Genomic DNA, 72089 nt, shown 5'->3' with positions numbered 1-72089 from the left:
GGACCTCCTCTAGAGCCAATTTTCTTCTTTCCAAAATTATTCCATTCTGTATGGAAAGTACAGCTGGACACACCAGAGGAATGTTTTCATGAGATGCCTGATTGATTCTTCTTTCTATATTTTCTGGCTGTCGAATAGAGTCCAGCCAGGCTAAATGTTTCCAAACAGCAAATCCTTCCAAAAAGGGGAAGATCAGCTAAATATACTTTGAAAGTATATTAGGCTGGCTTTCTTGTATTTCCACTTTTTCAGATTTAAATGTGATTCACTTGGACATCTGAATGAACTCATTCGAGAACTTTGACATTTTCCTACTTCAGGAAAACAAAATGAAACGGTTCTCAGAGGATCCTCGTAAAAACCTTTTGCCATGTGCTTAATCGTAGGCAGCAGGAGGTGCAGAATTCCAGCAAGGTGCCTGGGGAGCTGCACGTGTCGCGTTTCCTCTGCCCTTTGTATATGGACTCACAGGCACGCACACTTGCACATCACTTCCTGAGCGCTGCACTGCACTGCTACTTTATTATACTCAAATTGCCTCGGCGGCAGCTGGGGAGGGTGAAATGGCAATTAGAGAAAGAAAGGCAGAGAGTTGTTCTTAATGGTATCAGCTGATAGACTTAATTGTATGTTTACTTTAGAACTGAATTTTCAAAAGGGACTTTTAATTTTGAATGCTCAGTTTGAGAGGCTTAGAGCTTTTTTCTTTTATTCAGAGGTCATCCAGTGTTTGCTGTTTCTGTGAAATACAGCTGGAAGTTTGGGGGCTCAGCCAAGTCCCTCTAAGTCCCTTTTTAAACAGCACGTCATTGGCGTTTAACAGCAGCTGTCCAATGTCTGCAGATACTGTGTCATGTCTCTGATCCATTAGACTTTTTAGTGTCTCATTTGTATTGAAGTATACCCCAAATTAAAAGCAACATGAGGTCATTTAGAAATAAATCATCATCTTTTACTAAGTTACTTACATTGCAAATCGTACTTACAGTGATTTCCCCACCCCCTTTTTTTGTGTTGTGATTTTGTTAAACATGACAGATAATTACATCTGAGTTGATCCCATGGCTATTGTACTTAAAAATGGCTGGTTTTGCTTAATTCACTTTTAATTCACCAGTTGCCTGCAGCCTACAATAAAAATGAATGCAAACTATGTTTAAAAGCTTTAGAAGGCAGATCTGACAAATGCAACATAGGATTTAGAGACAAAAGGCAATTGGCCACTCCTACCAAATCATATCCCAACTAATGAGAGGGTTTAGGATCAACAGAACTCTTCAGTAATTTGGAGCCTCCTGACAGGCAGTTAAATCTACTGCTGTCAGAAATTGGGCACCATGTTGAAGTCAAAGCAGAGGAACATTCTGGGAAATGTGGGAACAGAGGACTAGAACGGATTGCCTGGGTCATCAAGTCCAGTTTTCTACTGCTGTAGACATCCATGTTTCATAATCCCTTTCATTAAGTTACCAAGATCTATCTTAAACTAGTTAGGTCATTTGCCCCCACCGCTCCCCTTGGCTTGCTGTCACAGAACCTCTTTCTTCTGCTGGTTAGAAGCCTTCTAATTTCCAACCTAAATATATTCATGGCCAGCTGACGCCCATTTGTTCTTTTGCCAACACTGTCCTGAAGCTGAAAAAAACCTCTTCTCTCTCCTTCACTTCAATCCCTTGATGCAGGAGATGATAGCATATTCCATTTATTCATTCTGCTGCACTATTCAAGCTAGGTCCTTTGGGTTTTTCTTTTGTAAGGGCATCTCCATTCTCCAGGGATGCTGCTTTCTAAGCAAGCTGATCACGGTTTGAATTCAGCCTTTTTGACTATGAATAGCAAGGTTGGACCACAGTATGATAGTGTGAGATCTAACCAGTGCCTTAGAGGGGCAGCCTAACCTTGACTCTGCAGTGAACACCTTGGTCCAGAACAGTGGTTCCAAATTAAACTGGTAGCTCAGATGTGAAAGAGCATGTCTGCAGCTGTCACAATATGAACACTGCAGTTCATAAGCAAAAGACAGTGCAAGCTAAGAAATAGGTTTTATCCAGTATCCAGGCTTACTTCATGAATTTAAAAATGTGCCTCTCAGATTTTTCAATAGAATCATAATAATGTCTCTCTAATTAAAGCTGCCCATGAATTAATTTCTCCTATATGATGCTGTTGACAATGTGAACAGTTGACAATGCTGCAGACAATGTGAACAGTCTTCCTTATTAGACAGGGCATATATGAGATTGCTGGCAATGAACGAATACATTTGTGTAGGGTGAATAATAAACAGAAACAGATTTAAAATAAACCAGCTCTGTTGTAGATTTAAAGTACTTGGGATTTGGAAAGCCTTGCTTTACCAGTAGATGGCACAAATCAGCTTGATTTGGTTTCAGAACATGTATAAAGAGTATGTTGAATAAATAATGAATTGAAATTGTAATAAAGCTCTTCTATTTATGGTAACAAGATGACAGCAAAAATTATAAACAGGAGAGTAACATTCATATTTTGCATTATATTGCCCCAGTGGGCTTTTTGGTTAAAATAATTTATCTGCTAATGCACTAAACTCTGCATCTTAAGGGATTTTGACCCGATTTTGGCCTATTCGGACCTAAGTAGAAATGCCAAGGCAGTCAGTGGGTTTGGATCTGCTACTGATTTCATGAGTGCAAATCCTCTTGTATTCTCTAGCTGCTTTACCTTGTACAAAATGCAGATTTGAGTTTATTTCATTGGTAGGGTAGTTTGTTTTTTCTTCCGAGAGAGAATACACTCTCACACTAAATCTTCAATTCCAGCTGTTTAAATACCAGTTGGTGAAGAGTTTCATCCATTAAATTGCCAACTCTTTTTAATTGGGCTGATTTTAGCTCCAGGCATTTGGTACTTTGGAGGACAGCTCTGTATCTTGGAAGGCACATCCCACAATGAGATGTGGAGGAGTGATTCTGACAAAACTCTTGCCTCATCTTCCACCCCTCCCTTGTCAACCATGTGGCCATGTTTTTCATGGAGAATCCCAGCCCTGGTGACTGGACAGATTGGCTCCTTACTTTACAAAACAGGGCCGTATTACGGAGCAACGAGGCAGTCCCAGATCAGCCAGCTACCTCCCTGTCCTCTCAGCTGTTGCCTCCACCCTGCTGGCAACCAGGGAATCATGGCCCATTTTCTCTCTGTCTCTCTCTGTCCCTCTCTTTTCTTCTACCAGGTCTTTTCACTGTAGGTTCCTTGCAGATACCATCACAGCACATTTGCTTCAGAGTTTGTAAAGATGGTAGATTTTTCCTTACAAGACCACAGCTTTTTATGACTTGGTTGAAGACGTTGCTTGCAACAGGAGAGAATGCAAGAAAGAAAAAAATTGGATATGTTAATTGGCCTTGTTTGAAAGTTGATTTTGTCAGCCTAATAGGATTAACTTGATTCTGTTATCCAGCACAAAAGGAATTCCAGTTCAACCTAGTTATTCTGTAAAAGGTCATTAGTAATTGGATGAAAAAAAATCTGTTTTGGTAGGAGGACTTGGAACAACAACACAGGATCCTGAAACAATTTTATATTTTATTAACTGAAAGCTATCAATAGCTAATTATTGTTGGGGTAAAAAAAAACATCTTAGCCACTTTCTTCCCTCATAAATAAAATTGCAAAAAATCTCCTTTGAACTGTAGTGAGTCAATATAAATTGGACAGACATTTACCTGGTTATGAGCTGTTAAATGAGGTTTCCTTACCAGGGAAAATGGCACATCATGTTGTATAATAGAAAAAAAAAATGCAAAATAATTGCCTTTCTCCCATTTCCTTTAACTTCTCTGTATGTAATGAATATATTACACCTCAGCCAAGGAAGTCAGTGGGGAAAGCAGGATTTAGCCAACAGCATGTGAAAGTCAGGTTTGAGTTATATTCTGCCTTGAAAGCTCTTTTATTCTTAAGTACTAGAGGGAGGTGTGTTAGGAACTCTGCCAGTTGTGTGTCACTGCGAAACACTGTCCTGGAGGAGCTTGGATGCCAAAGAAGAGGTGCTCAGGGGCTGTGTGCATCCCCGAGTGACTCAAAAGTCCCCAAAAGAGACAACACAGAGGTGAGGATGCTGCTAATGACAACAGCCTGCAGCTGACGAGTTGATGCTTCACAGCTCTTGGAAGGCGACTCCAACTTGGCTCAGGTGTGGAGGATTGGACCTTGAACTAAAACTGAGATTTGAAACAGAAGATGAAAGCAGGCTGTGTCTTAGGAGCTGCAAAAGCAAGGAGGCAAAAAAAGCTTGTCTTTGGTGATGTGAGTGTCTCGGGTGGCTGCTAGATGGCACTAGCACACGCTCATGTGGCAGAGGTGATGTTCATCTGTGCAGACAGATTTCTTCTGGGACTCCTGCCTGGCTCTTTCTGAGAGCACGATGAGACGGTGGCTGCTTATATCCCGAGACAGACCTCCACCCTCATCGCTACTTTAGCAACTGGATTTTAAGGACGGGAAAATGACTTTCCCTTCATGCAGACTGGAGCCTCTGATTCAGTGCTTTTAACCTTTAAAAGGGACTTTGTGGTTCTTCAGGGGTGAAGGATTTTGTGCAAATTTAATTACTTTTGTGACACTGCACAGAGTCTTCAAAGCATAAAATCCTGCATGGGCGAGACTGGGCTTAAACATGCCCTTCTGTGTTCAGCTTTGGATATTTTTATTGATGAGACTATTTTTTAAATGCTCATAGCAAGCAGGGAAAATTAAATTCAGTCTCATGAGACTTGCTGTGTAAATGGGGAGAGAGAACACATAAAACCAGTCCTGGATGATCATCAAAGCTTGATAATTATTTTTATTAGTTGTGTAGCACCATTTCTGATTGCATTGGCAAGCTCAGTAAAAGGCGGTGCACGTTTTAGAAGGGATTAGGATGAAAAGAGGGTGTCTGCCTTTCCCTGTCCATGAGCTAGAAGGAATTTCATGTACGAGGAGCAGGCGGGAAGTGGAGGCAGAGGGAGTTCCCAAGGAAGCAGTGGTGCCAGAGGCACTGGCATAATAATGGAAATGAAGAATAGGAGGAATTAAGAGCGGGGGTGTAGGCAGGGATGGACTTGTGCAGGGTCTAGAAGATTCCTTCTTGTCTCTAGTGTTTTCCAGGCAAATGCATACTCATCTAATCTTTGCTGTGGAGTATGAATATCACTCTTAAAATTTCTGACTGTATCTAAAAGTACCGCCTTCATTCTCCTTCCTCATGACTGAAAATTCAGACTGGGCTATCCAGACTAGATACTAACTTCCCTTTAAATCTGCTGCTGAGCACTGACATAATTTTTACATGCTACTCATGCGTACACACGCCTTAGACATGAAAGGGGAACCCATGATACGCATGGCACCCTTGGCTCTAATGGTATGCTCACAGCACCCTTTGGCCAGTGTTATGTTCATGGGGTTAATCCAGATATTAGCAGTATAGTTGTTACAAGGGTATATATGTAAAAGAGTGTAGGGGTTACAGTGATGATGAACGTAACCCTGGTCATTCCCAGATACTGATATGGCAACCAGTTTTGGAGGGTGGTATGAGATTGGTACTAAGATACCCTTTGAGGAGGTTCTACCTTTGACACTTCGGTCAAAAGAAAGGATTAAGAATGGAACCTCCTGAGAGTCCAAATACCATGTAGAAAACTCTTAGGAGTAACCAAAGGGTTTGCATCTCAAGGTAATGCTCTCTCAACTGTACTTTAATGCCTCTGAATACTTGCTGTCCAGGCTTCTGCCACAGGGCAAATCTGGAGAAGCAGGATACCTTATAGCACTGTTAGACTTGTAGCTCAAGGCTGTCTGCATGTTTTTGGGCCAGGTTTACGGTAGTTGTAAAGGACAGCCTTGGTACAGATACTTTAGGGATCAAGGTGCTGGTTATCTGATCATGATAGGATGGATTTGTGCCCTGTTACAGACCAGGTGCTTTTAACAGACAGCTGGTCTGGGATTTTTCAGTGAAGTTATTTTGTTACTGCTATTGTTTGAATATACATCAAAGAGTAAATACTGATTTCTTCATCCAAGATGGAATATCTGATCTGAAATTCTCCATACCTGAGTAGCCAGCCAGCTAACACCAACCAGAGAAACTCCACCAGAGCTCTTCCTGGGCACAGACAGAGAAAGATGCAACTTGCTAAATGACTTTCCAGTAGCTCCTGACAGCAGCCACTCTATGCCTGTGTGTTCATGGTCATTTGTTTTAAACCTGGGCTGTACCAGGGCCTGTTACACTCAAGTACTGTTTTCTACACATTTTTTCTCTTTCATCTGCCATCAAGATGAGAAGTTTATATGGAACCGGTGCTTAGCAAGGAGTTATCTCCGTTCATCTTGTAAGAAGAGACAGGGAACACAGGACACAGAGTTTTGAGACACTGGCAGGAGGTATTTATTTATAAATGTGATCAAAACATTGGAGGGGAAAAACAAATGCGAATTTAGAAGATGTTTCTCTTTTAAAATGGTAGATAATGGACAGTTTGTAAGTTTGTTTCACAAAGTATGTTTCCAAATACTTTGAGTTTTCTGCATTTTGAGATTGTTTCCTTCATATTTTCCTTTTTGTCACTCAGTATAATAAGGCGAGTATTGTCAAAAATATGTAAGATTATTTTCCATCCTTTCCCTTTTTCCCTTCTCTTTTTTTTTCTTTGTTCCTCTCTTTGTTTTAGTTTTCTTCTCCTGGAACTTTCTAAAATGCTTAAGAATTCTTTAAAAGCTTTTCTGATTTAAGAAAGGCTACGGGGTAGTAAAAGGAAGTAGTAATTTTATAACACTCATTTTGCAACTTTTTGCAGTTCTTATACCTTTTTAACTTAGTTTCTATTTTCCCTAAGGGTTTTTTGGAGGATTTTTTAGAGCTTCTAAATGGAGAAAATATTCAAAATCTATTGGCCTCAAAAGAGAAAAAGGAAAGATGAATACCCCAAACTCATTTGCTGCATTCATTAAGCAAAAAGAAAAAAAAGGAGACAGAGAAAAAATGAAAAGTCAACAGCCTTTCTGAAAGAAATCTGAAGACTTTTGTGAAAGTGAATTTGTTTCACAGATGCCGTATTTTCTTGAAATTTTGTTTTAAGCATTCAGTTTGTTTATTTGTATGATCTCTACCACTCTAAGGTTTAATCTGTATATAATATTTTTAGCGCTATGCTAGTTATAGGTATAATTTAAAATAAATAAGTAATGGTAAAATTTGTGCTGGTAGATTCCAAGTCAGAATTTGCTTACAGCAGCACAAAAATGTACTTCATCTGTACAGCCTCTTACACAATTGTGCCCAATCTAGGTGCATTGAAAGGCTCTACTGGTACGTTTAAAACTACACAAGTTTATGTTGTGAAACAAATCTTGTGTTAGACATGCTCTGAATGTTCCCATGGTGTGAGCCCACAAAATGCTTCTGCATAGCTTAGCTGTTAGGTACATACCTGGTCTGTTATTGATGTCTAATCTCCATAAACAATTTTGCCTAATTATGATCTATCTAATATTAAATTATATTTGATTTTTTAACCCATTTTTCTATTTATTATTTTTAAAATCTGTTTTTTATATCATAGTCTTTCTTTGGAAGACTTGTGGATTAATTAGGGTAGAATATTTCCATGCATATTGTAGTGACTCTAGCTATAAATGCTATGAGTTTATGCTTAAATGTCACTATACTTAACCAACTGAGATTAATAATATTGTTCTTTCTATGTGCAATACTTTTTAATTAATACAGGTACTACATATTTCATACATAACAGAAGTAGTATATAATGCTTTTCCAGGTAGTTTGCTAGTCCAAAAATATGTGCAAGACTAAGCAATTGATATACTCTGCCTGGTACTAACAGCAGCACAACTCACATGCTGTCTTACTGCTTGTTTGTCTTCTCCACCTGCCATCTCCCATGTTTTTGTTTCTAAGCCTTTTGGTATGGGCTACTGTTTTTTCATTGCCTGTATTTGGCATAAGAACTCTCCTAGGTGCTATTGCAGTGATAGTACAATAATAAGTAGAATGTACAATTATTTGGAAGTAATATCTGTATTACCTCCCAACATTCATTAGAAATCAGTCAGTCAAATGCTTCTAATTCTAGTTCTCATTTGTGGAAGTGGACATCTGTAATGCATAATTCAGTGTTCTGGAGAGGACATTGGAAAAGACATAGCTGTTCTTATACTGGACTCTATCTGTCTGTGTCTTTGAGAAAAATTTCAGCTGTGTTTGTTAAAGCGATTAGATTGCATCATCATTGTTACCTATTTGTTTGTTTGGTAAAGCCAATGAAGAACTTCAAACATAGGAAAAGGGGAAGAAGTTGTTCATGTGAAAAAGTCTGTTAGGAGTATGGTTTTGTTTCTGGTTGTTTTTACTAATGGTTGTGATGGAGGGTCATAGTAACAGTGTGTTAACTTTTTATTGCCTAGCATCAAGAAAATTTGATTAATTGAAATCAGGTCACTTGTTGCATACGAAATTCTTGTGTCTGATGGGTGACATGGTTTTTGAAGAACATCAGCATGTTCGACAGCATACTAGTTCTACAAATGTCTTTAAGAGGGATTTAAATAGGCACAAAGATAATGGAAAAAATATGGATCATATAGGAGGGAGTGCATGGAACAGAGAGGGAGAGAAAGAGCAGGTCAAGGGAGGTTGTCTTTCCCCTCTGCTCAGCACTGGTGAGGCCACACCTGGGAAATGGTGTCCAGTTCTGGGCTCCCCAGTACAAGAGAGATGTGGACATACTAGAGAGTGTCCAGCAAAGGGCCACAGAGATGATTAAGGGACTGGAGCATCTCTCATATAAGGAAAGGCTGAGAGAGCTGGGACTGTTTAGCCTGGAGAAGAGAAGGCTCAGGGGGGGATCTTATCAATGTATATAAATACCTGAAGGGTGGCTGTAAAGAACATACTGGAGATATTTTGGAGATATTCAAAAGCCATCTGGACATAGTCCTGGGCAACCTACTCTAGGTGACTCTGCTTGAGCAGGGGGGTTGGACAAGATGACTTCCAGAGATCCCTTCCAACCTCAAGCATTCTGTGATTCTGACTGAGAACAGTTCATGAGGATGGAAGGAGGGCTTGTTGAGGAAGCCTGAGATATGATGAACATCAGGCAGGGAACTGAAGCAGGCAGTCGTGGAGAGAGGGAACCTGCAAAGTCAGACATGCAGAGAGTGCCCTTTGGATTTTCTGATCACCTCAGTCCCTTGGTACGAGCAACAAGCTTGCCTGTGATTGTGCCTATCAGACTGAGAGTTTCTGTATCTCAGGAGCTGGCTCCTCCCTGGCATTGTCCTTCTCCCAACACGCATATCCAGGGAGCAATACGTTGGTTCCTAGTGCCCCTAAAGTGGTGAAGTAAGGTCAAACAGTGCTTGACTTTCTGGTTAGAAGGGTTGTGCAGCAGGACACTGAGGAGCCAGCAGTGGCATGTGTGTAAGTCATCTGCAGATAAGCAATGCCAGAGTTTAGGAATAGCAGTGATAAAGCCTTGTAGATAACCAGAGATGGGACTACGCCTAAAGGAGGAGAGAAAACAGGAGGTACTGGTGCCAACAGTGTTGCTCCACCCAAAGGTTCTAGTTGAACAGGATATCTGCAAGTCCTTTCTTTTCTGTGCTGTATGCAACAAAAGGGTTTTCAGAAGGGAATAAGAAGGGGAATGTCACAGAAATACTCAGCAGAACTCATAGGAAGTGCTGTAGAAGTATGTGTGTCTATATATAAATGTGTGTGTGTATACATGTACACACACATACATGCATACTGTATGGCAGATAACAAGAGATCTTAAGGAAAACTGAACAACAGTGGGCAGCATGGGCGTGCCTGCGTACCAGCGTTTGTTGCAAGATGCAGGAGAGCAGAACATCCAGAACATGATTTTTACTGTGAGCACCATAAAGCAAAGCGTTGCAGTGGTAAGAGCTGAATAGGTGTTTTACAGTGCCCTGTGTATCCCTTCTCTCATGAACTTCAAAAACAGTAGATATGCAGCTATCTGACAATGGTACCACATGTTTCTCCTTCCCAGTAGGCTGTTAGGAGCAAACTGAGAGACCTGTTGGTGACAAGCAAGATTCCTCATGTACAGCCCAGCTCTGATCAGTTCATTCATACTGTGATGGTGTGGTTATCCAAATGGCAATCAAATTACACGTGTGTGATAAGCATCTTCATTATTGTCTCTGCATTTGTGTTGTGGTCTAAATTCTCATGCCAGATCAGATACAGGTTTCACAAAAAACTATGTATCACACATGGAATGAGTGGAGGAGCCTACTTCTTGTCCTTCAGCATCTCTTTAAAAGTCTGCTTTTTGGTGGAATTGCTTGCTGAGCTTCTGTTTGTTAAGGCTAGCTTATTCACTAGGCTACTGCCATACCTTCTTCATCACCTATAGTTTGATGTTCATGCATCAAATGATTATAGGAAACCTCTTTCACTAATGAAGACTGAGGTAGCTCTGTTCTTATCATAGCAGTCTCTAGCTGCCAATGCTGGAGCTGAGTATTACCCTTTCACCTGACAGTGGATGGATGTAGTTGCATCTCCTTTCATCCTCTGGGAAGCAAAAGGGTCCTTCAGAACATGGTAAGATGTTGGGAAAGTGGTGAGATACCTTCTCCTACTGAAGGAAACACCTGAAAGCAAGGAAAAAGGCAAATGTTTCCATTGAAGCTGCCTTACAGATCATCTTTCTTCCTGCTGTCTCCCAGCACAGCGCGCTCACACAACAGTCCATAGAAAATGACTGCCACCAAGATATGATGAATTTCTACTATCCCTACAGCTAGAGAAGTGGTGAAGCAGTATGATAAATAGAGCGAACCAGCATAGAGAGAGGCAAATACATTACAATCTGCAAATAGATTAATCTTCAATTGTTTTCATGCACAAATGAACATCTGGTACATAGTGTTTATATTCAGTTGATTCATTTTCTTCTGTAGACAGGGTGTATTCAATGGATTTTTTTTTTCAGTAGGTGCATGCACAATATGTAACTTAATTTTGTGCATGGTGGTTAGCTCAGAAAGTCCGGTTGCTTAAGCAGTTTTGGTGTGCCCAGGATAAACACCAGTTGGTAATGGCAGTGATTTGCTGTTTTGATAACTGTATGATGCTTCACTAGTGACGGGCATAGCTCTTATCACCAGACTTGACTTGTTTCATGGCTTTTGATGATAATATCAGCAGTGGGGATGCTGAGAATTGCAAGCTTTTCCAAGTGGTATTTCCTGATGCATTTCATACAAGATTTTAACCTACATGAAAATGTACTCCTTTTCTCTAAAAGTGGTTATTGTCTTTTTTTTTCGCATATCATGACATATTCTGCAGCCAATTGGTAAAGCACTAGACAGAATGGGTTAAATTTTTGGGAGCCAGTGACAGCAAGGCTTTGACTTTTTAAATCTCTGAATGTTTCTCTATTTGAAAGACCAGAAAGATCAAATTACAGAACTACAGGTCATATGTAGGGATCCTGAAAAATTGTACCCCTGGGGATATTTCTTCATATTAGGAGAAGCCTGGAGATGGCACACACTGCTTGCTTGCAGCTTCTACCTTCCTGTTCTCTGGGAGAGGAGAAAAACAAATATCAGGAAAAAGGAAAGGCAGGTGAACTGTGAGACAATTGGTTGACAGCTTTTCTGAGGCTGTGGTAACAGCATCAGGAATCCTAATCATCCTAGAGGATCATTCTAGCTGCAAGAGATACTCAGAAGCTGCTATTAATGGCTTTGGGTCATCTTTTCCTTAACTCCAACAGTTTAAGGCATAGCATAGAATTTAGCCCACTGCTCATAGCTGTAATGATACCTCCTGGGATTCAACAGGTTTACATGTGTATGCCTATGATGGATGAGTTACAAAATAGGGCATGTCAGCCACCTGTGCACACAAGTACCTTCACCAGGCAAACATGCAGCTCCTGTGCCTGCCACATCAAAGTTTTTGAGCAAAATTGGTGTAACTGGGAGGTTTGCACATAGCTGACAGTGCATGGGCGGCCCTGAGTTGGTTTGTCTGTGACGCTGAAAAAAAATCTCTGGAGAGGAAACCTTTTATTGCAGTAGTGTAGTACTTCCTTCCTTGGCATCTGTGCAATCACGCATATACCAAACATAAAGGTAGCGTATAAAGTGATGGCAGCATGACCGAAGACAGTGTTATTCCTTAATGCAGGCTGTATCATTTGGATTGGTGAGAAATCAGGGACTGAATCACTCTCGTTCTCTCTGAACTTTTGCAGTATCCCTTATTTGTAGATGTTATGTCCCTCATATGATTGGCATAGACTCACTTCAGGAGGTAGCATAGTGTCAGTAGACAATACACGTTCTTGTCATGGAGTATATTGCTTTTGGAGACTGTGGTGCTCTAAGTAGATGATTAATTTAATTTCTGTTTGATATAGCCTGATCAGCTATATATAGCTGATTTGATGCAATCAGCTTTGTAACTAATGAGCCTGGTTTCTTAAAAGTGATAAGACTCATCAGCTTGTTGGTTGTTTAGACTCTAACTGCCTTAGAGAAAGTGTACATGAAAAAGAAAGGACTTCCCTGGCATAGGTGGTCATCGGTAGTCTGTGGTTAACACAACGGGAAAACCTCATCTGTTTTCTGTAAGTTTCCAAGGTAGGGCCAGTGTATATCCTGAGTGATGTATGATTCCTTAATGATTGTAACTCTGTATCCATATGATGTGTACAACATACAACAGTCAGTCTGTAGATTTGTCTCTATGTTTATGAAAGGCTAAAACAACTGAACCTTCCAGTGTTGTTCAGACACTGTTTCTGTAGATCACATGTAGTGGTTGCCAGCTGCTGAGTGAAGATGCAAGCTCTTTCTGTTCATTTCCCATGTTTCTTACAATTCGGTATGGACTTAGTGCGGTCATAAGACCAATCATTCTATGCATAAACAATATTTAATTCTATCCAGTGAAATGGCAATGGGTACTTTCTTGGAACCATGAATGCCTTCATTATGTTAGTAGCCCCATCACTGTTAAGAGCAGCCTGGGCTTGGCTAATTATGGCATTGTTGTTCAGCCTCAATTAATTAACTAGTGTATTTGCAGTTTGGGAGGTGGGGGGGAAGTCCTACATAAATGCTGACTGTTACTATTTTGAGAGAATAGCTCCTGGAGCAGCATTTAATTTGCATTTATTCGTATTATGGTAATGATTGGTGTTTACCATTTGCATAGAATTTTGCACTTGGTAAAAGAGGTCTGAAATACATGACCCAGTGAATTTGTAATCTAATTTTAGGCAAGTGCTGCAGTGAATTAGAAAAACAAGAAATGAAAGGAATACAAAGATGAAGCTCAATGTAATAAGACCATGTATTAAACAAGCTTTGCCAGGTGACCTTCTTTTTCCTTCTCTCAGTTTACTTTCTTTAATAGCATGGAAAATTTGGGGCTGTAGGAAAGATCTAACTGAGCAAACTGTACTGTGTTGAACAAGGATATGACAACATCCCATCTACACGCACAATGTGGAAAACAGCAAAAATGCAATATAGGAAACAAAGTATTTAGCAAACCACAGAGGAGGAGAAAGTGCAGAAGAGTCAGGGTCCTTTTGGTGGTCCACTGCAGCAGTGTAAGAACTTGTCACGTTCATGTTTCCTTTGACTGTGCTTTGCTCACTGTCAAGCCTCGGTGAGGATGAAATTCTTATCGACATTTGGCAGAGAAGGTGATAATCACAATAGCTGCCTGTAATGTTCTTTATCAACAGGCAGGTAAGAATGAATCATGAAGATGCTTGCTCATCTGGATGTTGTTGCTGCTTTCGAGTGTTTAAGGATGCCATCTTGCAATATTGGTATCAGTAATTGCCCTTTCTATCTTCAGTGAAATCAGACATGGTTCTTGTGCCATATGTATTTAGCATACTTGCTCAAATTAGTTGCTCCTTGGGTCTTGCATCTTGTACTGTGTAGTGGTATCTCATCACTGTTGTGGTTTTGACTTTGCTAAACACAAATATATGCACACAAAAGACTATGCCTAGGAACGTTCAATTTAATTAGACAAGAGAGGAAAGATAAACATAGGCAGGCTGATGAGCAGCAGTAGTGCCCTACTGACAAGTGTGATTTGCAGTGTTCTCACTGAATGAACACTGCAACCATATGAACAGAGTAATCACTCTTCTCCACCATAGAAGCACCATAACAAAGGAAGGTGTAAGGAAGATTTAAAAAAGAACAACTACATGGCCATGTCAATAATTATAAGGAACTTCTTCAAAGCATTAGTGTCAAGATGGGAGAATATATGAAAGTGCTTGTTTGAAAATGTAGTATGAGAATGGTGGGGAGGGGCATAAGGGGCAAGAGTTGTCCTTTGACACTGAATGAGAGCTTTAGGGAGTAGAAAGACTAGAAAAGGCTCTGAAAAAAAGATAAAGAGTTCATATTTGATATAATTAAAAGGAAGAGAGAGTGAAGTGATGCATGAAGAAAGACAGTGTGACATTTTTGAAAAATCCTTACAGAAGAACATTTGTCAGGAACAGGAAAGTACTTGGTAGTATACTTGGGTAAATTTTTTGCTGTGCGCATGGACAACAATGGCAATATATAGACAAGTTACATAAAAAAACCCTGCAGGACTTAAACTAGACTGCTTGTGAAAACCTTAAGGAGATCTGAGAAAAAGAAGTAGGTTATGAGTCTTTCAAGGAAACAAGGTTGTAATGGTGTCCAGGCACATATTTTCTGGGAGGAAAGACTAGGGCATTTTTAATCTCTGTTAGTTTTAGCTGGTGCGGTATGTGCATGTGGTATGTCTCCCAATAGCATCATGTCCTCATGTCCTCATGGCTGTGCAAACATTTCAGATTATAGCTGCCCCGGCTCTGATACGTGCATGGTAGGCAGTAGTGAAAATTCCTTTTGAGGAATATTTAAGAGTGTTTATTTTGCTGCACTGAGCTTGACGTGGAGTCTAGGCAATGAAGAGATGAAAGAGAGACAGACTAAGATTTCAGCTTCACTAAAAGAGGCAGATCTGAGATTCAGAAATAGTGTAGCTGTCTTTTTTTGTGTATGAAATATCCCAGGTTGAGGCACAGGGGAGAAGGAAAACCAAAGCCAGTATACTATAAAATCCCCATCAGAAATTGGAAGGGTGATAGTATAAGGTCACAGATGAGTTCTTCAGGATAAGGTGTTTTCTTTACATCACAAATTCTCCATATTTAGATATGAGATTACAAGCTTTATTTTTAGCTTAGTGGTGATCATGATCTTCCTGTGATTTCCCTGGATTCCTATGGGGCTGAAGTTCTTAAGTGTGATGGCACAAACACAGTAACAGAGGATGGTTAGACAGAGTTAATATTAACACGTCCTGTACAGTGAAACAGATCCTCTGAAGGAGAATTGGTTTCTCAAGAGAGCAATCTTTCTGAAAACAAATTTACTTAAACATGCTGTTGGAAAACATTTTAGAACATTGAGTCATCTGGAAGATGTTGTAGAACAAATGGGGAAAATAAATGGGAACATCACCACACCTTTGTCCAAATGTGATCCTAGTCTTCTTTAAAGGGTTTTGGGTAGGGGAGGATCCAGGGAAGTGTGCACCACCAAGTACAAATTTTATACCAAGCAAGTTATTAGGCGCTATAATAAAGGATAAAATTAGTGGACATAGAAATAATTATGATGTGTGGTGAAAGAACCAGCATAGTTTATTTATAAGTGAATCATGTTTCACGGATTAATAGATCTGGTTGACATACTCTACTTGAACTTCTAAAAATTATGTGACAGAATCTCTCAATAAAGACATTCAATTTCTTTAAGCTGTTATGAGTAAAGAGGTATGGACAACATCTTTCATGATTCAGGTCTTTCACGTAGAACCCCTTATAGGAGGAAGGGGAAGATCTGAGTAGGTGGGAGAGCATGCAGGAATGCAATTTGAAAGCCATCCCATTCCCTCCACTCAACCCATATTTCTCAGAATCTTTCTCCCTTTGTATTTTATCTACTGCAAGAACTGAGGGGACTCCAAGTAAATTACTAGGTTCTGGGTTTACAACAAGCAAAAGGAAATAGTTCCTCATGCAGCACAGCATTAAATAGTGAAATTCCTTGTGACAGGATGCCAAAAGTATAAATGTGTTCAGAAACTGAAAAAAATGATATGGTTTTCTGTCAAGGGCTAGTCAACTCTGGAGGCAACCTCTGGCTCAGGAAATTCCTAAAATACTGATTGCAACAAGGTGGGAGGGAAGTATCAGCCTTTAGTTGACCTCATTCTTATATTGTATCCCTAAAGAACCAGTGCTAACCATAGAGACAGAATAGTGAGTTGCCTTTGACCTTACAAAATGTCAGTCATATATTCTTAAGAGAAAGGAAATTCAAGGATAATGTGAAGAAAAAAGAACTTAAGAAAAAAATGGAGCTGTTTGCTTTCTTTGTTTTTTCACAAGTTCTGTCTAGGGGAGGAACTGCTCAGGTGCTCACTGAAGAAGGATGAAACAGCTTTGCTGAGCACAGACAGACTCTGGGTTTCCCAAAGAAAGCGAGAATTAGCAGATGAGACATTATATTTAGGAAGTTTTCTTAGGATTTGTAACCTCTGGGTTTTGCTTGTTAAGCAAAATGATGTGCAAGAGCTCAGTAAAACACTTCTGTCTTGTTTATCTTGTGCCTTTGGAGCTCGACTGTAAACACAAATGCTTGTACAACCCCTTAGAGTTTGGAAAATGGTGTCCTTAAGTCACAGTAGAATTTTAAAGGCATATACATTTGGGACAGGCTAACGAACTGTGGAGATGACCTGCATTGCACAAGTTTGCCTGAAGACCCAAAACTGAAGGGTGATGCATTGACTAGATTCCTCAAGGATTTGTTTAGTCAAAGACCAAGTGTTTGTGACTTCAGCTATCAGTTTGGTGAGTAGCCCAAAAGCAGATGTTCAGCTAGACTTTGTTGCAGGATGTCGTCTTTGAGGGACATATTGAAGGAATAATTAAGGAGGTCAGAAAAGAACCAGAGGAAATAATCAAAATCCAAAGAAAACAAGACTATCTTTTGCCCTCGAGCCTTTGGATGCCCTGTCCCTCATATTTTGCTTAGTTTGTATTCATTTAAGGCTAAGTTCCTGCAGCTACACAGAACCCATCACTCCTGCCCAAGTTTCCTGTTCATTACTAATGTCATTCTATCCAGCCTCTGATTCTGATTTCCTTCCTTGAAGGCCTGGTTTCCTTTGTTCTGCTCTGCATTTCATGCAGAGTAGTTATTGAACTGGTTTCTTTAGACTTCATCCAACTAATTGTGCCAGAGGTCTTTGAATAGGTTATCATTAAAGTTATAACAACCCATTATTGTGCTTTGTCTGGGAGGGATGTGATACAGCCTTTGTAAACAAATGGTGGATTCCCAATATAATGAGGCCTTCCATGATTCAAGAGTTTCATAACAACTGTATAACATCAACTAGAATGTATAAGTTGCACACAGATTTCCCCCGTCTTTCCCATAAATCATAGGTTACCGATGTAGCTCTTAGCTACAGAAGCATTATTAAATATTCTGGTAAAAACAGCTTCAGTTGCAAAGGGAAGGAACCACACAAGGAGAGAAGCTCTAGGTAGAAACTATAAAAGTTGTGTTCAAAGAGCTTCAGAATGAAAAGAAGATGGAGTGATACTGATGAAACAAGTTGGTTCATGGTGGGATGTTTTTATAATGGGAGTGGTCAAAGCAAGCTCATGTGAGGGAATAATTTGAGGGAGAGTGAGAAGTTACACATGGTAAAAGGGAAGTGATGAGGAAGTATATGATGGAGATCAGGAAAGACCATGCTATAAAAGCAGATGGAGATTGGAGCGTATAGGAAGAGGGAGCATTGCTTCCTCAGCTGTTTGCTTGTTACGAACTGACCTGAACAGTCTTGCTTTCTTTGCTTTCGGAGTAGCACCCCCGTCTCTCCAGATATACATCGATCTCCACCAGAGTCCTATTGATCTGGAGTTATTGCTTGTAAGAACTGTGCAGTCCTGTGTTCCTCTGCGTGTTAGGAAGCATGTAACATACTTCTGCTGTTACCATAATGCCAACAGGCAAGTTACGGGCATTTGCTGCATCAGATGATATCTTCGAGCCTGATGTTGTTTGTGCCTTACATTGCTTTATCTCCTTTGAAGTTGATATTGGCATGTATTTTTGCCATTTGTTTCTGTCGCAGGCTTTATCTTGCGGCTTGACCTCTTTTCATGCTCCTTGGGCTGTGCCTTCCCCCATGACAAGGGTGTGGGCCGGCCTGTTAACTTGTGCCATAAACACATTCCTTCCTTCAGGGTGGTACTGAGGATGAAGCAAGAGTTTAATAGGAACTTCTTCAAATAGCTATGGAGTTTTGTCTGGCGGGATGCATACTGTGCTGTTGCACCTATCCTGCTGTACTGGCCCTACATGCCTCACTTAAGTAAATCTCTCTCCAGTCATTGATGTGGGTGTGTCTGTCACTCCTGCTTCAGGAGGGAGTTGTAGCTGAGCCCTTCATCTATACATAGGGATTGCCTGTCTAACTGTAGAGCTTGAACTTGTGTCTGTGCTTGTTGCTTTATGCCCTTGTACTGACACAAGGCAGATGATTGTAGCTTTGTTGAGGTCATGGCAGGTTTTGCTCTCTTTAGCCTTCCATACTACGGATCTCCATGTAGTTCAAAGCAGTTATTGTGTTGAGCATTGTTGCATCATGAACTTTCCTGAATGACCAGACATTTGTTTACTTTTAAAACCACAAAATTCCAGCTCAAAAAGAGAGAATTCTTGGAACACACAAAACTAATCTGCATGGAAAAAAAGTCAATTTAGCAAGTGAAGGCAGTGATGTAGTTAGTCAGCCAGTTTAAGACTGTGTGGGCTGGAAGATTCAGGCATTCAAATAAACACTCTTTTACTTTTCTGCTAATCCCTCTCTGCTCCCTCTTACTTTTTTTTCCCCTGACTTCCTTCTCCTGTTAGCTACTAATTGGTGTAATACTATACAGGGTATGTCTTTGATCTGAGATATACATTGAGTAAGAAGAGTGGATAAAACATAGTAACACATCATCCCCAAACCATTCGGTTTTCTATGTGGTGATTCTACTCTCTTTTCTACCTAAAAATACCTTTAAAAATTTAAGATGATTCCTGCAACACTTACTTAGCTGAGGTAGTTGCTGTCTCAGGGGTAAAAACTATCTAAAGAAGAACTACACACTGCCAAAAGGCTGGCCACAAGACTTTGATCATTAATAGGAAAAAGAGTGATGTTTTTAGAACTAAATATTAACTGAATAAAACTCGTGCCAACAAAACATGTCTGCAGGTAAGTTCAACTGCAAAGTGAGTTTAGTACACAGATAAATGAACATACATGCTGAAAAACATACTTATTTTTGTGCCTGACAGCGTTGATTTTGTAATGCTTCACTTAAAAACACAACTATGTTTGAAAAATAGAGCCTTTTTTAGATGCATGAAGTTTAGTAAAAAACCAAAACCCCAAATCCCAAGCAAATAAAAAATAGCCTCTCAGTGTTTTGTCTTTGGCTCATTTATGTGATAATATATATATACAAATCATAAGAAAAATGAAAAATTATATAGTTTGCCTAGTTAACAGAGCTCCAGAATCATAAACTGAGTTTACTACAGAGGGTAGTGTTAGGTCATTCAGGGCATAACTTTGTTTCATTTTGGCAGTGGTTAGTACCATGGTCCTTGCACATCTCAGGTCTTTTTCATGCTGGGGACTTCTGAGTTCACAAAGATTTCAAAATCAAACATTTACTTTGGAAAATCAGACCACAGATTTCTATTAGAAGAATTTAAAAGCTGTTTTCAATTTTAACTCTGAAAAATATATTGTTTCAAATAACTCACTGCTTAGAGCTAAATTTTCACATATGGCTTCCAACTTTTCAGTTATTTGAACAGTGAAGTATCTTGCACTTTCTATAAGCATTTGCACTTTCTATAAGCATTTCATTTTTCAAGGACAGTTTCCTTGTTTTCTTTGATGAGGAAAAGAATATCCATCTCCAGGCAACCCGAGGGATATCTGCATGGACAAATTACCATGAGGCAAGTTGGGGTGTGGATTTACAGCATGTTACCTACTCCACCCAATGGCTTCTCTTTATGCTACATGTAAGGCCTTTGCCACCCATTCGTTGAGGTGCAAACTACATTACACTCAATGCGGGTAAGATTACATGGGCATCCAAGCAGTTGCTGCTAATGTACCGTAATTTCACAATCTGTGTTATCTCTTAGCAACTTGTTTGTGTGGTATACATTTAGCTTAGCAAAAGGTTGTACACAAACAGAAAGGGAGCTTAGAAGGGTATTACTTGCAACCCAGTAGTCAGTATCGTCTTAGTAAGAGGCAAAGTGTATCTGTATCTGTGTGTAGTGTAGTGTATTTGTTATTGTGAAACTCCTTTGTGGGGTGAAATGTCCACCAGGAGTATTTTGGGAAGAGATTTTTAGCCAAACAGTATTTTATGTTGACTTTTTACTGAAAAGTTTTTCTACACATAAGTTAGAAAAATTGATTTATTCAGTTACTGCAGGAAGCCAAAGAATGTAGTTAATATTATACTTCATGCATTAATGAGAGATTTGGAGGGACTTCTCCCTCTAAAATAGAGAGTGTTCTTTTATTTTATTTTTTATCTTCTTTTACAAATTTTGGCATTGGAATTCTTAAAAGAAAATAACAGGAATATGAATAGTTGGATGTTATTTTGTATAGTGGAATTCTTAAAAGAAAATAACAGGAATATGAATAGTTGGATGTTATTTTGTATAGATATAAAACTGACTGTATGAAGTATGGCTAACACATATTTAATCTCATTTTCAGAATCCTCTTGTCTCCTCTTTGTCTCCCCTTCAAACTTTTTCCTTATTTTTCTGTTATTCACTCTAACTTTCTGCCACTCACCTTTTCAGTGGTTCCACTTCATTTTCACTTAAAATGTGTTTATACCATTTGCCCAATGTTGTTTTGTTCATCAAGCAGGAGAGCTGAAATTATATTACACAGTAAAAGAAATCCAAATTCATACCTACAGTTGTTAGTGCTGAAATAACTGTATCTATGATTTAATTATTAAACCCTATGCACCGTGGGTATCTAATTACTAGAACAATATTTGTAATTTCAGATTTCCTTTCTCTTTTTATTTCTTTGTTCTCCTTTACTTCTGAAAGATACAGCAAAATCTCAATAAAAATATTTTAATATTTGAGAATCCAATTCTTTAAAGCATTGGAACTGTAGCTTTCAAGGAATGGATTTTTTAAAATGTTCATGCACATAAAAATAACTGCCCTTTGCTTCTAAAGTGCTCAAATTGGTTACAAACCTGTGTATATGCTGAAGAAAACTCAAATTTCTTTGTATGCTAAATTCCTTTGAAAACCTGACTCCTTAGAACTTCATTCACTTTTGAAAATGGGACATAGGCTCTGAACTTTATGGCATTTCTGAAAATATTGCCTTATGCCTTCCCATCAACCTTTGTCATGTTGAGCTAAACTGCAGAGACGTCTGACAATGGTTGCTCTATCTGGAGAACGTGTACTTTGGCAAGCACAGGTTTTCTTTTAGCAAAGTGCAAAAAATGGAATGGTATTTTTAGAAGAGCTACGAAGGGAATCCCATTAAGCTTCCAAACCCATCAGATAAGTACCTTAATACTGGCAGGAGTGAAGACCAATATGTGTCATTTGCTCAGAGTTATTTAGGAATATAAATTAATCATGACTTGGTGTAAAAAATAGCACTGCCATACCTTTTTATGTGTAATATACAGCCCATTTTCTCAAGGAGCTGGTAAAAACTAAGCCAGTAATCCCAGAACTGATCTTATAACAAAAGCACGAACTGCTGTTTGATATTTTTTTTTTTGTGTCGTACTGTTTGCACTGGAGTACAAGAGCCGCCTCGTTGGACACTGTCCTATACATATTTGCTTGAATGACTGCTGTTACCCTGCAGTAAATGAAAGGTAACCTGCTCCTACATGAAAGAAAAGTAGATTAGTGATTTTTTACTGCACGATTTGAGCGTACACACAGGGACTTATCAGAGAGTATCTGGCGCCTACAAACTCCCAGCCTTGTTTATCTTGCAGTAACCTGTTCTAATTCCCATAGGTTCAGGAAACTATTGCCATGGGCAAAAATGTAAACAAAGATAGTGATATATGAAGGAAACTCCAAAAGATTGAAACTTGATTCTCTTGAAAAGCCTTGAAAAGGCAGCAACAGTTGGCATTTTTTCTGCTGACTTCAGTTGGGTTTGGATTAGGCCCCATCTTTTGTCTTTCAGCAGCAAAAGTAGGCTGCTGCAATCTTGCAGGAGTTCAGGGATAATGTCTTGAGATTGCACCAGGCTGTGAACAGCTGAGGCAAAACATAAAGTCTCGACATCGTTTTGCCATCACATGAACAGTGTGAGTCTGCAGTTTGCCCTGAAGATGGTCAGAAAGCTCGGTGGACCTGATCCTTCCTGCTGAAATCAGGGAGGAGGGCTCCAGTTGTCATTAGCTTGCTTGGATGAGACCCTCTCCAGGAAGCAGCAGCCACCATCAGACGAATCCAAAATGTGAGTTCCTTTAAATTTTTTCTGTGCTGCAGTTGCCAAAGCTCCTCCTGCTTTAGTAGCTGTTGCAGAGTGTCTCTTCGCTTAACAGCTCTTGTGCAACTGTTGCTTTTTTCTTTCGCTTCATGCCACAGCCCATTATTAAGCAACTTTTAAAATACATACATACACAGATCTATAATACATACATTCTTCAATGACTGGCTTGTACATTGATTGAAGAGGCAGAAGGGACACGTGTCTGTGGGAGGTTTCGGTCTTGTTATGGCCTGAGGAAAACAATGTTACTTGATTTTCTTTTTGTTTCGTTCTCTGGCAGGTATGTCTCTCCCCTTGTGATGCTTTGGAATTTTTCCTAGCAAATTCACATTTCTGGTGTCCGCATGTACTAGTCTTTTCTGTGGAGAGAGGGTTTGTCCCAAATGCCACTCTGATGGAGTGATCGCTTGCTGAGCTGCTCAGGCACATGCTTGGCAAATAGAGGAGGTGCCGGAGAAAGGTGTCCAGCATGACGAGGTGGTGCCTATGCATGCAGGATCCGAAAAGGGGCATGCTGTTTGTGGAGCAATGGATATTCCCAGAGTAAGGATGCTGAATCCTCCTTCCAGCAGTGAAGTGGGAAGCACAGCAGCTGTGCTGTGCCACTGATCTGCCATCACGCCTCTACAGAACTTCCTAAGTCAACCGGCTTTCCCATGCCCAGTGTTGATGCCGTTATAATCTCTGGCTTCCAAATAGGTTTAAAGGCATATTCAGCTTTTGAAGATTTTCATAGATTTTCTCACAAAAAAAGCATTTGTGGAACAATTGAGCTGAATCATTTGGGGTATACATCATCTAGTGTGTGTTACATGGCAATTATGAGGAAGGAAATTCCCTTTTCATTTAGTGCCACAGTTGTAACTCACGTTGCTTCTTCAGTGATACACCCCACATTTTCTGTGTCCACCGAGTTAAACCATTATAGGTACAATTTTCATCACTAGAACTTTTCTCCCCACCTCAGATGTATTAGCCATGCAATGGTGTTGCAAACAGTTCCAGTCACCCAGAACCAGTTTACTAGTTACCCTGACTAACCAAGTTCAGAACATCTCTGAGGTCCTTTTTGCCTTCTGGACATGTACAGTCTTCCAATATCATTACTACTAGTTCCCATTGTTTATTGTCCTAAAGCTCATTTTCCTTGGGCTATTGTCAACATTGCCTAACAGAAGCCTTTTCAGGAAGAGCAGCAAATCCTATGTCCTTTGTCTGTCTGTCTTTCAGAATTTGGAGGTGGTGTTTAATCCTCAGCATATATGTCTGTCCTTGGATGATGATCTCCATAGACCACTGAGCATGTGCTCATGATCATTAATTTCTTTTATGTGATTTTCATTATGATCATGAAGTGATGGATGCACCCAGCATCCCAAATAAATAATTTCATCTCTTTAGAGTTGTGCAGGCCCACAGCTCCCTTGGCTGTAGCTTAAAGATATTAAAGGCATTCAGATTGTTTGTTTTCTGCTAAATTAAATATCTGCATGTGACAAATCACATTTTGCTCATTTGTTTGCTAGTTGCTAAACAGTGCAAAGTCCAGATCAGAATTTAACTTTTTAGCCTGTCAGAGTTGAGATAATGGAGTTTAGCTTTCTGAACACAACTGCAAATAGTTGCAATAGCATAGCTGGAAACAGCATATCTCCTGAACAATGGGTTGGTGCAATGGACCAGTAGAACAACCACGTGTGCAGCTGTAATATTTCACCCTAAGGCTATTTCACAGGAGTGAAAATAATAATTTGAAAAAAAAATAGATATTATTTTTCCAACCAGTGTGAATAAATCTTCACCTGCAACTTTCCAGAAGGGAAGAAGTTTCTTCTTGCTGAAGTATGAAGTGTGCCCTCTTAAGAAGTATGTTCATTTAAGTCCAAAGTATGTCCCATTGAGTGGTCACCTCTCAGATCTAATCTGCATTCTGGAGAGTGCTTTGCTCAAGGATACATGCTCAAGTTTTTTCTTGGTTGTTTTGTCTCATTTCCCTTCCAGTGAGTTCATTGCCCTGTGACTAGAGAGCAAGGGATATAACATATTTTTACAGACTCTGCTTTCAGGAAGGAGTACACTTTTTTCCCCTCCATTTATTTATCCATACCTCTAATTCACACATTTCCTCAGTGTGCATCAGCTTGTTGCTGCAAACTTTGAATTTCACTTGTGTGATTTCCACTACCCAGTTTTTTTTAAATTGCAATTTCAGAGTTTTAATCATCACATGGGCCTGTGCACCGAGGTCCAATTTACAATGAACAATGACCTCTGTGTTTTCTAATTATCAGTAATTCATCTCTTGGTGCAATGTTGACTGTGCTTCTATGAAAAATTCCTTTGAATTAGTAGTCAGAAAGAACAAGGACCTTACTATGCTATACAACTTCTGTGACTTGTAAATTCTTCCAAAGTTGTATAATCAATTACATTTTCGCTTCTTTTTTCATATTGTAACATCTGCATTGCCTTGGGCTGATTATCACAGGAGGCATCATTAGCTAGTCTTGCCAGATTTGCTTACTTCCCAGAGTATGTCTACTCTGTGCAAAGCAGAGGTTTGCAGAGGTATCTAAGGGAGACCTGGATGAGCTAGGTCAGGTGTCAGAAGCAGTGGAGTCATGCAGTCTGGCACTCTGGTACAGGAGTGTCCTTCTGACTGGAGTTCCCATTTTGGTAGTACTCTGGATTCTCATGCATGTCTGAGAAAGAGCATGTGAGGTGCTGTCTACAAGATTAATTCTGGACGACATAACTTCCCTTAGGGCAATGTTGGAACTGGGTTCATTCTCAGTTCATTCAGAAGTCTTTCTGAGCTTTTCTATGTGTTGAACTCCATTCAGAAGAACTTTTTGGATGAAAGAGTTGGTGTTTGTGTTCAGTTTGTGCAATGTGATGTCATGCTAGACACCTAAGTTTGTTCTGAATAAGCTGGCATGAGTATACAGCAAGGAACATGCTGTGCAGAGATCAATTGTCATATTTAAACAGTAGCACAGCCACATCAGCATAATTAGCCTGACGTCTAGAGGCCTCCTTTCTATGTTTCAGTCCTACATGGAGAACAGTACCTTTTGCTTTCTGAGACACCGCTTCTTACTTGCCTTCCTCAATTAGTAATCTCTGAGGTCTCACTGAATGTCTAGCAGAAGTAGTTTGAGAAAGTATTATGCTGCAGTTTAGGTTAATCTATCATGTTTCCCCCCACCCCCCTGAGAAGTGCTAATGGATCAAACAACTTCAAATACACTGAATGAGCAATAGTTGGTAACTAAATTCTTACACTTGTTTCCAGGGTATTCAGATAATTGGTACTCAACAGTATTCAGATAACTCAGCATTTAACCAAATGCATCAGAACTTGATCTTGTCCCCAAAAAAAGGATCTTTTATGATGACTGTCATCCTCTTCCCCAGTTTCTGTTGTTTGTGCTGAGAGACTAAGCTGCTGTCTGCATGTTCTCTACAAAACAGCTGTTGATGTTTCTTTGATGATATGAAGCACCTTGAGATTTATGATGAAAAATGTGCTAGTGTCTGGTGCCTGAGTAAACACTCTCTTTTTTTGGATGCATGTTTCTAGTGTCATGGAAGAGTACTATAGTTTGGCGTTACCGCTAGTCTGACTATCTGTGCAGGATACACAATTCTTTAGTTTTGTTTATTTTGAGAAAGCCATTCAGAAAGGAAGTCAAACCTGGAGAAAGGAAGTAAGAAAAAGGAATCAAGGTATTCTTGGGATGGTTGTCTATGTATGGTTTATTAATATAATATTGAGAATTTTCTCTTTGTGGTCAGCTGTGAATCTCATTTTGAATATAGCGGGATTTTCTTCTCTGTAGCATTTTTGCCTCCTTGTTTATTTAAAATGTCAAGAGCTGGTGATAAGGACTAAAGCCATTAATCTTAGTGTCTGCCATCAAGGTATTGGTGTTTTGGGACAATAAGGTTGTTGAAACTAAGAGGAAAACAGTGTTATGAGGATTTTCTCAGCAGACAGAACTTTTAAAGCTGTAAAATTTCACCAAACAGATCAAAGAAAATTTGCAAGGGCAAGCTGTTAAAATTGCAAAAGATATGAAGTGTGGGACAGTGATTCACAGACCGCTTGGGAAGAGAAAAAGGAAAGGAGTTTTCTTATGTAGCAGAAAAGTCATATTTAACTGAAGGATGTGCTGAGGAGGAAGGGAGCTAATTTCATAGGAGAAACAATTCCCTGGCTTTGAGGAGAAGCCATGAGCAGTAAACCAATACCTGTTCTTCAGTGTGCTGGTTCTTCAGCTTTCTTGAGGCAAACTGCTACCTACTACTTGTCTTCCCCTCTCCCTGTCCCCTTTGTGTAGCATTGAGGCTAAAGGAGATGCTGGAGGTGAGGGCAAAAGGTGTCAGTGGAGCCAAAGGGGACTGGGTGGTGAGTCATTTGAGGAAGTGGTGACGGGAATGGTGTAGGTGCTTGGAGGGCTTGTGAGGGGCATGAGAAGAGAGATGCCAGCCCACTCCAAGCTATCCCAGCCATTGACAGTTTGGTGAATTCTTCAACCTGTTTTTTGTGTAGTGTAATGGATTTACTGGTAGGAAATCCTGGGACTAAAGGGATTGTGCAAAGTCTAAACAGACCTTGGAGTGCTTTCTGTCTCTGTAGGTCATCTCTAACAGTTCTCTACCTACTGAGCAATAATTTTTGAGAAATTCTTCAAGATATGAACCATTTATAAAAGACCATATTTTTGTCATTGCAGGAAAACAGGTGTCCTAAGTCAGATGGATCACACCTTACAGGTTACATGGGCTGTACACTCTCTTCTATCATATTTTCAAGAGAAAGTACTGCCAGCTCCAGAAAAGTACAACTTAATATAAATTTGTTTTCCATTCCCTGTTACCTCCCTTTTAATTATGGTTATGAGGAAGTGCTTTAGTTTCAATGGGACAACAAATTAAGAGATTCTTCCATCTCTTTGAAGGTATATACACACCTGGTATCTGTGGTTTAGCACAGGCTAAGGAGAAGCTCTGGGGCCTTGTTTATGCGGTAGAATTCCCTGCTCATGCCACCAGTGGTTACTGGGTATAGCAAAGAGAGAAACCTTGCGTAAACAAACCTCTCTCAACCTCTTTTCTCAAAGCAGATATATTTACACTAAATTTTGCCAACTGGGGCTCAAGCACATATGAACAATTCAGTGCTAGCTGTGTTAAGAGCCATGGGAACTTTTAGAAAAGTCCCCAGTGTAGGTGAGGGAATTTCCTGTTCACTATCCATATCATATCTTCAACACATGCAAAGTTACTGTGGAATATCCCAATCTTCAAAATTGAACAAAATGCCTGAATTTTTTGTAAATCAGTATTCTGCTTATAGTTATGATATAAATTATTGTTATTGAAGCTTTTTCATCAAATACAGAAATTACGCAGTTGGGTCAGGAACTGTTACCTTTTCCTTTACCGTCCTTCCTCTCATGGCTTGACACTGGAAAGACATGAAAGACAAATTTGGATTTTCTTTAATACTAGTGTTCAGAGATTCACATTATTCATTTAAATTGATCCTGTATTGATTTTCTGTGCTTTCTTTCCACTCACAGGGCAGGCTTTTCCACGTTCAGTAGCAGGCTTTCTCCTGCAAGTGTCCTGAGGTGTGGTCTAGGTGTGTTCAAATCTAGCTTAGTCATTCATCCATCACCTTGTCATTAGCATGGCGTCTGTATTTAATTGGGCTTCCTTCCTTCATCAGAAATCAGTTTTTATATACCATGAAAACTGCAGCCCATTATTAAAATTCAGCTTTAAGTGAGATTCTTGGCTCTTATTTATACAAGAAGCAGTGAAAACAGTATCTCGAGTACTCTTTCAGATGAGTGCTATGCATGAAAAACACATTATGTGTGAGTCCAGTATACTGCCTCAAAGCAGTACTACTTCTCAAGCTTTGGTTCATAAGCAACTTGCTTAAGAGGGGTTTTTTGCAGTCTTTTGAGTCGCTTGATAGGTCGCAATCATCAACAACTTTCACTGGTTGCATCTTTGCCTCTCAGAAAATGTTGCTGATTTATTGTTGTGGTTAGTATTTCAATTGTGCTTAGAAACAGCATTGAGATCAGCATTCCGTCTATTTTGTGTATAGTAAGGGTTGGTCCCTCCCTGAAAATGCTTGCATTTTGAAGGAAAATTGAGAGAAAATATCCTAGTTTTAGAAATGGAAACATGAGATGCTGTGCTTGGGGGTCTGGGGCTCCTGCTGGACACCAAGTTGACCATGAGCCAGCAGTAAGCTCTTGCAGGAAATGCAGCCAACAACATCTTGGAGCTGCATTAAGAAGAGCATCACCAGGAGGTCAAGGCAAGTGGTCCTTCCTCTCTACTTATCCCTAGTGTATGCATCTGGAGTGCTGCATCCAGTGCTGGGCTCCCCAGTGCAAGAAGGACATGGACATACTGGAGTGACTCCAGTAAAGTGCCACAAAGGTCATTGAGGGACTGCAGCATCTAACGTATGAGGAGAGGCTGAGAGAGCTGGAACTGTTTAGCCCAGAGAAGAAAAGGCCTGTGGGGGTCTTACCAATGTGTATAAATACCTGATTTTTGACGGGAGGAGTAAAGAAAGAGATAGCCTCTTTTCAGTGGCATCTAGTGACAGGACAAGGGGCAATGACTACAAACTAAAATACAAGAAATTCCATTTAAATGTAGACAAAACGTGTTTTTGTGTCAGTGGCATCAAACACTGAAACAGGTTGCCCAGAGAGATTGTAGAGTCTCCACTGTTGAAGGAAGTAAAAATCCAGCTGGACACTGTCCTGAGCAACTTGCTGTAGCTGACCCTGCTTTGAGCAAGGGGTTGGACTACATAGTCTCCAGAGTTTGCTTCTTCAATGCTTCTGTCATTCTGCACCCACCAGCTTGCCCCAGCAGTCACAGGAGTTAATTGTAGTGAGTAGAGCTGAGCGCAGGATACTGGGCTGTCTGATCTGACCCAGCTGAACTTGGCACACGATCAGAGGGGCCTGCTCCCCACATCCCAGATCTCAACATAGTAAGCTGGTCTAAAGACTTGCTCTATTTAACACCCATGTTCCTAGGCTTCCACCCCCTGTCCCCAGGCCATGCTTGTAACTGGGATCACCTTCATGCAATGGTATCCCAGCTGCATTCCTTCTTCCCCAGGCGCAGGGCCATGCAAGTGGCCCAGGAGTCGTTATCACAGCTCTTGCTGCCAGCGGATTCCCTGTGTGGGAGTTGATAGTCAGGCACATTTACGGCAGCATTTGCTAATGTAGCAAAACAGTGTTTTAAGCCCTGCACCTATTAGAATCATCACTGGCTTCACCTGGAGACAATCGAGCCCAGGCATGGATATGCAGGAGACAAGCAGGCTAGGTCACAAAAATTCAGATTGTCCCAGTTCATCACACCTTGTCCTCCTGCCTTAATGGCAGCAATGCCATTGGAAATTATGTTCAAGATATTTCTCTGTAGTTACTACTTTTGATGACTCTCTTATTCATAAAATAGTAGATATGGGCAATTAAGATGTGTATGAATGATATTAAGAAACAGCAGGTTCAGTTTGAGGAAAATTGGTTTGAATCTAACCAGGGCAATCAGATTGTCATGAATAATAAAAAGTCACGTGTGAAACATATATTCAGCAAAGTTAGGTGTCCAGTAAAACTAGTTTCAACATTGTTTGCACTACCTAATCTCTAAAATTATAATGTGTGAGTCACAACCCTTAGATGATCTTAACCTTTACTAGAGGATTCCCTGCTTTGTGTTCAGCAGCATAAACAACTGAGCAAGGACCTGTGCAGACCTAGTGAATACAACAGGACCCTTTTGACTGTACCGTAAGTAATGCATTTTTTTCCTGTGGAAAAATTGTCAAACGTTATATGCAGGGCAACAGTTTCTGAATAATCAGTTGAGAAATTACCATATTTGTATTCAATTTACAATTTAAAGCTTTTTGGATTGTTTTATTATGTTTTTGGTTTTTTAAATAAAAATATAAGTTCTCTGTGAGATAGGCATGTTTGTATAGCGTAACTCTCTTTAGGAAAACTGCATCTCTAAATGTTTTAGAGAGTTAAATGAAGTAAACGGATGATAATAACAAATGCAGGGCATGAAATGAAATGGAAGTGGGCACTTAAGGATTGCTCTCTAAAGCTTCTAGAGAGTTTGGAAAAAAGAAACTGTGGATAGAGGAAAAGGCTAAAAGAATTAGAGTAAGAGTGATGGTGGAGCAAGTCACAAACAAATCAAAGCACTCAAATTTAAATGTGTTCTAGATATGAAAGTGAACTGTCTGAAAGTGGTTTCTCATGGGGCTCAGGCCCTTCCTAGTGATAGTAATATTTCTATAACAATGATATTCAAAGGGTGTGAATTAAGGAATATTTACAGCATATATTATTAAAGCAGAGATCAGCATTCTGAGTTCACTGAATTTTGGAGAACCAAGACACTGGAAAGTGGAGAACCCAAATGTGGGATCATGGTGGGAGCTGATAGGATTCAATGATTTTACAAAGCATGAGAGTCTGAATACCATTTCTCACTGCAAGTCAGAAACCTAAGATATTTTTCCCCTTTGAAAATCCTTACATTTTCCTCTAGAGAGCACTTTATTTTATAGAAGATTCTGTAGGTAAAGTGATCATATACCACAGGAAGATGTTCTGGATTTCCAGATATTCCACATATTTACTTCCTTCTGTCTATTGACAAAAGTTGTTGGATCAAGTGTGGTACAGTATTAATTTCTGGAGTTAAAAGTATTGCCACAGATGTGGAATGGATGGTTTCCATGCTGCTCTGGAAAAGGCTTTCCTGTTCTGTTGGTATCTTTTAGTATCTTTGTTCCTCCAGAATTCAGTCATTCATGTTCACATTTTACAATTGCAGCCTTCTCTGCCGAAATCACCCTTTGCTATCTTTCTGATGACAAACACCATGATTGTTCTAGAGTTTCCTCTAAATTTTTTTTTTTTTAATTTTTAGGTGATTTGGTTCAGTCACTGGGCTGGACATGCCTTTGCATGCAGCAGGCACACTTGTTTCCATTTGCTCTTCTGTGTACATACTCATTTTCCCTTTCTTAATAAGCAACACTCTATTTCCAGAGTCTTGATAACTTCCTAGTTGCTCAAAGCATATTTCTCTCTTTTGTTAGTTATGTGGAAGTTGGTGTTTTTTTTTTTTAAATGGTGCTCAATTGTTCAAGCTTTATGGAATCACAATAAATGTTCATCACTTCCTTGTTAACAAGTGCATTTACTTTCTCTATGGTGCCTGCTTATATGTTTACATGCAGCCCATTCAAAAATATATAATATTTTAATCCTCACAATGGAGGGATAATGTGCCTTTCTTCTGCTTTGATTTTTCATCTTGCTAAATTTAACTGACCAGCCTTGACTGGCTCCCTTACTTTCTGCTCTATTGACCTGTACTTTTAACTTACAGCTTTTTATCACTTAAAGCCACATTAAAAACAGAACACTGGAAACAAAACATTTTCAAAGGAGTTGTAGCCTAACCTTAATGAGAGCGTCTTTGGTACTACTTCATCCCTCTTTGACTTTAATTTTTATTCTTTCATAACTTCTTCAGTTGGTTGAGTAATTTTCCAGAGTCTGCTTCCTTGAAATAGAAAGCTGGTATCCCTGAATTCAAATGGCTTGGAATCACTGGTACCAAGCCAGCTCTGTACAGTGAAGGGATTGACTTATTGCTAAGCACAAGGTAAAAAGATTTGTAAGCCAAATGTAATTTTTCTTTTCTTCTTTTACAGAGTTATAGAAACATGAAGATGTTTTTTTTCCTGTGTTTTTTAGTTGTTGGGATTCATTCCAACAGTTATTGCTATGAGCCTAATCACCAAGGTGTAAGAAACCAAAATCAAAGAGGTCAAGAAAACCAAAACATGCTGCAACAGACTATAGGGAACAGTGTTTGTCAGTTTGCATGTTGTTTCTACAAAGAGATTTCTTCTCGTGCAAACAGTGGGAATATTTTCTTCTCTCCTTTGAGCATCTCTACTGCCTTTGCAATGCTGACTCTGGGTGCCAGATCAGACACTCTGACACAGATTCTTAGGGTCCTTAGCTTTAACCCACGTGAGATTTCTGAAAATGAAATACATGAAGGTTATCGTCAACTCATGCAAATGGTAAACAGAAAGAATGAGTGGTTACAGCTGAATATGGGAAATGTCCTGTTTGTGCTTGACCGACTGAAGCCACAAGATAGATTTTTAAGTAATCTCAGAAACTTCTATGAAGGACAAGTTTATCCTATGAACTTCAAGAGGGCTGATCAAGCCCAGATAAAGATCAACGAATATGTAGCAAGAAGAACCAATGGGAAAATCAAGAACCTTATAAATAACCTTGATCCACTTACTGAAATTCTCCTTATTAGCTATATTTATTTTAACGGTAAGATATACATAACATATTCTCCTACTTTATACATTATTTCCTCAGGTCAGTCTTGGACTTCATTATGTTTTTTTGCAATGTGGTTTTGCAGATGGACACATATCTTGTTTTTCTTTTGGTCCTCATGCTTAATTATAAACAAAGCTATTGGAAATGTTCTGCTTGACACTGATGATAAACCTAGCAGAATTTATGGCAAATTTTCCTGTATCTTTCAATATATACATTTCTTTCCTGCTGAAGATTAAGTAAAATATGTTTTAAGGAAGGCATCTCTATTCAGTGAAGCATCTAGTCCTATACAATCTAATGGGATTTAAGCACTTTCTTAAATGCTTTGTTGGCTAGGAATTAATTTGAAATCCACTTCAGTTGTTTTTTTGTTTAGCAAGTTCAGAGTTAAATTCAAAGAACACTGTTAAAGTAAAACGTAGCATCTTACCTAAAAGAAAATATGTTTACTCAATAGTTTTGCTATTACTGAGTATGTTCATGTATCCAAAGCTAAACATGTAACAGTAGCTTTAGTCTCACACTCATGTTCTTTTTTTTTACTAACTATGCCTTTACTGATAATACGGCTGTAGTCCTGATGTGTCTAGAGGCATCAGTTTTCAACCTTTTTTTTTGATTTGCAGATTCTAATATTTTCCAGTGAAGAGATGGACCCACCAGTATCAAATACAAGCCTAATCACAATAGCTTGTTTTTCTTAATTAACTTGTGCAGTCTGCTTAGATACAGTCTACAGATCTTCTCAGAGCTTTACAGACTGCTGATCTAATGAGAAGAAGAGCAGCAAGGCTGTAAGGCTCAATCAGTGGTCTGATAACAGATACTGCGTGTTTCAAACCTTCTTTCTCTTACTCATTTTATTGTATTCTGAAAACAAAGCAATTGTACTCAGAAAAATAATATTATGTAATTTATCAGATAAAAATATTATTAAGCTTTTTAATTGAAACAGAGATGACACATTAGAAATGGTATTCTTTTAAAAGAAATGCTATTCTTTTAAAACCTTTAACCCGGATGCTTCCACTCTCCTACCCAATGTGAGGCTTCCCCCAAAAGTAACTCAAAACCATATTTTTATTTTGTTTTGCTTTTCATCTGTGTCTCTGCTCCTTGTGTTAATCTCTGAAGATTTCACCACAGCTAAAAGGAGCTGTTTGGAATACAGATGACTGATGTTTCTTAATTCTCTTGAATACATACTTGTTTGTCTCAAATAATGTTTCAAGGTAGGCTTTTATTTAGCATGAGGCGCGTCTTTCAAAACAAGCAAAAAAGCTGTTGATTTTTCTTTTACCGGAAGGTGTTTGAAGAATGAGTAATGAATTTAGTAGCACAATGGGGACAAAAGCCTGAGAAACCCTGTATTAAACGTAACTTTGTATTACAGATAACTTTTACATGTTCTAAAAATGAGTTTTGTTTAAAATTAGATGTTTGTTCTTATTACTGAAGTGATTTCCCAGCTCCTCCAAAGATGGCGGACACTCAGTTTTAGCTCATCAATTTTAAAGAAAATAGATTAAAGAATAGCATTAATAGCAATAGTAAGGATTTTTATCTTGAAATTGAGAGTAGGTCAATGATAATTGATGTAGAGGCTGGGATTAATCTGGAGAAGATCTCTAAAGCTCAGATACTTCTATAACCAGTCTATGCTTCTAGGCTCTTGTCCACTCTCTATGCATTACAACCTTCCTCGTGCAGTACTGTTGACTCTCCTCCCCCTTTTTTGTGGTGTGGCATAGTGTAGAAGTCCTTCCCTAAGGATAAAAGTCAGGCAATATTTTCCTGGCTCTCAGCCAGCGGGCATACTATTCCACTACAGTACCCCAGTCCCTTATCATGCCCTAGCTGAGCTGGTCACCACAAAGTGTCATCCTTTGAGGTTCATTTTTCCACTTGAACACAGTGAAGCATTTGAGAAAGATGCCATCCCTAGAAGGTAGCCTCCTAAGAGAGAGGAGAGCATAGCAATAAGAGTTCCTCTGAAACAGGAGGAAAGGATTAGTGAATATCATCTCTGTCTTATCTGTGTGCTAAATCCTAACATCCTACTCAGTTTTTAATCAAGCAAAGCTCTTCTGAAATCAGTGGGTGTTTTCTCTGAGTTGAGCACTAGATAAAGGTTGTTTGAGTGTTTCAGGACTTGTCATCCATGTTTCTGTGATTCATTCTGCTTTTTTTTTTTCCTTAAGCATATCAAGGCAGAAGTCCTGCCTGTTATATATCTGATGATAGAAGAAGTCACGGTTAATGAAGAATCATAAAAGTAGCAACTTTTCCCATCTTCAGAGTATTGGCAGTTATCAATTCATATTTTCAGAGCCCAAGACATGCACTAACTAAGTCTCATTTCAATCTTTCCAAATACTAAATAAGTGCTGTTTATGTCTATTTCGTAGATGGTGGAAACAGCAGACGATAATTATCTCATTTGTACCAAGCTGCCTAGTAATCACTGTTCAAATAGAAGTCAAAAGGGGTTGCATCTTGTTTCATGGTTTTCTTGATGGCACTTATTTTACTTAGCATTGTGGCTCTACTTTTCCCCACTAAATTTGATAAAAAATTAGTTTTGTTCTAGAAGGCAAAATTTACTACAGAGCTACACCTTTCTTTTAAAATAAAAAACAAAACCAAAAACCCCCCAACTCTTCCCCTTTTTTTTAACCTGCTCAGTCTCTGAAGTGGTGGATAGCTGGAATTTGGCTTTGAAATTCCTCTCCACTGAGGATAAGAATCTTTCAGAGTTTCAATGTGGAGAGTTTGTTTCACTATGACTAAGCAAGGAGCCTTTGGAAATTTAATATTGTGACCGTGACAGTAAAAAAGGTTTCTGTTATTGTTTTGTTTGTTTTTTAACCCAGCAGTCTGGCAGAATTAAGTTCTTCGTGACTTTATTGGCCATCAACTAAAGTGGCATATAAAACCCTTCTCTCTGCAAGTAACATGAATCCTTTCATTTCTCTGGAGAATTCAGCCCTCATGTCACCCTCCACAAGTCTGTTTTGGTGTGGGAATAAGTAAAGAAGAGAATCGTTCTTCTTCTGAGCTCTCATTTAAAGGTTGCATCATATGAGGGCTTTATAGGCTTCTTAAAACTGTTGTCATGGAAGAAAAGTGCACACTAGAATGCTTGGTATCTCATCTAAATGAAGGATATTGTAGCCTGTTGTAAGATCTGAGGGAAGTTTATACATCACACTCTACCTACTGTGTGTTGCTACTGAATTATTCTGAGTATTCAGTAAGATCAAGTGCTCATTGCAAACTGGTTTGTCTTTGAAGCTGATCCAGCTGTACCAGTTTCTGTCATCTGTGAATGTGTCCTATGGTAATATGTCCTATGTTTCATGTCCTCAAAATATCCTGTAACTCTGTCTCTTATATTTCAAGCTGAATGGGAAAAACCTTTTGATCCAAAATACACTAAAAAGAACAAATTCTTTGTGGATGGGAACAAGGCTGTTGAAGTCCCGATGATGTTTGGCATGGGCCTGTTCAAGCACGGCTATGACGAACAGCTGTCTTCCACTGTGGTGCAAATGGATTACAAAGGAGGTGCTTCGGCATTTTTTATTCTGCCTGATCCAGGACAAATGAGGAAGCTGGAGAAAAGATTGTCTTGTGAACGTATGTCAAGGTGGAGGACATTAGTCTCAAAAAGGTAAAATTCTGCAGTTCTTGGTTCAGATGGTAGGCAAGGAGACATATCAGTTTCAATCTGCTGGGCTATTACACAGAATCAGGATACTATTTTTAGTTCTGTTTTAATCTACAGAAGAATTCCTACTGACCAAAGTTGAAATTTGGGTCTCTGATGTCCTTGTGTTTTCACATTCAGTACTGCATGAAGTTATAACCTTCACAGCTTTAGGACTTTTGCTGTTTCCGCATTTTGTTTCCCATATTCAACTCTCTATAGCCCCCAGTTTTCTGTCTTAAGACCTCTTCTCACTTTTTTGGGGGAGTTTTTCTGCCATCTCCTATTTACAAGTAAATTCCTACCACTTTCCTTCAGCCTTTATTCTTGCCTCTTGCTTCCTTTCTGCCTATAACTGTTACCGATAATTGCACATTTACTGTTGAAAAAACAACTTTCATTTGGCAATTGTGAGGACAAAGCTTAATGATAAGGGTATAAAGCAGCTGGCACATTGCAAAGCCACTATATTCAGGCTCCCTGAAGACTTAGGAAGGCAAAATTGGAATAAACTACGCTTGCTTCAAGGTAACTTTGAAACTAGAAGGCAGAAAGGTTATATGCTTTCTAAAAACAGCTTTAGACTCCTCCTGTTTAGTGTCATGTGTGGTAGTAGGCTTTGATGGGAGGAAATACATGTACAAGCACAGGCACAACATGTTTAAAGAATCAAGCCCTTGTGTTCATATGTGAATCTGATGTGTCATGTTAGAGACCTTCACACATACACATTTGAAACTTGTATTTTAGATGATCAATTCTCAAGACAAAAATGACATCCTAATACAGAAAACCAAAACCAGCGTCATGCTCTTAACTCTGATTCACTGTTAAATCTTATCAAAATAATCTAAAATCTTTCCTCATTTAAAAAAAAAGACAAAAAACTATGTAATTCTCTGTGCACCTTCACAGTTTTGAAACTTCTTGGAGCAGCTATGTGGTTTGTGACTAAAATCACTTATAGGACAAATAAGATGGTGAATCAAGAAACTTATGAATCTTTTTTGTCAAAGAAACACAATTGTCTTTCAAATCAACAAGAAAGACACTAATTACAATTGGGGGCATTTATATTTCCTCTCTCCATCCTCTCCCACCTCCACAAACTGGAATAATCTACCTAAAAGCCATGAATGGGAGATGTAAATCTTATATTATAAAAAGGCATCACTGTCAAAGATGAGCTTGTTTGATGCAGCTCCCTGTTTTTCATCATGACAGTTCTCTTCTTCAAACTAATGACACAAACTCCTCCTTTTCCCTCTAGTTTTCAAATGAACGGACTGCTTTTGCTATTGTTTGGAGTCTCTGGGAGGTCCTAATAAATGGGTTTGGGGTAGGATATGGAACGATTTAAGGACTGTGGGCAAACTACATTTGTCCCTGTTTCTCTGTCTGCAAACTGACATTGACACAAGTTGCAGAGGCACTGTGAGCAGCGGTTTTCATAACTGTTGGCTGCTGAACAGGGGATAGTGCCAAAGTATTGCCAGGCAGCTGATGTTTATTTAATGGCTGAACTGTGGAGAAAACATCACTTTCTCCTCTGGAAAGTGTATCCCAGTGCTTCCTGCCTGGTCGCATTGTTGCTGTGTGCCTATGGCTTTCCCTTTCCTGCATGTTGAAAGCAAGTGGGGGCTTGTGAATGAGTGTCTTTATGTAATAGCAAGGCAGATGATTCAATGATAGTTACATCCTCACTTGAGACAGCCATCAGCACAGTCAGAAATTAGGCAGAAGTAAGACATCAGCAACTGGTTATCAATCCACTAGCACTCTCATTTTTGGGTACCAGCCAGACTCGGCATTAGATTCTGTGCTACACTGGAGGTATGGGCCCTTTCCTTCCCACTTGTCCACGGATGACTTGCACTTTGGCCAGCTTCATTAAGTGCTCCACATCTCTCTGACCTGGAACCCTGGACAGTTGTCCTGGTTTCTCACCAGAAAACAGTACCTACTGTCAGCATTATCACTAACCTTTGTCTCATTATGCTGCTTCTAGCTGTAAACGTTGGTTTTAACTACTGAAAAGGAATTGTTAGATCCTTACTGAAAGAGCAAGGAAGAAATGAGTCAGAAAAATGGAGCTTTGATTAATTTATGGAAAGCAGCAAACGAGTCACTTTAAAAAAAAAAAAATCAGACATTGGACTTGACATAGAAAAAGAACTATCTATTGACTAACTATATTCTGTCAATGTGCTTTTGCTTTTTTACATTGTCATCCATACAATCACCACCACATATTGACCTGCTCCTTTGGTATATCTTTTTGTTTTCTCTGTCCTGATTTATATGATAAACACAAAAAGCCAACTTTTTTTTTTTTTTTCCCAAAAGTAACCAGTGAACTTGGATGTGTTGGATTTTTTTGTGCTCAGCCTGAGACACCGAAAAGAATCACTTTTTCACAAAGTGGATCCTCTGCATCCTCAGTAATGGGGTATGATAAAGGTGCTTCCAGCAGAATGCACAAAATGTCACTAACTTCTGAAAATGTCAGATGAAGATCCTTAGGGAGGTCCAGCTGTACTGTTGTGCTGAATGATCACTGGGTCAATCTTACTGTTCATGTGTTGGCTTATTGCAGACTGTGAGCCAGCAACCTACATCTCTATCCTTTTAACCAGCCTTCCAACATTGTTATAAACCTTCTTTTCTTCTCCCCAAATTAATGTCAGTATATATCTCCCACGTAGGCTAGGGAGCACCTGCAAGCAAAATGTCTTTGGGGAGAAAGCAAAATGAGTTTGTCTCTCAGGAGACTGTGATATTTGATGGAAAGTGTCACCATATTCTTGCTCTTCTTTTCTGGCAGCTCAGCAAATTTGTATCTTCCAAAATTCACTCTTTACGGGACATATAACCTAAAAAATATGTTATATAAAATGGGCATCATGGATGTATTCACCGATAAGGCTGACCTGTCTGGGATCACTGGGCAGCCCCAGCACAGAATTTCCCAGGTAAGTCATACTGCTTTTTGTTTTATGGGCCCATGGTTACTGATACTTACAGCACTTCCTTTACAACTATTCACGATGCAAAAGTTGTGTAACAAGGCTTTGCTTCACATGAAAAGGCAGCTGTTGGCATACAGAGTATTTTGCCCATGTCACTTGCACTGTCAGTGCAATTGAGTTGGAGCAGGTTACAAGTCTGTAATTTTTTAATCTAGGAGGCCTTTTTGATCTGCATGGTTCAACCTTATAAAACAGACATGACCAAATCATCGTCTATTGACACCTTGGTACCCTCCTGCAGCGTGTTGTTACAGTCATTACATTGCTGCTTCTGTTTGTGTCTACCTTCTTCAGCCTGCCTGTGGGCAAGTAGGGAGCTGTAGGATGTATTACTGCTTGTGTTTTATGGAGGGGAGGGGAGAGAAAAACACTGCTTGCTTTTAAACTGTTTAGGGGAAAGGAAAATGCAGTTATTAAAAATATTTGGCTTCAAGCCTATGAGCAATGCCTCTCATTAGTGCTAGGCCCAGGCAAAAGCTACAGACAAGTCATACTTCAATAAACCTAGAGTTTAAAGCTGACAATCAGTGCAGATGTCATTGTCTAAGATGAACAAAACAACTGCCCTCATGACCTCAGGTGGAAGCTTGTGAATTAGGGTCTGTGAATGTGAATTTTGCAAGGTAAAACTTACAGGTTTCTCTGCTCTAGTCCTCCATTTCTGGCCCTTCTCCTTTGCTCCCATTTTTTCCAAGACATTAAGGAACACAGGAAACATAACTTCAGGATCCTATTCATTGTGCTAATCTGCCTGTTAATTCTTCAACTATATGAACTTTTAATAGACAGTTAAATGTGATCTTGCTTTCTTAACCTTTAGTCTAGCTCTACAGATGAGCACAAGTTGGAACAGGGAATAAGAAAAGAAACAAAGCAAATGTTTTCACTATCAGGGACATGCCCCTCCACCAGGGATGAACTTTTCCTCTCTGGGGCTAGGAAAGCTATACTGCATGTAGCTTGCTGATTTTTTTTTTCCAACTTTGCTGTCTTTGTGCAATGGACTCACCTGTCTATCTGATGCTTGTTTCTTACCAATAACTTCTTCAGGCACTTTTAGCTCAAGTTCTTATTTAGGTGGCTAGTTTTGTACCCCCTTGACTTGTAACATGTCTGTTTCTTCACAGGCTATTCATAAGGCTGTGGTAAAGGTGGATGAGACTGGCACCGAAGCAGCAGCTGCCACAGGCATGGAAATAGTGCCTATGTCCGTTCCGGTTACCATTGCATTTAACAGGCCCTTCCTAATGGTCATAATTATAGAGGGTGATATACTCTTCATGGGAAAAATTGTGAACCCTCTGGAAAAAAATTAAGTTGATGTACATAGTAGGTATGCGGTGATCATCACTGTTAAATCAAGTGTTTGACCTGATGAGTATGGCATGGCTACAGAGGGCTCTCCACCTCTTAACTGATGTTATTCACTGTTTTTTGTAGATGAGACTCTTCATCAATTTAAGTTGTCATAGTTGCATGTTTGTTTGGGCCTTGTTTTTTTTTTATTTTTTAATTTTTTTTAAAGAAGGTTGCATTCAGGCAGAACTGTCATTAGATTTGGGACAAAATAGGCCTGTGTGATACTGACAGCATAGATAAATCTAGCAGGGAAGATGAGGAGCATGTGGGTGGAGAGGGTTGTGTAAGCCTACTTCTTCCCTCACGGCTGCCTTCTCACCTTTTTTTTGCGTTGACTGACAAATGGGTACAAGTTACAGTACTTTACTACTTGCATCCATTCTCCTACCAACATGAAGTTCATATCTAGCATAGATCTTAACATACATAACGCTTACTACCTTGCATAGTACCATTGTTGTCCAGTGAGTCTATTACATCCTTGCCTTTCAGATGTCGTCCCAGCTAGGCTGCTGCAAAGGGGTCACAAAGAAGGTGTGTTTTTTCCCCTGCAGATATATACTGGACTGCCCACTGTTTCTGTGAGAGTTTACAGTCCAGACTCATTCCAGGGCAAACATCAGAGGGTCTAAGAATTGGGTCTAAGAAAAGAAGAGGTAGATCAGATCTCTGCAGTTCAGCGCCCTGGAGCCGACCTTTGTGAATCAGATATACAGCTCAGAGCAGCCAGAAGACTATTTCTAGCCTATGCCTGCACCTAAACCAGCTTCTAGAAGCCCCCAAGCAGCAGGAAACACAAGCCATCTCCCACTGGTGCCAATGCCTGTACCAATACCAATGGCCCTGGGAGAGTACCATTCCAGTATTGTTTGTAGGATCAAGCACCCTACCAGTAACACCTATACCCCATCAGCGACACTTACTGTGTCTCTTGACATATAACCCCTTCTGTTCCCAGACCGTCTAGTAGTACAACATTGGTACTCTGTTTCTCATCCGCTTCATGGTTAGTATAGCCACAATATTATAAGGATCCGTTTTCACTATTAAGTTACACAATACTAAAAGTCACATTCATAATGCACATGCTTATTTATTTTTTCTTGTTTAATTTCCTGTCTATTTTTTTTTCTAGTTTTCACAACATCTATCATTATTTTATTTCTTTGTTCATGTTCATGGTATATATCTGATCTCTGGTTGCAGGAGGGGTAAATTTGTGACTAAAATGGGTTTGTCTGTTAATAGGTATTAAGCATTAACACCAGTCTTTGTACAGCCTTGAAATATGCAGACAAATGTACTACGGTAGAAGAACAACAATGAATAAACATGACATAAAAAAGTTTCTAATTTTGCTATTTTATTTCTGTAATTCAGAGTTAAGACTTAAGTATCATTCAAGCAGGTTTTTTTGACAAGTTTCAACAAACAGTTATTAATATACTGCTCATATATATTAGATCAGCATGGTAATGCCAGTAATGAGCAGAAAGCCCTTTGCCTTTGGCCTGAGCAGTAAATCCCTGTTCAGCGCATAGGTTATCTCTGTTACGAGGAGAACTTTTTGTGAAGGCTGGGCATTTCTTTGATTCAGAGATGTTTATTTCAAAGGCCGTAGACAGTGTGCTGCTTCTTCTCTACAAAGTGTGTAGCTTCATGTGTGTCTCTCATCTCTCTTCTAAAAAGCTCTCTCTTGACTCCCTCCAATAGCTATGTTACAAGTGTTGGCATGAGTTTTGAGCTGTGGTTCCTGTTATTCCATAAACAAAATACAGGCCATCTAGATCATACTTTTTTTAATAGATTATGGCAGGAAAACAAGAAATGTGCTTAGAAGCTATCAGCTTTTTGTAGGGGACCCACTTCCAAATTGAAATCATAGTGAAGAAAAACTCATCTGTGTGGCATTCAAATCGGGCAATCAGGAAGAATAAATTTAGTATTTCCCAAACTGCAAATTAGATGTACTCAATTTGTCTACATTTGTCTTTGACTACACCACTGGATCCATAGCAAACCTTGACAGATGGTACCTTACTTTTCTACTAGTTTTTACAGGTCCTTGTAATTTATATTGATCTAAAGGCACTGCAGATCTTGCTAGGTCACAAAGCATTTTCTGACATAACCAGATCTTGCAGCTTGCTTTCCTGTAAAAATGCATAGCAATGCATTTGGATGTAAATCCAAAAAAACTAACTTAAAAAGGAAAAAAAAAACTGGCATATTTACACAGCAAAGTAAATTAGAATTATGAGGAAAAACTTCAGACAATGGAAGTCATGATCAAAACAGGGAACGCCCCCCGCCAAAAAGAACAACCCCACAACATTAAATCTAAAACTGTAATAAGAAAGGACAAGGACAAGGTTGAGAAAAAAAACTTGCAGAAGTCACAGCATGTAATAATATATTCTTTTTCAAAGACATCAGAAAACTGCCAGAGAACCCGACGGGCCAGTAGATGTTCAAAGTATAAAGAAGAAGTGCTCAAGGCAGGTACTGGCAAAACAGAAAAATTCAATCCATTGCAAGTGTACTTCCTTTGCAGTGGTTGAGCCTGAGCAACTATTTCAAGTTGAACTAACAATAGAAGACTTTAAAAAAAAAAAAAATCAAAGAGAAAGTAACAACAAATTGCCAGGACTGTTTAGTATGCATGCAAGAGCTATTAGCTGTCTCAAGAAGAAAAATGTTAAGCTTTTCACTATGATGAATCAGTTAGACTGGTCTCCGTACCAGAGTAATAAGAAGTGACAAATATGACATACGTTTTTTTAAAAGATGCAAGTGAGCATGCAGTGAATTGCAGAACAGTTAGTCCAACTTTGGTGTTTTGGAAACTCTGGAATTTATAGTTGTATAGATAAGTACGATAAAATATTGAAAAACTAACATGACTTTCACAGAATCATAGAACCATAGAATTGTTTAGGTTGGAAAAGACCTTGAAGATCATCACGTCCAACCATTAACCTAGCACTGCCAAGTCCACCACTAAACCATGTCCCTAAGTATCACATCTCCATGTCTTTTAAATACCTTCAGAGATGGGGACTCAACCACTTCCCTGGGCAGCCTGGTCCAATGCTTGACAACCCTTTTGGTGGAGAAATTTTTCCTAACACCCAAAGTAAACCTCCCCTGGTGCAACCAAAGGCCATTTCATCTCATCCTATCACTTGTTACTTGGGAGAAGAGACCGATCCCCACCTTGCTACAACCTCCTTTCAGGTAGTTGTAGAGAGCAATAAGGGCTCCCCTCACCCTCCTCTTCTCCAGGCTAAACAACTCCAGCTCCCTCTGCCGCTCCTCATCAGACTTGTGCTCTAGACCCTTCACCAACTTTGTTGCCCTTCTCTGGACACACTCCAGCACCTCCATGTCCTTCTTGTAGTGAGGGGCCCAAAACTGAACACAGTACTCGAGGTGTGGCCTCACCAGTGCCAAGCACAGGGGCACTATCACCTCCCTGGTCCTGCTGACCACACTATTCCTGATACAAACCAGGATGCTATTGGCCTTGGCCACCTGGGCACACTGCCAGCTCATATTCAGCTGGCTGTTGACCAACACCCCCAGGTCCTTTTCTGGCAGGCAGTTCTCCAGCCACTCTTCCCCACACCTGTAGCGTTGCATGGGGTTGTTGTGACCCAAGTGCAGGACCCAGCACTGAGCCTTGCTGAACCTCATACAGTCAGCCCATCGATCCAGCCTGTCCAGGTCCCTCTGTAGGGCCTTCCTACCCTCCAGCAGATTAACACTCCCGCCCAACTTGGTGTTGGCTGCAAACTTACTGAGAGTGCACTTGATCCCCTCGTCCAGATCATTGATAAAGATAGATATCAAACAGAACTGGTCCCAACACTGAGCCCTGGGGAACACCACTTGTGACTGGCCACCAACTGGAGTTAGCTCCGTTCACCACAACTCTTTGGGCCTGGCCATCCAGCCAGTTTTTTACCCAGCAAAGGGTATGCCCATCCAAGCCATGAGCAGCCAGTTTCTCCAGGAGAATGCTGTGGGAAACCATGTCAAAGGCCTTACTAAAGTCCAGGTAGACAACATCCACAGCCTTTCCCTCATCCACTAAGTGGGTCACCTTGTCATAGAAGGAGATCAGGTTAGTCAAGCAGGACCTGCCTTTCATAAACCCATGCTGACTGGGCCTGATCACCTGATTGCCCTGTACGTGCCGCGTGATGACACTCAAGATGATCTGCTCCATAACCTTGCCCTGCACTGAGGTCAGACTGACAGGCCTGTATTTCCCCGGATCCTCCTTCCAGTCCTTCTTGTAGGTTTGCTAACCTGCAGTCAACTGGGACCTCCCTGGTTAGCCGGGACTGCTGATAAATGATGGAAAGTGGCTTGGTGAACACTTCCACCAGCTCCCTCAGTACCTTTGGGTGGATTCCATCCAGCCCAACAGACTTATGTGTGTCTCTGTGGTGTGGCAGGTCGCTAACCATTTCCCCTTGGATTATGGGGGCTTCAATCTGCTCCCTGTCCCTGTCTTCTAGCTCAGGGGACTGGGTACCCAGAGAGCAACTGGTCTTACTATTAAAGACTGAGGCAACGAAGGCATTAAGTGCCTCAGCCTTTTCTTCATCCTTTGTCACTATGTTTTCCCCCACATAATAAAGGATGGAGACTCTCCTTAGCCCTGCTTTTGTTGCTAATATATTTATAGAAACATTTTTTTATTTTCTTTGACAGCAGTAGCCAGAATCCTTTACCAAAGGATTCTGTGAAAAAGTTGATATGTGTGTGGATTACAATGGTTTGATTGATATATGTCATAGAGTTCAGAAAAAAAATAAGATTCCTCAATGAAAGGTCTCAAAAAAAAAGCTAGGCTAGTAGGGAGGGAAGACTCTCTATAAGCAATAAGTTCAGGCGTGTGTTATTCAGATAAGTCGGAGATCATGTGGGACTTTAATAAATTGTGAGGTGACACATTTTGCTGGTGATCGCACCTTGTTCAGGGGTAAGTATCTCACAGTACTCAGTGACTGGCTGATAAAATGGCAGAGGGAAATCACTACCAATAAGTACAAAGCAAAGAATACGAGGAAAGAAGCCCCTGTTTTATATATGGCATGGTGGTCTCTTAAGTTAGGCATTGCCACTCAGGATAGACATTTTGCAGTGGTGCTGGATGGGCCACTGAATATGTCATCTCCATGCTCAGTGCTGGTGAAAAAGAAAACGAAGCAGTGGGAGATAAGAAGAAAGGAAGAGAGAGAAAGGAAACATTAGCGTGCCCCTGTGCCATGGTATGCCCACACTGTGTACACTATGTGCACCACTGGATACTGAACTAGATGAACCTTTAGTCTAAGCTAAGGGTGGTGATTTTATGTGGCTTATAGGATAATGTTATCTGTACATATATTGTGTATCTATGGGCTCAACTCACAGCCAAAGCCTAAGTGTTTATTTCCTTTTGCTATGCCCGAGGGTGTCTAAGACAACAGTATGGGGCTGGCAGTTAAGAGCATTTTTATTTCCTCAATTAACAGCAACATTTCTATCAGCTTAGTGGTTCAGTAGGAAATAACTAAAAATCAAAGCTGGCATATGACTCAGTAGTTTAGGAACATTCATTATAAAAAAGAAGTGTGATTTTTTTGGATAGTTTACAAGGGTCTTTTTGTCACTTTGAATGATTGAAGTAGGTGAATTTACATTTGTATGCTTATTTGCAGTTTTGGTCTTTTTACAATCATTGGCCATACTTTTTACAATCACATGAATGTGTTGCTATTTACCAGTGTACCTTCACAAAGACTCTAACCAGATTTATCATATCTCTTATTTAATATTTCTGGGTTTTGTTCTTGTATTTCTCTAGCAAATATATATATGTATATATATATTTTTTAAATGGGAATATCTCATTACTAGCCTGTTTTTCCCATCAGATTCATACCAAACTTTCCTGTTTAAAATTTATTTTTTTAATGTGAATTAGCTCCCAGTATACCAGTTCTAAACTATTGTTCCTCTATATCTATGACCTTACAGTATATGACAAATCTATTTTTAGTCCATGAAAAAAGGCAAATGAGAATAAAACTTTGAGTGGAAAAATAATTACTTCCTTATTGTTCAGGTCCCTTACAACTGATGCAGAAGTTTTTCCATCTTGACTTGAAGAAATAAGTGCTTGATCTAAACTTTATTGTAAACATTTACTTTCTTTCTAGTCAGTCTTTTTCTACAATAGCCTTCAGATAATGTAGTCCCATGGTGGTATTATCTTCATGTCCAATAAATGACATTTCTCTCCCAAGAGAAATTTCAAGATGTTGACTTTTCCAAAGTTGTGACAAAAATTTAAAATCTCAAAAATTTTCCTGAAAATAGTTTTGAAATTTTCTTCCAATTTATTGGTAAGTGGCAGAAGAGTTTATCACTTGACAGCAGCTTATAAAATAAAAGTTAGTGTGGAACATTTTCATCAATTCTGTTTGAAAATGTTGACAAAACCAATGCATTCCTGAAAATGTTCTGATTTCTCTGACTCTGCTTTCTTACATGGAAATTCGGCCCTTAGACAACAACAAGAAGTTTTTCTGAGAAAGGATTTTTAAGGGGGACAATAAGGGCTAGAGAAAGAAACTGGGTACTTGCACAATCTAGGAAAGTTTCTCAGATGCAGAAAAAAAGTTGAAGTGAACATTTGTGAAGTAGTTTGTAAGTAATACAATGCTGAAGTTGTAGCTCAGTTATAAGCCTACTACCATCAAAGATGAAGTCGGGACCCCCAGCTCAAAGGATTTATGGACTTCTTAGCTTTGGCTGTGCACTGAGTGCCCATGGAGCAGTAGTAGAAATAACTAGTTTTACAGTAAACTATGAAGGGAAATGTGTTTAGAATGTGCTGGTAAAAAAATGCATCCTTTGGAGACAGTGAATCCTCTTAGGCTTACTCCTGGCTTGCAAGATTCTGTTTCTGGTGAGGACATCCTACTCCTTGCACTTGACAAATTACCTCAAGAGGGATCTCAATAGTTCAGAGATCTCCAAAGAGCAGGGGATGCTAAGTGTCATCTGTGCTGTAATATTTGGGTGTTGGGTTTGGAGTTATAGTAATTATGAGTGTGGAGGCGAATTAGAAAAACAAACGTGTTTGTTAAGAGATTAATTCAATCATCATTAGTATGAGAGCTGGAGCATTCACAAAGGCTGGAGACCAGTTCGAACTGGTTTTCATAATCCCCACCCACCTAAGTTCTGCCAAAGGCATTAATTTAAAAACATTGCATCATCAAGGAAAAAAGAATACTCTCACTGGCTGATCAATGAACCTGAGAGCAGGGCATCGTCACCTCTAAGTTCTTGTGACCTGATTAACCTTTTTGCTCTCCACAGCTGAGCCCCATTCTTGCTGACCCCAGCCCTAGGGGTGCCATAATGTTTTGCTGCTCTATGGAAGAAGACACCTGGGTATTCTGTGAAGATCAGTCTGGGCATTCCCTGGTCCCCAAAGGTTGACTTTTGATGAAGTATCTTGCTGTGACTCCTTTGGGAATGCCTTCCTCCATGATTCTTCAACAGGCTCTGTTGGCCATTTCTCTCCAAGCTGATGGAGGGAGCAGGGGGTATAGGCATGGTGTACCAAGGAGATGAGAGTGGTCTGCAAGTGACTGCGGGTGATGTGAAGAAGGCAGGAAAAGGATGTCAGAGCAGATATCAGTATGTAGGAGCCAACACTAGGCAGGGTATTGGCTAGTTTGGGATAGGGAAGTTTTGATCTGTACTGAAATAGTCACAATTCCAACAGTTTTCTGTTAAAACTAACAAATTTGAGATGCTTGTGTAATGGCTGATTACAGGGAAAAATGGCTTTTTTTTTACTTGTCTGCGTATTGATCTAGAGTAGGATTTTTAAAAGCTATGCAGTGTTGGCCTAAATCTTCTCCCACCATAGTTAAAAGCAGTGGCCAGAACAAAGCTTAATCTACACTATATCCATGCAAAATAAAATTCAAACCTGCCTCCCTTCTGCATTTGTTCCCTGGTGGGCTCCTGTGGTTGTACCCTCATTTTCAACAGAGCTGTTCTGTATGAGTAGAGAGACCGACAAGGAGTAACAAACAAGGTAAATTGCCTCTGTGGACTGCAAGACCACTTTCTGGGTCCTTTCTTTGAGCATTAGCCAAAATCCATATTGTGTGCTTAGACAGCTGAGCTTCTGAGTCACAGAATAATGTCATTACTGTTTACTTCAATCCACTTTGATCAGCCTTACTTGGTCAGCTGCGTGATTAAAGGTAGGCACTCGATTCGGTATCACTCAGGAGTACAGGGGAGGTAAAGGAAGCAATTCAGATGAGATGGTCCCAGATAGCAGGGTCAGTGGACCAAATGGGAAGGTGAAGAAGAACTTTTTAATGAAGGCTTTCAAAATAATGTTAGTTGCTTAAGTCTTGAATTACTCATTGGGATGGTTCTTGTTAAATATATTTTCACGTTGTATAGACACACATTTATTACAATTTTAAGTACTATATTGCTGTAGGAAACCCATAATTAATTGATTAATTTCTTTCTTTCTTTAACGCAAGAACATTATTAGGAAAGAAGGATGGGCCAGTAGTTACATGGCATTGGGCTGGGACTTGGGAGTTCACTTTGTATAAACTTAGCTTCCTGTCTGCTTATAGCTATCCACTGAGGATGATCATCTTTCCCTTCTTTCTTTAAACAGTCAGAGTGGGATTTAGGTGCCTTACCATAGGTAAATAGTATGATTTTAAAAGCACAACACTGGACTGGCAGTAGATGAAGAGGTTCAGGTGAAATGATCCCTGCTGGCATAGTGCTTGGGTCAAATTGGAAGGTGAAAAAAAACTTTTTAGTGAGCACAATGATCTTATCCTTGTCTATTTTCTTGTACAAGATTCTTGTGTTGTAGGTACTGGCAACAGATATTTGCATTTTCTAGTCATGAAGGAAAAAATTTCTGGTAAAAGCATTGGCTTGGGCAGTGTCGTGTGGTGCATGCAAATTATTAATACTTGCAATTTATGTGTGCTTAATCATCTCTCCCCATGCTATAATGTACCTAGGTCGCTAGCACCTCTTGGATGCAAGTACTAAGCACACCATGATAGAAGACACTTTCTGTAAAGTCCAAAGGACTTTTTATGGAAGCTTGCAACTGAGGAACGTTTCCAATTTCACTTTGAAGCTGTACAAAGCTGCATCCTGCAGACCACAGATTTTCAAATTGTATATCACTCTCACTGAGGAAGGTGCCATGGTATCAAACTGATAAAAAATGATCCTGTCTTCATTAAACTCAACAAAGAACTGAAATGATGTTCAAGGCCATTGAAAGTAACGTTTTATTTTCACATCATCTTATCTCAATGAGGAAGTTAGAGGTGTCCTTTTTTTCTTACAGATGAGAAAACTGAAGCCCATCAGACAATGTTAGTGATGTTTCCAATGTCAAAGCTGAGCTGCTCAACAGAGCTAACAATCTATCCTGAATTTTCAACCCAATGGTTCTCTCATGAGGCAGTCCATCCCATCCTGAAGTCATTCCATTATCCTGAACAGTATTTAGGCAATGGAAAATATTCTTGGAGATCTTTATAGCCAATAAGATTGCAACATCATTATTTTGTCAACTATTTTGTGGGTTAGAAGGAAAAGGAAACAGAATGAATACTATTCTTTCACAAGACCTCTGTTGGAAATCATTCAGATATGGAAATCTCAGCTATTTTGTTGCTAATATTAGTATTACAGAAACACTCAAGTCTGAAAAGAAACTTCATGGTGAAGATGTTACATGCAGAAATAATGAAAAACAGGCCTTCTTTTGAAAGATTCTGGGGCCTGAATAAAGATTTCCAATGTTAGAACAATCTGCCTATTCTCCTGCCCCTTTTTCAGGAGGGCTCGAGTCTGCTAGAGGTCCTCTGTCATATCTGCCAACCTGCACACTTCTGAAGCAGCAGCAGGAGGTTTAATTGTTATTGGTGCACCATATATGTAATAAACCTGCTACATTTTAGTAGCTAATTTGTAACTGGCATTGGTTTTCCAACTGAAAAATGCTGATGAGTGTTAACTATCAGTTATTGTCATTGGTATAGTATTTTTTTTCATTCTAGTCCCTGCTCTCTACTTAATTCATAAATATTGTTAGTGATGCTAATTCAAATGAAAAACAGTTCTGTGAGCAGAACTTCCCCCGCCTCATGAATGTTCTCATCACTGTATACAGACCGTATTTCATCCCTGTTTCATGTTCCCTTTCTAAACTAATGCATTTTGCCCTCCTGGCAGGACAGTGGAGGAAATTCTCTAAGAAGTATTGAAAGCATGGCATGACCACTGTGTGCACACTGGGCCTTTTTTCTTCATTGTATACCTCATACAGACTAGAAGAACCATAGTTCACCAGACGTGCATACATTTTCAATCTTAACAATTTTCCCTGCACTCTGACTGCCTGATCCTTCCCAAAGACTATTAAATAACTCAAAACTATGGGGGGAAGGAAGGGGAAGACAATGTCCTTTTCCTTCCTAATTCCACACTCTGCTTCATATTGCTGCTATGTCAATATACTTGTGGTCTATGTATGTTACACTTACAAATCTTTGTGTTACTTATAATAGATCTACAGGGATAAAGATTTCTTGGTATTTGAAGTAACCTGTGTGTCTGTAAGCCGTAATCCCAGAACAGCTGTTATTGTTGCCAAGTTGACATGAAAACTATAATTTCCTGACCTAAGGTGTAGAAGCATAACAAAAACACTGGACAAGTCAAATGGTTCTGTTGTCATCGAATATATCAGCCATTGGTTAATTAAGATCTCTTTAAGCCTGCTTCGGAATGATTTGTTCAAAACAAACTGGCGGAAAGCTGTTTGCAAGACGTTGGTAAATGCATGAAATATTATATGGGTCTATTTCTTTTAAAGAAGTCAAAATGTGAGTTGGGGTGTGGTATAGATACTGACATACATGAAGTACACAGCAGTAACATAGACTTGGGTAATGTAGACTTTGTCATTTTTTTTTTAATTATCAGAAGGAATAAACCACATCTGTGTCATTATTTCAGTATTCTGGACTTTTATTCCTATGAAAAATAAGTAGTAGAGAAGCAAGATCTAGTTCAGTAGATGACTGATCAGTATGAATCTGGTTAAAGTGGTTTCATGACATAGTTTTAGAGTTGAAATTGTGGTCAGTAGAGAGGTGGGACTGTAAATGGCTCGTGGTAGCACGTGGTACGCCTGGCACATGTGCATTTGTTCATCATTTTAGTTTAAAGCCAGTGTAGCACCTTATTGCTGCTGCTATAATGAAATGCTAGGGAAATGCCTTGTTAAAGTGTAGCTTAACATTATTAAAAACACAACAGTAATTACAAGGCCTCACAAATGAAAAAAAGAACAAGAGGCTTATAACCACTTTGTAACATAGTTTGTCTTTGACCACCATGACCTGTCATTCACCTAGGCTTTAATGAGTAAAATAATGTCTGTGTTTGTGACCTTTTACAGCCAGAATTAGAAGGAACAAGTAAAAAGGAAAGGGGAAAAAGAAACAAAGAGGAAAACAAAGAAGGGAAGTGTCAAGACAAAGTTTGTCTGTGTTCTGTCTACACATTTTTCTACGTTTGTAATGACAAAATTACACATGTGAGTAAACAAGTATGAAGGAAAAACAGTCATCACAAATGGGGAAACGAATTTCATGTTACTGCTTATTCATGGTCTTTGTTGTTAACTGGAAAAATTCAGTCAGCTTGATCCACTAGCATTTTATTCCTATTGGAAAAAGTTAATAGAAACAAGCAGCACTTTTTTCATTCCAACAATTTAAATTTGGGTGAGAGGGACAAGGAGAAGGAGAAGTGGGTGCGCACCTGTACTACGTGCATATATGGGAGTAGAGAAAACAGCTTGCTACTTGTATTCCCACCACCTGCCCGAGGCAGTAACTCAGAGGCACGCAGAACTGAGATATATGAAGGGACCACATCAGTCAGAGCAGGAAACCCATCAGGGAAATATGTCTATCACATATCCTCTCAATGGCATCAATTACAGTCAGATTAGGAAGGTACAGTCAATTAGTTCAGAGTCCATATTCAGGCTGAGGATCAGGAGGAAGATTTGGCTCTGGTCAGGTTTTGGAAGAGCGCCGAGCTGCTGTGATGTGTGGCTGTCAGCTCCGTGTGTGCTTCCGCACAGCACAGAACATCTGATTTCTGGCACCAAGAGTTAGCATCTGTTTCCAGTGGTTCCAGGCACAACCTCCTGGTTTCCCGTAGGGTCCTAATTACACAATGTTTGCACTAAGCTCCTCCACATGGTCAGAGGCAACAGACAGAAAGTCACAGCTACTATTCAAATGGCTGAAAATTGTCAGCTCCATTGGAGGAATTGCAGAGATGATCCTCGGAAACCCCATTTCATCAATATTTACTCTGTTTCCTCCTTTTTTTTGGTTGGCTCTAATTTTTATCAGGTCTGTTTAATGTTTAACAGTGGAAATTAAGCAGATGATGCAGCAGTATAAGTAACAGTGTGGAGAACAGCACAGTCAGCTGAATGCAGCAGGGCTTCTGATTTTGTAAGTACTGCATATACATTTTTTTCTGAGAGACTTGCAAATGATGCTTTCTGTGGTTGGTAGAATTTTCATGTTAGGTTAATTTCATTTGTCTGCTTGTGTCTTGGTTGTGTGCGAATGTTGCCATGAAATGTTAATCAAGCAAACATGCAAGGGACCAGTGGGACCAGATATTCTGGGGGAATATGCTTAGTTTGAAATTAGAATAAAATAACTTTTGAAGTCATGGGGACTGATTAAGTAGTTGTTAAAGCAGAATACTGATGAAATCACCTTTTAGGTTGGAAACAGCCTTCACAATGACTCAAAATTAGCATAATCCCACTAGTGACTGAACAACTAGGTCCAATTTATAAACTCTTCTGGTGACTTAATGTATAAAATGACCATTGAATTGCTAAGGCCAGGCTCTCTAATTAGGACTGGGGTGAGTGTACGGGGTGGGTGGAAGGCCATAATTTAAATTTAATTACCCATTTTATTCCCATGGACAAGCTAATCTGTCGTTTGGCAGAGAATTATTTTCTGAATTTCCAATTTGCATATAAAAAATACAGCCCAGATTTAATAAAGAATTTCCAGTTTCTTCAGCTTTGAAATGGTAACAAAAAATATATATATGGCTGAAATTTTCTAATTTCAAAATGTTGAAATTAATGTGATTAACATCTCTAAAGTGAAAAGTAGTGGGGAAAACTTGATAGCAATATTCAGTGTTTTCCAGCTTTAACATTTCCATAGAGAGTTGTGATACTAAGTTTTTTAACCGATCTGTATAGTAGAAACTAAAACCAGAGCCATGCCTAGTATGAACTTGCTGCAGAAAAACCATACTCTGCTTCAGAAATTCTTTGAAATTTAGGCTAAGCTCTGTTTGGACACAGGAAGTGGTCATGGACAGACAAAAATTATCCTCTTTTTCACTTAAGTGTGCAATACCTCAAATAATTAGAGAAAAACAGTCTACAAAATTTTAAACAGCAAGTACTTTTGAAACATCCTCTGTACTACATGATTGCTTCATTTGTCTGCAGTACATAAGGGGTTTTTTTGGTTGGGAAGAAAAAGGAGAGTTCTGCTTAAAAGAGATGCAAACAGTTAAATAATATTCCCATCTAGTGCCATACTCCATCTTTTGGTTTAAGGAAATAAAAATTTAGCATTACCACGTCTTACTGCAGGTCACTGCAGTGGTCACTGTGTGCTCTCAGACATACTCAGCATACTCAGATCCTAGCAAATATGAGACACACAGCTAGTGTATATGTTTGCTATAAAAACAAGAAAGACCACCATACCAACAAAAAAATAAAGCCACTGGTTAATCACCAAGAATCCTGGAACTTGCCCTGCCCTCAGAAACTCTGACTGAATCTTGTTTAGATAGTAGGTACAGTCATCTTCCATGTCTGGGAATGAATATGGGACCAAGAGAACTTGACCTTGGTAGGACATGGGAAAATGCATTCCTGGAAGAGAAGGATATGAACAGGCAGTGTTAGCTGGAAACCAGAAGAAGAGGAACCATAATAGTAGAAAAGTTCTAGAAATGTTTTCACATAGAAGCTGCGAGAGCAAAAAGCTTATTTTCATAGATAGCTTGTTATGTTTCTGAAGAGGGTTTATATGAGATGCCTCCCCAGAATAGCAGGGAACTGAATTCAGTAAACTAGAGACTTGTTCCAGCTTCTATGGAGGGCAGGAGGCTCACGTGAAGTCTATCGTGTCAACATTAGGAGAACAAGCATAACGAAAAAACTTGTCATCTCCAAGGTGTTTAATCTGAGTGTCCTTTGATTTTCAAATGGGGTCTGTGCTCCTCTTTTCCTCTTGGACCCAGGTCCTTCCTGTGTCTCTTGAGGGAGCCACACATTCCACACAGGTTAATCCATGGTGAGGGGCAAACCACCATTTAACAAGTTACAAACACTTGTTGCAGCCCCCTGAAAGGAGGGTCCCTTCATTCCAAACATGTATCTCATTATCTGGTACAAACCTGCTGCTTCCCTCATGTCTTTATGCCCAACCCTGAGTGTCCTGCCACCATGGCACAGGATGCTCCAGGCTTTTGCCTTGAATTTTGCCTTGAAGTTTATGTAGATGACTTTCATCCGTCACTTATCAGCTGTGGTCAATGACTGGCCATGTGAGTACGTAACCATGAAGTAAACGGGGGTGAATTTAACAAGCACTGGATAGTCCATGATAGCCGTTTGTCTGTGTACTGCTGCCCTGATGAAAGCGAGGGAATTTATCCCACTTCCAATGAGAAGTGAGCTGCCTCACATTTACCAAACTGCATTTGAGCAGGTACTGTGGAGTACTTGATGTCTTTGAAACCCACACCCTATCTTACCTCATGGTAACTTGTCTGTTTAGATGTACCCTATAGGAGACAATGATCCAGGGAAGATAGTGTCATTGTTAATAGAGATTATTATGGTCTTTGGCTCTATACTTTCATTGCTAATACAGAAGAGAATTGCCTTTTCAGGGCAGTTACAATGGAATACTATGGTTTTATTATACCTGACAGTTTAATTTATAATTTGGTTGAATTTATTAATGACAGTTGACATTGTGTCCATGGGCACTTTACATATCCTATGCACATTAGATCTTTACAGTTGCACTGTATAATATTTATGCTAACAAACTATTCATGATTTCTTACTACCAAGCTCATTGTTACCATCTGCTCATCTAATGACTGTTTATTTTGTGACAGAATAATTTGAAAAGAAGATGAAGTATCTCCTGTGCCTGTGTTTACTCCTTGCTGTTCTTTGTGCCATAACCCATTGCCACCATGAAGAGGTTTGCCATGAAGTCAGTAATATTAATCTGCACGATGGAACACAAAATTTATTAACACATAACTGTGACGAGCAAAGCTCTAACTATGCAGATTTTGTATTTAGATTTTACAAGCAGGCTATATTAAAAGAAGCTGATAAAAATGTTTTCTTTTCTCCCATGAGCATCTCCACTGCCTTTGCCATGCTGGCTGTTGGTGCTAAGTCAACCACCCTGTCTCAGATTTTTGAAGGACTGGGCTTTGATGATCTGACTGAGACTCGCATACATGATATACATGAAAGTTTTCATAAAGTTTTAGCAGTACTGAACTGTACTGAAGTTAACATCACATTAAATATAGGAAATGCCCTTTTTACAGCTATTGGGTACGAACCACAGGAGACATTTTTACAAAATACCAAACAATTTTATGATGCAGAATTTTTCTCTAGCAATTATCATGAACCAGAAGAAGCTAAGAAGCAAATCAATAAATATGTAGAACAGAAAACCAAGGGGAAAATTCCTGAATTAATTGGTCATCTTGATCCAAGTACTGTATTGGTTCTTGTTAACTACATTTATTTTAAAGGTAAGATATTTAACATAACATTCCAATAGATGATTTTGATGCAAAACAAAAATTGTAGAGAACTCTTGATGATTTATGAGCAGAATGACTATTTAGGAAAGAGCTAAACTGTGCAGGACTTTCAAAGTAAAGATTAGATCTGGTCAAAAGCAGGGTGTCTGATTGTTGAGAAATATTGATTGCTTGATTTGGGCCCAGGTTGCCTGAAAGCTGTGGACAGAGAAGTCTCACTCTAGTGGACTGCCTCATAGACAGGGACCACTGCATGCAATCTCGCTGGTCTGGGCATAATGACTAAAGATGTTTCCAAGATCTCTATGCTAACTGTATGTGCCAGCCAAACTTCGTGGACTGACATCCTTGAATTTCCAGGGTCCCCAGTGTTATGGTAGATCTACTAGGTATGCTGCATGAAAACCTGGGACATAGCGTTTTGAGGGCCTGTGCTTCTGGAGCCCTGCTTGAATGTTAGGATCCTTTATTCTGCTGATGAATTCCTCACCAGGCTGAGTGCAGTCAGCTTGCATCGGGTATGGCCTAACAGGAAAGGCATAACAAGATCCTGTGCTTGAATTTAAATGACATAAAAGGCATAAGAGATGGGATCATATGGCTACAATAGAAGCAGGACTCTCTCAATTGGTCCTCATCAACCTTTGGCTGTTTTTCAGCAACACAGGACTTACTCACACTAACTATGCTGACCTTACTGCACAGCTAAAATGCTTTATTGTGTGTTATGCAGAAGGTTGAAGTGATTTAGTGATCCTCTTCTCCCACAAACAGCCCTCGAGCGTCCTAACATTTAAGTTGGTCTGATTTACGTCAGCCTTTTTTTATGATCTTCACATGTCTGAGTGCAACATCTTCTCTTTTCCCCCATTAGCTGCCTGGGAAAAGTCTTTTGATCCTTTGCTTACATATGAGGATGATTTTTTTGTGAACACAAATGCATCTGTTAGAGTCAACATGATGCAGCGTGACAGTGACTATGACAGTTACTATGACCAGGATCTCTCTTGCGAGGTGGTAGAGCTGCCTTACCAGGGCACTGCACGAGCCTTGCTCATTTTGCCTGATGATGGAAAGATGAAGCAAGTGGAAGATGCTCTCTCCAAGGAAACTGTTTGTAAATGGGATAACAATCTTGAGACCAGGTAACTCTAGGTAGATGGATTACTATATTTGAGGACACATCATTATTTTTAAGAGAAAGCATTAATTTCAGATCACCTCCTCCTGGATATAATGTCCTGATTTCATAAAGCGGGGTTTTAAGTGATTCCCAAGACAAGTCAGAGCAGAGCATAATCGATAAGCAACTGCAGGCTCTCTGACCTGACAGAAGGGGACACAGCATTGTAACAACTGCCTCAAGACTTGCCTGGCTTTTGGCTACCATACCTCTTCTTTCATGGTGCTAACATAATTAATTTTCTTCACTCTGTCTTAGATTTTATCCTCCTTTTCCCTTCTTTTAGCCTTTCCACGATTGGTCTGCTTACTCTCTGTAGCCCTCTAGCCACAAAACTCTGCTTGCTGTGTATGTGGTACTGGGATGAAAGAGTGGCAATGAAGAAATTTGTTTCTTTTTCCAACATCAAAGAGAGAATGTGGGTACGAGAAGATGGCACACCTCTCTGGATGCCAAAATTGCTCAGGGAATAGAAATGCTACCATCAAACAAATTAGCAATCAAAAGAATGCTTTCAAGTGTCACTGAATTGCACACGATCCAGCCTGCTGGCTGAAACAAGGCTGCAATGCTTCACTGCTGTTTCCTTTTCTTTGTTAAACAGGAGATTAGATCTGCAGTTACCAAAGATTTCTATTAGTGGGTCTTACAATGTTAAAAACTTGTTTGAGGAAATGGGCATTACTGAAGTATTCTCTCCTAATGCTGATCTGTCTGGAATTAGTGGCAGCCGTGACCTTTGGGCTTCACAAGTAAGTGATCAGACAGAGCTGGTGATGGGGCAGTGGTTGGTTGCTCTGATCAATTATATCTGCGGTTTTTAAAGACTTACTTTCCCTCCTTGTCCTACTGAAGTTATAAGTAAAACGCACAATGACACGTAGGGGCTTGCTTAGTAATTGTGCTTTTCTACAGAGAGGGTCTGCTGTCCCACCTTTGTATTAGTTTAATATTGTTATTAAAAAGCTGGATAATAAGTACATAGAAAAGTTGGACAAGATGATTTCTTTGCACTGGAATATGATCGTTTACATGCGATTGTGTCAAGTAAATTATAAATGAGGAGTATATTATGATATTTGTGTTGATTAGTACCTAATTTTTTAATATTCTCAAAGTTTCCAGGAAACTTTCAGTTTGCAGTAGCAGAATTTTATCATGTCAGTTTAAGCTATGACTTAATGTGGCAAAGATGCCAAATATTGCTGCTGTATTAGCATTTAAATAGCAGTCTTCCATTAACCTTGGAATAACAGAGAAAGTGTTGCTAGCGGAAATCCAAACCATCTAAGAAAATAAACCAGCTAGTGCATGGACTGTTATTAACCCCCTCTACTCAGCACTGGTGAGGCTGCATCTACAGTGTGTCCATTTTTATTTTTGGCCCTCCCCATTCAGTCCTGACACAGAAAACACTCCTTTTGCAGGCTGTTGGAGACTACCATACAAGAAAGTTCGGTCCACTGGGTTTTATCATTCTTTCTTCTCCTAAATATTCTGTAAGAAGAGTGTGTATCTTCACCCACTGCTTGCTGTCCTATATATAAACCACAGCATTTGCTCTTTTTCCCTGCAGGCAATTCATAAGGCCCTGCTGGAAGTTGATGAGGCCGGAACTGAGGCTGCAGGAGCCACAGCCATAATCCTTACCAGAGTTCTCCGTCCTTCTGTTACCATCAAATTCAACAGGCCCTTCCTTATATTGATTTCTGACAAAGCAACCAGCACTACACTTTTCATGGGGAAAATTGTTGATCCTACTAAGAAGTAATTGTTGAGTTACTGGGCATGCTGTTTTTTGGCATGAGATATAATGACTACAGTGTTCGCACATGTGGGCTAGTTAGTGCTACTAACTACTCTCTGATTGAGGGATATTCAGAAGTAAATGAGGAATTTCCTTGTCAAACTCATAAGTAAAAAACTGTAAAAAAACCCCAAGCAACCAACAGTTTTAAAATGGAACATTTTCCTCAGTTGAGTAATTCAAGTTATTAACACATTTTTCCAAATTTTCCTTCAAAGGCTGGTTTTTTTCGTAAAGTCTGCTGCTATTTTTACAAGTGTATTCTCTCTGCTAAACGGTTTTGTCCAGACTGCTTTCGGTTCTGTGTTACTCACCAAAAGCTTTATCCCAACAGGTAACAAGTTGTCTGCAATTCTATTATGTCTTCTGCGGGACTTGCTGATGATCAGTGTTCACTTGAGCCAGTCCCTACAGAGTCCTTTCTTCCTTACGTAGCTCTTTGCTGCCTAGGTCACTGTTGTTTACTCTCAATCAACCTGTTCTTTCTCACACATTCCAAGTCTTTGCCTAGGACATCTTAAAAAAACATTGACAAAAAAGAGAAAATCCCTGAGACAATAGACTTATTCTGCTGTAGCACTCACTGTAAGTGTCTTTTTGCAGTCCACAGGATCAGCACAAAACTTTGAGAGACAATGACACTAGGTATAAATTGTCAAAGAATTGTCCTGCGACAATGTCATCCATAAATTATCACTACGGCTGATGAATAAAATAAGCACTGTCATTTAAATCCATCACTTAAGGACCGACTCTCAGTGTCTCCAGTCTCTTCCTATTCTGTTATAAAACTTTTAAAATCAATGAAAACTTTCAGTCACTCATTAACATAGCAGGGTGTCTGTAAAACATGCTTTAAAGGCTGTTAAATGAGTCTAACTTTTCTCATATGGAGATGGGGGATTCTTTGCATTCTCTCCATACGTGCCTACTTGGGTAAAAACTGTTTTCAAGAAATACATAAACAGTCTCTTGCTGTTGTGGGTCTGCAGATCACCCACTATTACTGCAGCAGAGCACTGGGGCACAGTGCTCAGCTTTGCTGAAGTCTATAACAAACCCTTTATCATGCAGCTGCTGCCTCAAGGAGAGACTGACTCCTGCTTTGACAGCTGCTCTCCCGCTGTACTGTTTTGACTCGTGCCATTGCACATTGACCCAGGATAAATTTTTTGCAAGTGGAGTTTAGTCTGTCACTGGGAAGATGATGCTGCTGAAAGCGCATTGCTCATTTCTACAGTGGTCCTGGCAATGTGCTGTGAGCACTGCGAAGGTGATGCAAGCCCCAAATTAACAAACAAGATCCCTACCCCTGACATCTCCCTGGTCCTCTGACCTGTTCTCCCAAACTTGGTCCACCCTGCAAAGAGGTGCTTTATTGAGACCCATCAGTGTTTGTAGGATGGGTATGGTGTATAGGGGGGCTATGCTTCTGACTCAGGGGGGCTTGGAGACTGCTGACTTGTAGGAGTCCCTTTACTCCAAGCAGCAAGAAATCAGTGGAAGCCCTGAGCTATTGCTTCTGCTGGGGCAAGATACCATCACTCAGTGGACTGGGAGATACCGTGCCTCAGTGCGAAGCAGCGGCTTTTACAGAGTTGAGATCAATGATAACGTGCTGTGGTGTGAGGCACCCTGCTTTGAGGTGGCTGTACAAACTCAACAAGAGCTGGGAGCAGCTCCAGTGAGATCCCACCCTGATGAATCCGTGCACCAGTACTGATTAGAAGGTAGGATGGCGAGATTTTTATCAGAGTGGGGTGGCAGAAAAACAGGTTCTCAGCCTATTGCTAAAGGGAAAGAGGTTAGGAAAAATCTCATGGTTGCTAGGACAGAGCAGAGGCTTTGGGAAATAACACATGGAGCAACTTCCTGCCCCATCTACCTCCCAAGTCTTTGCTTTTAAGAGTGGAGGCAAGGAACTGCAGGAGAAGAGCTGCACCAGAGTTTTCACATTGGAGTGTGAGGAATGACTGCTTCTGACAAAACCATCAAAGAGGGCATCTTTGAATGCTGCATGGGCTTGGGAGGTATCTACCAGGATGTGGGGCATCACCAGCATTGTCCTCCACTTGAGGAACTTCATGCTCCAGACCAGCAGGTTGGTCTGAGCTGTGGAAGGGACCTGGATTGGAAAGAGGGATTATCCCAAATCTCTCTGGAAGGGGAGGATGTAGAGAGGACAGGAAAAAAAACTAGTCTTGTGTCATGCATATGTGGAAGGCACTAAAATGCCTAAAGTTCACAGTATGGAGATCCATAGAGCAGGGGGCTAAATATACCTGGCTGATTCTACTCTCAGCATAGTCCTGATGACGTTCTTTAAGAACTGGACAATTCTGCACAGTTTTTGTGGAGACAGGGGGCATTTTGTCCTAATTCCAGGGAAATTGTGTTGGTCTGCCTTTCATCATTTGTCCATGTTGCTTTTGTCTGTCTTAGTGTGTGACAGAGAATGTTCCTCTTCATGCTACCTAGTTGTATTAATGGTAGAGAAGGAAAGGAAGGATTCTGATAGACATAAGCTAAAAATTTCATTTATGTACTGTGTATTCATTTTGTCTGTGGTAAACATGTATTTTATGGTGTCTTTCATTCATCTGTAGGTGATTTTATTAACACCCTTCAATCTTCCACCTCAACGAAACTAGATCTGATTAGGACAGGTTAATCCCAAACATGCATTCTGTCAGTCTATTTGACAGCTGGATCCAAACTAAGCCCTGAAAGAGAACTAGAGCTTCTTTATATTCTGTGAAGTGTTGTCCACTTGACTTCCTGCAGCAACAGTCAGCAGAAAGGGACAATACAGCTTACAGTGGAGTATGTGATCCTCTGTCATAACCATCCAAGATAAATGACCCGCTGTGGGTCTGTTAGCCCTGACCTGACATACCTACAGGAAGCTCTGAGGAAAAGGACTTACCTAAAGAGAGCATATCTCAGCTGAGAACCCCTGCAAGGGAAGATGGACCCACTGGGGTGGGTCCCTGAACGTCAGCCTAGCTATGCCCTGGCAGATCTGAGTGCCAGACTTTCCTTGGCAGCCTCTGAGCCATGTGGGAGACAGTAAGTTTGTTCTATCTGACCTTGTTTATGGTCCACTGGGACTCTGTTTGCTGATGGGATAGCTTCTATCAGTAAAGCTCTGTTTGCTTTGCCCCATGGCAGAGTCCGTGTAGCATGTTGTCACAAACCACGAAGCAGTTGGATTTCACGGCTAACACAGTATGTGTTCAGTGCATTTTACCCTTCATCAGTAAGGAAAGAAGCTGACTCAATGCCAAAAGGTATAAAGCAATCAAAATCACAGAAACACCAGTTGCCCACATAAGCCCTGCCATTCACGTGCTACCAGTACTTTGGACTTTCCTTTCTTATTCCCAGCTACGCAATTTGAGCCCTAACCCTGGTACCTGGAGAACTCGCCCTTGAATGGGCACGCCAGTCCTCTCCCCACAGCTATGTCATCTGTTCAGCACTTGATTGCTGCTGTTTCAAGGAAATGGGAATTCACCCAGATGTAAGCCAACCCTATTCTAATTGTTTCAGTAGATTCAGCACAAGAAAAGCAGCAGGCTTTTTCCCTGTACTCACACTCATTTCAAGCAGAGAATCACTAAGCTCTTAAAAACCAGATGATTATGATAATTCCTGGGCAGGGTGGTTTTTGACTGTGGATTCTGAGAACCAGGAGTACCTGTATGGCAGCTACAAGGCAGTCTCACTCAGTGCCTCACAACTCAGCTTGTCTTTGACATGACTCTAAGTATCTTTTGGAGGTATTTAAAAAAAAAAAAAGCTCATAGCAGTGTTACTCCCTTATCCAGCATTCAAATCTGGTCTCCAAAGCACAGACATGCTAGATTTTCCCAGCAGAAAAAGTGGAAGAGAAATACAAGCATTTTTAAATGCAAATATTTCAATGAAAACTAAATATTCTCTGCAGTGGGGGCTAGGAGGAGTGCAAATTCTCAGGAGGCAAAGGAGCATGAAGACCACCATGGACAATGTAGCTCCGAGTCCTGCAACACATCCTCCTAATCATACCCATCCTTCCAACATTCCCTGTTGGGTAGTGCACCTCTGCCCTTACCCACACGGGGCTGCTGTCATTAGATTTAAACTGAGCACATGTATGCAATGGTGACATCCATTCCCTGTAAACTGCTGGCCACCAAGGACTGATCTGGAAATATCCTTTGTAAGTTCCCAGTCCCAGGTTTAACAGAGAATCCATTTTTAAATAACTTGGCAATTGTGCTTTCCTCAGACTAACAGTTTTAAAGAAAACAATATAATTCATTCATGTCATGTCAATGGCCTTTAGTATGATTAATACCCTGGTTACACAAACTCAGCTCAGCACTGATGTTGCTAAAAATTACTTTGCTGGCTTCTTGTAAAAGAGAATTTCTGTGACAAAAGTAGCTTTTCAGTTCAATCCTACCCCTGGAGATGAATTTATTACGAGTGAATTAGCTTGATTTATACAAATGAGTTTTTATTTCCCTTATATTGGATTGCATTCAGTTTCTTTTCCATAAGCCATTTGGAAACAAAATACTTATGGTTTATTACTTTACTAAATGAGAACGCATCCTTTGTGGTTGGAAAACTTCTGTTAACATCAATGTGATGCTCATATGGAAGCTCTGAAGAAGGCTTTGCCTGACTTGTGCACATGTCTTATTAAGGAAAAGTTGCTACATTGTTTACTATGTCTCATGTAGGAAACAGACTGTGTGGAAGGTGGTCTGCTGAAGGAAAATGTTTGAAAGGAAAAAACAACATAGAATAAGGTAATTCACTAAGTGTCATAGCCATCATAAGAACTTTGGTTGCAGCCAGAAGAACCTCAGCACAAGAAAAAACATTTTTGCACAGAGGAGATGAAAGATGTAATGAAAAGGAAGTCCTAAAATGCAAATGAATGCAAAAGAGAGCATATGCCTAAACCCCATTTAGATTTGCTGTTCACACAAATGCAGATTCCTTAGCTATCAAAAAAGCCATACCATATCTTGTATATTCAAGGTACAGATACTGGAATGGACAACCTGAATTTATTTTCTGTTCCTGTGTCTTCTGTCTTTTAAGTCTGAGCTCTATCCCTCTGGTAAATCTTATGGATGAAATTTTAAGTCTTCTTGGGCCCCAGTTGCCCCAGACAGAGATTACTGCCTCATGCCCACGCCTGTCATTGTGCTGTCTGTCACAGTCTTGGTGTATTCACAGTTGTGTCAATGGTGACTGAGAAGAGGCATCAAATAGAGGCAAATATGTTCCAGCCCTTCTAGCCACTTCTAGGTTGGCAGTGTGGGAAAGATGGTGCAGCAATCATGACAGAAAGCCTATGTAGATACAGCCTGAATACCAAAGTGTCTTGTGGAGGTATGTTAATGTAAGCCATTGATGAAAATGGGATTATGCTAACCTGCCAGAATGTGAGCTGCAGAGGCTAAGGGCAACCACACAGCCTCTTCTTTTCCCTCCACTGAAACAGGGAAGAGAATTGTTGCATTAAACCATCTCAACCTCTCAGAAGCCTTAATATCCCAAAAGCATACAGTGTCAAAGACTTGTTTAAGAAAAGGGATGTGAGCAATGGAATCATATCATATACTTCATTTTATTGAATACATTAATTCAGCTAGCTGATCTGCCTTCTGCTTCTTCACTATAGCCAACAATATTAATCTATTAAATAATAACAAATGATAACACTTTGCAAAGTTTAGCCCTTCTACTTTCTATCTGGCTTTGGGAGGAAAAAGCTTCAAGTATAACTCCAAAATATCTACATAAGAGATTTGCAACAGAAAGATAAATGATGTAAGGCATCAATCTAAATTTAAATAGTAATGCCAAGAGGTTTCTCTGTATAGACAACTTCATTCCAAAATGAGAACTTTTATTCTCTGGTGAACTTGTCACTCTAAAAGTTGTTTGCATAAGAAGCGTTCTTTTACAGCAAGACAAGAAGGTCTGTAGGGCAAATTCAGCTAGTAAAATATTATCATTTCAATATACTAGTTATGCATAATAAGATGCTTACAAGAAGCCAAGCTTTTAGTGTGATTCCGCTACACTGCTTTCTGCAGGTAGAACTGTAAGTTTGGAGCCTCAGGTTCTGGAGATTATAGGAAAAGGAGCCCTGTGCCACCATCTTCTGGTAAAATCAAGGAATGGACATGACAAATTCTGTCTCATTTTGAAACCAGAAAGAAAAGAAGCTTTCTGGGTCACTGTTGCTGTGTCAGTAGGGATTTTGATTTTCTTGTTATGCTGCAGGATTGGTGAAATGCTGTACCTGAACTGACTGCTGTCACTCAGGAATAAGGGTTTGGTGCTATGGTACGTAGATCATGTACAGATCAACTCTGTAGTGGGGAAGGAGGCAAATTCAATATTAGAAATTATTAGGAAAAACAAGCGAGCAAATTGGATAGGAACATTGTGCCACTGTCTAAATTTCTGGATCATCCACACCTGGATTAGAGCATGTAGTTCTGGTCCTGGAATAACATAAAGGATAAATGAGAACTGGAAAATCTTTAGAAAAGGGTTGTAAGGTTAATCAAAGTTCTGGAAAAGCTCCTGTTTGAGGTGAGAGATCTTCAGCCCGGAAAAGTGACCACTTAGAAGGCATAAAGAAGGCAAAAATTATCTGTGGCCCAGATTGGGTTAATGGAGACTGAATGTGTACCATCCTTCTAATGCCAAAGCTACAGATCACCCAAAGCATGTGGGAGCCAGGTGCAAAGCCAATAAAAGGAGGCAGTTCTGCACACAGCAGATCCTGCAACCCCAAGGGTGTACCAGCCCAGTACTTGTTCCTCACGCATCTCCTCCTGGTGCTCCCCTGCACGACAGACCTGGTCTGAGAGCACTTTCTTGGGAGAATGTTCAGCCCCAGCCCAAGGAGACCAAATAAAAATTCTTGAGCTCTCAACCATCCCTTGTACTGCCAACCTCAGGCTTTTCTTATTAAGGGAAGATGTGAGCTAATACAATAGGACGGGTTAGAAAAGACCTGCGTTTACCGAGGTGCAATGGACAGACTCCTTATTATGAGCTGCAGAAAGCAATGTGTTGTGCCCTTCTCCCAATACACAGGCACTGGCTTGAGATAAATCTAACTTATCAACAGGTGCCTTCTCTTAGAAATGTATTTCATGCATGGGCAAAGTGAATGCTTAGTGCTGTCTATCCATAACTGCAGCTTTTGTACTGAGTGTAAAGCAGTGGAAACTTAGGTCAGCTGCATTTCTTTGGTAAGCAAACCACTTTCAGTCCAAAGCATACAATGAACAAGAGGTCAAAGATGCATAATTTCGTCATTTTCCAGTTCTGTAATTCACTGTCCACACTTGGAAAAACCTTTCCAAAGTGCTTCTGCAGGACTCTAGTTTAACGCTCAAAATCTCTCACTTAAAATCAGAAAATAATTTACGTTTGAAGGACTGCTGGACTGCTCTGCTCCAGATTGATTACATAAAGCCTGTCTGCTTTACCAAGGTGAATTCTAGACCATGGTGCTTCCCAGACGCTATTACTTCATTTAAGCAAATGTCTTTTATATCCCATGCTTTTATATAGAATTTCTGGATTTGCTACCCGAATATTCACTCAAACCAATTTTATCACAGTTCTTCAGTAGGTTTTATCAGGTAACTAAAGTAAAGGTTAGAAATTGATTTTTAAAGTTCTCTTCTCCAACAGTACCTATTAATGAATGACACAAAATCTCAGTTGAAATATATGGTGATGTGGAACACCTACTCTGGTTATAAAATGTTATAAAACAGTTTTAGCGTTTACCAAACCTACTCTTCACCCATCTTGTACTGCTAAATCACTCCACCAAGTATTGGACTGTCTACAAGCTCTGCCTGGAGAGGACATAAAAGAAAAGCTAATGATGATAAAAATGGAGATACATTGTTATTAAAAGGTAATATATAATAATTTTTTTTAATAAGTAAATGTAAGGATGATGAAAATATTCATGATCGCTAGTGAGAAATGGAGTCACATGAACTGTGAAAACTGAGAAACTGTGACTCATATAACCTCAAACGCAAAGAGAATAAAACCACCAGCTTGGTTTCCAAAGAAAAACACGAAACTTTCATGTTTGTAGCCACTTGCCTTCTCTTAGCTACCCTCCATAACACTGCAGCTTATTGGCAAATTTCAGTCAGGCTTAACAGAGAAGCAGGAGATTGAAAAACCATTATGCTACTCTGTGAAAATCAGTGCAATCCAAGTTTGTGCTTGCTGTGGGGAAGGCAGGCAGGACTCAGCTGCTTTAATTTCTGCTGGTCGCAGCAGGCAATGAGCATGTGGCAGGGAGCCCTAGTCCCAGCCCTAGTCCCAGCCTTAGCCCTAGCCCTATCCTTAGTCCTAGCCCTAGCCCCAGCTGTGCTCTCCTGCCTGGTAGGAGTTGTCCTGGAGGCTGTGGAGTAAAGCTGTGGTTATTGTGGTGAGGAAAGCCATAAACCCTTAGTAAACTAGGCTTTATTAACTCCACTCTTTACAGAACAGTTTGTTAAATATTCTGCTTTGTCTTGTCACTATCAGAGTGTAATGAGGACCACCGTGTTTCCTCTGAGTCAGTTTTAGGGTTTTTTTTTCTTTTTTCTAGGAGTGCAGTTTGAAAAAAAAGTTCATGAGTGTTTGCACTATGAAAATTTCCTGTGTGATGATAATCAGTACCATGCATTGACATTGTGCTCTTAATCTGCGTTAAGCTAGAACAGAGGGATAGGCTCAGATTTTTAATCATCTCATTAATTTCTTCAGACCATTTTGTTAATTGGACGCTACTGAAGTTGATGATAGGATACATCGCTTATAGAGGTGCTGGATACTAAAACATCATAATACTTCAAGATCAGGTAAAGACAGGAGTTTCTGCCTCACCACAGCTTGCTGGAAGGAGTCTACATCTAACTAAAAATGAACTAACAAAATAGTGATAACTAATGGCATATTTTGTTCTGATGACAGATTCTTTGAAAGAGTTAATGTCTCTCAACATGAGTATTTACAGCCTAATCAAATTATTTCATTGTCTTACTTTTAATATACTATGGCTTTTTATTCCTTTCATTTACCCTTGACAGTGATTTTCAGGTTTTTCAACAAAATCTTGGTAAATAAAATTAAAATATTTTTGCATCACTTCATATCAAGATGGAAAAAAAATCTCATTTTTACTAGCTTTTAGCAAAAATTGGCTTAAAATATTGTAGGAATTTCTGCATATAATATCTACTAAATGTGCAATTCCTCAAAGCTCTTTAAAAAGTGTTTTGAAGTTGTTGTTATTGAAACATCACAATTAATTTGACATAGCATTTCTTCAGGTTTTTTTCAATTCAAATAATAATGCATTAATTATTGCCACAGGTTCTGATTTAGCAAAGATAATGATTATCTTTAGCGGAACTACTCACACACTGTTCATATGAATGGAATTATTAACACTTCCACATCTTGTACAATCAGGTATCATATTCAAAAACAATTCCTAAGGCCTTGCTTCTTCTTCTGCTTGAATTGTTCTTTGAGGGAAACCTATGTTTCCTATCTCCAAGGCTTGTGCTTGCATTATTAGGTTAACACATCATACTAGTTGATCTTTCTCCAGTACTATGAATACCTATAGGTGCACGTGTATTTACATACATAAATATTATATGTCTTTCACAGGTAGACGAAAACACACACAATTACCCACACACAAATATCTACACATCTCACGTAAGTAGTTTTTATATTTTATTCAATTTTTAAGCAGAATATCCTTAGAAGGAAGGCTGGGAATTGTCTTTCCCTTCACTTTCTTGTCAGCCTCTTGCAGCCTGAAGATGAGCTATTCCTGTGCCAAGTGGACAATTTGGGTCTGATGATTATCTCAGGTTAAATGGTTTGTAAGACTTGCGGGTCTTGTATCCAGATCAAGCGATCAAGTTCTCCGTTCACTAGGTTAATAAGCAAAAGATCAGTACTGCTGAGTTCAAAAAGAAAGTGACGTGCCCTGCCCTGTTTTTCTGCTTGACTATGCTGCCATATAAGACAACCACAGGACAAGAGCCTTGGTTTGAAATTGAGGGGAAGAAGGTGCAGTTCCCTTTGCAGTGCTGCCTTCAGACTCCTAAATACAGCTCCCCACCAGTGTGCTCCCATTCAGAGGTGCTGAACACCTCATGTGGGGCATTTCAACACCTGACAAGGCTTGGGGCTCCTTCTCAGGACCCAGATGCTTGGGAGCTTGCAGAGAGGGACGTGTTTGTTGACCTGGCCACTGCTCTTTGCTATGTATAACCATAGTTCTCCCTCCTGGCACAGGCTCTCATCTATACTAACGCTCTTTACTGAGAAGATGATAGTGAAATTCTTCCCCAATACATTAAAAAAAAAAATAAATTAGTGTCTTCGTTGTTTACACTGTATTCCTTTTGAAGTCTGTATTTGATAAGAAGATCTGCCAGATGACATTCTCCTGCGTATGGTTCAGCAGTAAGTAACAAAGGAAACACATGAGCATGCCACATCCACACGACAAAATCCTTTCAGGTTACAATACCTCTTTTGTTCACTTTTCCTCAACTTTCATATTTAAAATTCTATTATCAAGATTTGTACATGAAGAATTAATTTCTTGAAGACAGATGAAGCAAAACCTGCATGAAGGAACGAGCACATCTGGGTTCCCTGGTGGAAAAATGCAAGTTAAACTGCAGGGTAGAGTTAATGGAAAATGAGAAGCATGTTCTAGGTTGATCCTTGTGCTGGTTTTGACTGGGATAGAGTTAATTTTCTTCATTGTAGCTAGTATGGGGCTCTGTTTTGGATTTGTGCTGAAAACAGTGTTGATAATACAGACATGTTTTCATTATTGCTGAGCAGCATTTACACAGAGTCAAGGCCTTTTCTGCTTCTTACACCATCTCTCCAGTGAGTAGGCTGGGGGTGCACAAGAAGCTGGGAGGGGACACAGCTGGAACAGCTGACCCAGACTGACTAAATGGATATGCCATACCATATGATGTCATTCTCAGCATATAAAGCCAAGGGAAGAAGGAAGGAAGGGACGTTTGGAGTGATGCCGATTGTCTTCCCAAGTAACAGTTACGTATGAAGGAGCCCTGCTTTCCTGGAGATGGCTGAACACCTGCCTGCCAATGAGAAGTAGTGAATAAATTCCTTATTTTGTTTTGCTTGTGTGTGCGGCTTTTGCTTTACCTATTAAGCTGTCTTTATCTCAACCTATGGGTTTTCACACTTTCACCCTTCCAGTTCTCTCCCCTACCCCACTGGGAGGAGTGAGTGAGCGGCTGTGTGGTGCTTAGTTGCCGGCTGGGGTTAAACCACGACAGTCCTTTAGGAGAACTTATTGTCAACAAGACCAGTTAGTGACATTCTAGGAAACCATATACGAATTGTCAGTATTAAAAACCCAATGTTTAAAATTGCTGAGACAGTTTTTCCAGCACATAAAAATTTTTAATTAGTGGGGGATTTTTTTTTTATTCTCTCCGTCTAATATCTTGGTGAGGTAGAAAATTATATAACAAAAGGAAATAACATGTAAAGCTATAAAAGCAAGAAACCCCAGTAAACAGAAAAGAATAAGCATTGACTGTCTTGGAGGGTAAGGAAGGAATTATGTGCATTATCTTTTATATATCTATTTTTTTGGCATAGTGGAACCTGGAAAAGGAAGCCGTCTGGATGGATTATGCCCATGCTGGGCAACGTGGCATCACTGAG

At 39.8% G+C, this 72089-nt stretch overlaps 2 protein-coding genes across 4 annotated transcripts; both read left to right on the top strand.

Annotated features, from left to right (window-relative positions):
- The first annotated feature begins 22362 nt into the window (after positions 1–22362).
- LOC104014826 (alpha-1-antiproteinase F) lies at positions 22363–42640 on the top strand. Of its 3 annotated transcripts, none has more exons than XM_087746985.1 (6): positions 22363–22699; positions 30521–30585; positions 32535–33180; positions 36598–36868; positions 39729–39876; positions 41061–42640. In XM_087746985.1, the coding sequence occupies exons 3-6, from the start codon at positions 32547–32549 to the stop codon at positions 41247–41249; spliced, it is 1242 nt and encodes a 413-aa protein (XP_087603111.1). In that variant the 5' UTR covers positions 22363–22699; positions 30521–30585; positions 32535–32546; the 3' UTR covers positions 41250–42640. The 3 variants fall into 3 exon arrangements, with proteins under 3 accessions (XP_087603111.1, XP_087603110.1, XP_009465782.2); XM_087746984.1 differs by having other exon boundaries at positions 30518–30585; XM_009467507.2 differs by lacking the exon at positions 30521–30585.
- A 14017-nt stretch (positions 42641–56657) lies between these two features.
- On the top strand, positions 56658–61014 carry LOC104014801 (alpha-1-antiproteinase). Its single transcript, XM_009467479.2, has 4 exons — positions 56658–57303; positions 58190–58460; positions 59103–59250; positions 60075–61014. Exons 1-4 carry the CDS (start codon positions 56658–56660, stop codon positions 60267–60269), a joined length of 1260 nt encoding a protein of 419 aa, XP_009465754.1. The 3' UTR covers positions 60270–61014.
- The last annotated feature ends 11075 nt before the right edge of the window (positions 61015–72089 follow it).

The sequence above is a fragment of the Nipponia nippon genome, unplaced genomic scaffold, assembly GCF_047370975.1.
Source record: "Nipponia nippon isolate SJK-2023a ecotype South Korea unplaced genomic scaffold, ASM4737097v1 scaffold_11, whole genome shotgun sequence".
Taxonomy (NCBI): domain Eukaryota; kingdom Metazoa; phylum Chordata; class Aves; order Pelecaniformes; family Threskiornithidae; genus Nipponia; species Nipponia nippon.
This window is presented reverse-complemented; position numbering and strand designations above follow the sequence as displayed.

Coding starts and splice junctions, on each gene's coding strand:
- LOC104014826 (XM_009467507.2), top strand. CDS start 32,547: ATGAAGATGTTTTTTTTCCTGTGTTTTTTAGTTGTTGGGATTCATTCC. Junction 33,181..36,597: donor TAGCTATATTTATTTTAACG/GTAAGATATACA, acceptor TTATATTTCAAG/CTGAATGGGAAAAACCTTTT. Junction 39,877..41,060: donor CCCAGCACAGAATTTCCCAG/GTAAGTCATACT, acceptor GTTTCTTCACAG/GCTATTCATAAGGCTGTGGT.
- LOC104014801 (XM_009467479.2), top strand. CDS start 56,658: ATGAAGTATCTCCTGTGCCTGTGTTTACTCCTTGCTGTTCTTTGTGCC. Junction 58,461..59,102: donor GATAACAATCTTGAGACCAG/GTAACTCTAGGT, acceptor TTTGTTAAACAG/GAGATTAGATCTGCAGTTAC. Junction 59,251..60,074: donor GTGACCTTTGGGCTTCACAA/GTAAGTGATCAG, acceptor TTTTCCCTGCAG/GCAATTCATAAGGCCCTGCT.